Source organism: Tachysurus fulvidraco, chromosome 10 (genome assembly GCF_022655615.1).
Source record: "Tachysurus fulvidraco isolate hzauxx_2018 chromosome 10, HZAU_PFXX_2.0, whole genome shotgun sequence".
Lineage (NCBI taxonomy): Eukaryota > Metazoa > Chordata > Actinopteri > Siluriformes > Bagridae > Tachysurus > Tachysurus fulvidraco.
This window is the reverse complement of record NC_062527.1, coordinates 25,984,814-26,056,902: the sequence shown is the minus strand read 5'-3', so window position 1 is coordinate 26,056,902 and position 72,089 is coordinate 25,984,814. Positions and strand designations below refer to the sequence as shown.

Below are 72,089 nucleotides of genomic sequence, written 5' to 3'. Positions count from 1 at the left end.
ATAAGAACAGACCTGACACATATAAGGACAGACCTGACACATATAAGGACAGACCTGACATATAATCACAGACCTGACACATATAAGGACAGACCTGACACATATAAGGGCAGACCCGACACATATAAGGACAGACCTGACACATATGACGGACCTGACACATATAAGGACAGACCTGACACATATAAGGACAGACCTGATACATATGACAGACCTGACACATATAAGGACAGACCTGACACATATAAGGGCAGACCCGACACATATAAGGGCAGACCCGACACATATAAGGACAGACCTGACACATGTGACAGACCTGACACATATAAGGACAGACCTGACACATATAAGGGCAGACCCGACACATATAAGGACAGACCTGACACATATAAGGACAGACCTGACACATATAAGGACAGACCTGACACATACAGTATAAGGACAGACCTGACACATATAAGTACAGACCTGACACATATGACAGACCTGACACATATAAGTACAGACCTGACACATATAAGGGCAGACCTGACACATATAAGAACAGACCTGACACATATAAGGACAGACCTGACACATATAAGGACAGACCTGACATATAATCACAGACCTGACACATATAAGGACAGACCTGACACATATAAGGGCAGACCCGACACATATAAGGACAGACCTGACACATATGACGGACCTGACACATATAAGGACAGACCTGACACATATAAGGACAGACCTGATACATATGACAGACCTGACACATATAAGGACAGACCTGACACATATAAGGGCAGACCCGACACATATAAGGACAGACCTGACACATGTGACAGACCTGACACATATAAGGACAGACCTGACACATATAAGGGCAGACCCGACACATATAAGGACAGACCTGACACATATAAGGACAGACCTGACACATATAAGGACAGACCTGACACATATAAGGGCAGACCTGACACATATAAGAACAGACCTGACACATATAAGGACAGACCTGACACATATAATGACAGACCTGACACATATAAGGACAGACCTGACACATTTAAGGGCAGACCTGACACATATAAGGACAGACCTGACACATATAAGGACAGACCTGACACATATACGGGCAGACCTGACACATATAAGGGCAGACCTGACACATATAAGGACAGACCTGACACATATAAGGACAGACCTGACACATATGATAGACCTGACACATATAATGACAGACCCGACACATATAAGGGCAGACCTGACACATATAAGGGCAGACCTGACACATATAATGACAGACCTGACACATATGACAGACCTGACACATATAAGGGCAGACCTGACACATATAAGGACAGACCTGACACATGACAGACCCGACACATATAAGGGCAGACCTGACACATATAAGGACAGACCTGACACATATAAGGACAGACCTGACACATATAAGGACAGACCTGACACATATAAGGGCAGACCTGACACATATAAGGGCAGACCTGACACATATAAGGACAGACCTGACACATATAAGGACAGACCCGACACATATAAGGACAGACCCGACACATATAAGGACAGACCCGACACATATAAGGGCAGACCTGACACATATAAGGACAGACCTGACACATATAAGGGCAGACCTGACACATACAGTATAAGGACAGACCTGACACATATAAGGACAGACCTGACACATATGACAGACCTGACACATATAAGTACAGACCTGACACATATAAGGGCAGACCTGACACATATAAGAACAGACCTGACACATATAAGGACAGACCTGACACATATAAGGACAGACCTGACACATATACGGGCAGACCTGACACATATAAGGGCAGACCTGACACATATAAGGACAGACCTGACACATATAAGGACAGACCTGACACATATGATAGACCTGACACATATAATGACAGACCTGACACATATAAGGGCAGACCTGACACATATAAGGGCAGACCTGACACATATAATGACAGACCTGACACATATGACAGACCTGACACATATAATGACAGACCTGACACATATAAGGGCAGACCTGACACATATAAGGACAGACCTGACACATGACAGACCTGACACATATAAGGGCAGACCTGACACATATAAGGACAGACCTGACACATATAAGGGCAGACCTGACACATATAAGGGCAGACCTGACACATATAAGGACAGACCTGACACATATAAGGACAGACCCGACACATATAAGGACAGACCCGACACATATAAGGGCAGACCTGACACATATAAGGACAGACCTGACACATATAAGGACAGACCTGACACATATAAGGGCAGACCTGACACATATAAGGGCAGACCTGACACATATAAGGACAGACCTGACACATACATTATAAGGACAGACCTGACACATATAAGGACAGACCTGACACATATGACAGACCTGACACATATAAGTACAGACCTGACACATATAAGGGCAGACCTGACACATATAAGAACAGACCTGACACATATAAGGACAGACCTGACACATATAAGGACAGACCTGACATATAATCACAGACCTGACACATATAAGGACAGACCTGACACATATAAGGACAGACCTGACACATGTGACAGACCTGACACATATAAGGGCAGACCCGACACATATAAGGACAGACCTGACACATATGACAGACCTGACACATATAAGGACAGACCTGACACATATAAGGGCAGACCCGACACATATAAGGACAGACCTCATACATATGACAGACCTGACACATATAAGGACAGACCTGACACATATAAGGGCAGACCCGACACATATAAGGACAGACCTGACACATGTGACAGACCTGACACATATAAGGACAGACCTGACACATATAAGGGCAGACCCGACACATATAAGGACAGACCTGACACATATAAGGACAGACCTGACACATATAAGGGCAGACCTGACACATATAAGAACAGACCTGACACATATAAGGACAGACCTGACACATATAATGACAGACCTGACACATATAAGGACAGACCTGACACATTTAAGGGCAGACCTGACACATATAAGGACAGACCTGACACATATAAGGACAGACCTGACACATATACGGGCAGACCTGACACATATAAGGGCAGACCTGACACATATAAGGACAGACCTGACACATATGATAGACCTGACACATATAATGACAGACCTAACACATATAAGGGCAGACCTGACACATATAAGGGCAGACCTGACACATATAATGACAGACCTGACACATATAAGGACAGACCTGACACATATAAGGACATACCTGACACATATAAGGACAGACCTGACACATATAAGGACAGACCTGACACATATAAGGACAGACCTGACACATATAAGGACAGACCTGACACATATAAGGACAGACCTGACACATATAAGGACAGACCTGACACATATAAGGACAGACCTGACACATATAAGGGCAAACCTGACACATATAATGACAGACCTGACACATATAAGGACAGACCTGACACATATAAGGACATACCTGACACATATAAGGACAGACCTGACACATATAAGGACAGACCTGACACATATAAGGACAGACCTGACACATATAAGGACAGACCTGACACATATAAGGACAGACCTGACACATATAAGGGCAGACCTGACACATATAAGGACAGACCTGACACATATAAGGACAGACCTGACACATATGACAGACCTCACACATATAAGGACAGACCTGACACATATGACAGACCTGACACATAAAATAATGCAGTTTCTGTAATTTCAGCTGATGATAGTGTTTTTTGTCATTGCGTTATGATTGACTAAATGTTCCTGTTGGAAGAGAACATATGTTAGTGTTTTGAATAATTATTTTCTTTTGAAACATGATTGCAGTGTTTTGTTGACATGGTGTTTTGTGTTAGTTTATTATTGTGAAAATGAGTTTTGGAGTTTAGTTTACAATGTGTGATTTTGAGCATGAAATTAATAATGAAATTCCAATTGGGTGTTTTAGGTGTGTTGGTGTTTTAAGAGTTAAGGAAACTTGTTAAATGTATTGAAAAAACTTTCATAGCCATTGTAAAAAACTGTAATTAAAAAGTACTATATTCATATAAAAAATGGATTAATTTCTGATTCATTCGTGTTACAAATGCTTTCAATAAATTGACATTGCGTTACTGTTTTTTTATATGAAGAACTGATTTATGTGGAAAATCATTGAAACTTTAAAAACGAAAAATAATCAATTCTGTAAAGCTTCCTGTTGTATTCTGAATGAGAATTTTTGTCAGTGTTTGTTGGTCTGAGTTTAGTAGGTGAGACTAACTGTTTGGCACACATTGGTGCTGGTAATGCAGACTGTGTGAAGAGTTTTGAAAATGTGGTTTCGGTATTGAACAATGCTTGTTAGCAACTGAAAAAAACTAAATAGTTATCTTTAACACTTTCACAAAAACATAGTTGTTTTGTCTTTCTTAATAAACAATTAATACATTCTTTATTAAATGCTTTACAAAACCAGTTGTCTATCATTTTTAATGAGTAATTAATATACGCTTTAATAAATTTGTTACACCAATTTTCTTTTTTTCTAAACCGAACATCTATTTCTTCTTTAGATAAAAAGTTATCTCTTGTAAATCACTAATGTCTATTTTTTCACACAGACAAGCTATTTTTTCTTTATCTTCAAATCACATTTGTGTTTGTCCATATTATTATTTTATAACTCACTTATCTCAATAAGTGTTTTTGTTCTTAAATCTCAGTTGTGTTGTCATTATTATTCTTTATAAGCACAGAAGAGTTACATTTCCTAATGAAACAGGATGTGGCTGATAACAACACTATAAACACATGAGGAACAACCATTTTCAATTTTGTGTAGTTTCCAAACGTATAATGTATTATTTATTACTGATGACAGGTTAGAATGAAACAGAAAAAAAGGCAGGCTTGTATGAATCAATAGGAAAATTTATTGGATCATCATCATAATAAATATAGACCATATGAGACATGGTACATTTCATTTTTATAAAAAATTAGGTTCTGTCTCGTTGGACATTCGTGGAAATCAACGTTAAATTATAAAAAATATATTATCAGAAAATTCAATTAACCAACAATTAAATAACGATGAGCTACACAGTGATTGCCAGAGGCTCTAAGTTCAATTTCAGACTGGACAGCTGAAATAATAATAATAATAATAATAATAATAATAATAATAATAATAATAATACATATTTACATAGTAATATAAACACAGTGGAGAATCCCACACAGTCCGATAACTAACAGGATTTACTCAGCCAGCTCAAACGGAGGCTCGTTCTCGATGTTAGTGAGCGCGGATTTGAAGCTCACTTTGCGGGGGTCCTCCGGGGTCCAGACCTTCGCCCTGCGAATGATGTTCTGCTTCTCATCCATCCAGGACAAAGTGTGACCGGCCAGAAGGGGCAGGCCGTGATCTGGGTCATCAGGAGAAGGAGACCCTGGAAAGAAAAAAACAATTTATAATAATAATAATAATAATAATAATAATAAGAAGAAGAAGAAGAAATATTTATATAGTAATATAAACACAGTGGAGAATCCCACACAGTCCGTGCAATAAATATTTAGTACTATAATACTAATAATTAATATTAATACTAACAGCTGCATGTTAAGTGTGGTCATGTGTGAACAATGCTCACTTGTTCCTCTGTAGCAGATGATGACTTTTTTGGTTTGGTTTGGACTTTCATGTGAGTTCCGAATCGGTGCGTCGGCCTGCACGAGTTCAGCTAAGAAGTTGATGTAGCTGATGGCTAGGCGTAGCGTGTCCACTTTGGAAAGACGTTTCTCATAAGGCAGTTTCGGGATGTGCGAGCGCAAACCTTCAAACCTGTCGTTGATGGACTGCATGCGTCTGCGTTCGCGCACGTCACCTCGCCGCGGGGAAAAAACAGACACGTTGTATGACGAAGAAGATGAAGAGTCCAAGCCTGAAAACGTAGCCTCCATTCTATTTTTGGATTTCTGAAAAGCCGGCATGCGGAGACAGTCGCATTAACGGTGCGCGCCAGCCAATCAGCAGCACCTAAAGATAAGCCACGCCCATATTGTTTACGCAATACAAATTGTTATAAGAAAGTAATCACTGATGCTGGGTTAATGATGTGGTCACTATTACCTCACAAATGTTTGCGATCTTCCTATAACTGCGTCTAGCAAAGTATTTTATTCTTCTTATACCACAGCTATTCCACAGCTATTCATGGTATATTTAAAAAAAATGATACAAGAAGGTGTCCTACTGAGGAATACAAAATTAGAATCGTTTTTAGAGAGAGTTTTGTGTGTCTTGTGTTCATTATGTTATTTGTGCAAAAAGTATCTGGTAGCCCTGTTGTTTTCCTTTCCTCGTCCTGAGATGTGGGTGCAGTGAAGGGACTTATCTATGACCAGCATGACATGTATACCTGTATGCACTATTTTACATAATAGTAAAAATATGAACTCCTGCTTGTTTCTAGTTGTCTGTGTTGTTGCATAATGTGTTTTGCTTTGGCTACTGACACATTTAGGCCATAGAGTGTGTATTTTAGTAGCCATGTTAAACATTTCCGTTGTTTTAAACATTGTTTTTATTTATTTATTTAATCTGAGCCAAAAATGTCTCAAATGCAAAATGCAAGCAAACATCTCTAATGTTATAGGGCTAGAAATGACAATGTTCTGGTGCATATCGTATCAGAGATTTGGCCTCATCGGGACTGAGCTGAGCTTCTAGAAGTTTCTTGACCTTCAAGAGCTTTATGTTTAAACATTTTTTATTTTATTTTATTTTATTTTATTTTATTTTATTTTATTTTATGTAATACTTTGTCCCAAACAGTACCCATAAAAGAAGGCTATGTTGTGTTATGTTGCTGTTTAATTGTAATCCTCTGGTTTGGTTTTATTATTGCTTTTACTGGTAATGCTTCACCGATTTAACATTCCTCAGATATTGAATTGTTTTTGAAATGGTTTCATAGTTCATTGCAGTTAATCCACAATATAGACAAGGTGTTTAACATGTTGGCACAAAGTATTAGAGCATTCGAGTTCAGCCGGAAAAAAAACATGTTCTGGAAAGTCCAAACAGACAGTAATAGAAGCTTAGGATTAAACTTCAAGAATTTGATGGAAAGTAACATGTTCTGGAAGCCATTAAGCCGATTCCCATAATGGTCCATCAGCTTTTTGTCATTTATTTTGGTCATGTCTTTTCCAACATGGTCAGTAATATAGTATTTCCTTACAGTCAGTAAGAAACTTTTTTTATATAACTAAAACTGAAAATGACTTTTAATCTTGGAAACTAGCATCTTTTAAACATCTTTCCCAGCAAAAGTGCTGTAGGTTTGTATTTATCTGTGTTTGAGCGTCATCTGGTGGACGGCTGCCATCTTTGTTTTTAAGCTCGTGCCACCTTCTTCAACGTCAAAAAGTAGCGCCGACGACCAACTCACGACCCAAACGGAACTAGTTATAGTGTCCTTCCTATGAAAAGTCCCTTATCTTATTTTAATTATTTATTTATTCTTAAATAGCTGACCATGAAATACGGACCAGAGACAAAAGTACAAGAAAGCAGAAATTGTCATTTATATAAATTTGAAAAAAAGGATATATATATATATATTTACACACACACACACACACACACACACACAGTTGCTCGGATGGATACATTGTGGTTTAGAGGACGGTGCATGTCGTAGGTCGAAGGTTAATTGAGCTTCTTGTCAGATCTGGACGATAAAGGTGAGGTAAGTGTAATAAAAATAAGACTTTAATCCTTATATTTACAACCGTATACGAATTTAAACTAATGTTAATGAAATAGTTAAGTGCAGTAACTGGAACGAACGAACGAGCATTATAATCGTATAATAAAGTGTTTTACAGCATAAGGGATATTTTAAAAAGTGCGAATTACACGAATTACTTGAACATACAATGTTTTTATTTCTTCTTTTAATGTTGCACGACTTGTAGTTTCGTCCCCTCACGATTAAACACAACACATTTCTTTATGCTTACGATGTTATCATCGTTTCCTCATAAATACGTGATGGATGATGTTGTTTTCAGTCTCTTCTCTTTTATTTATCTATCATTGATTACAATTGTTTTTTGACATTTGTAAAAAAAAAAAGTACATTTAAAATGATTACGTTTAAAAAAAAAAAAAGTTTAAAAAATGTGCTAACCGTTATCTAAGCGCACGAGGTATGGAATAAAAACACTGTCAATAATAATCGTACGTAATTCAAAGCATTTGTGTGTAAATTTTAAAAAAATTTACGGCCACGACAGTTTACAGATACGAGATTTTGTGTGTTTGTTCAAATACAACTCCAAAATGTACGACTATGACAGTTTACACACACAACGCTTGTTTTCACAACACCTCTTTTTCACACACGAAAACGGTCTGCAAAACAACTGTCAAAAATACGTCATCACATTCACAGGCATTACTATCCGAGGGAAGATGAATCGATTCCACGAAGTGCGCATGCGCCCCGCCCTCTTTTAAACCACTGGCGAAATGGCGGATCAGCAGCCAAGCGCTCACTCATTGTCAGTGTTGTATAAAGTATTAGAAAGCAATACTTGAGTAAAATTACAAGCATCATACTAGAAAAAGACTTTAGTAGAAGTGAAAGTCACCTTTTAGAATATTACTCAAGTAAAAGTCTTAAAGTATCTGATATTTACTGTACTTAAGTATCAAAAGTCATTTTCTGATATTCGATGTACTTAAGTATTTGAAGTAAATGTAAAATTTCAGTGATTTTCAGTAGGTATAAGATCAGGGACGGTTCTAGGGTTTCATCTTTAGGGGTTTTAGCCCTCAGTGAGAATTTAAAACAAGAAGAGTTTTATATTATATATGACTACATAGTAAGCCAAAAGTTATGGTATTATTATGGCATTATTAAATGGTAAAAGTGGACACCAAAATTTTATGCATGATGTAATGATGTCAGTCTTGAATCAAATCAGTTCATGTATGTGTGTGTGTATTCTCTACAAACAGTGTGTCCGATGAATGCAGTCATTAATAAACAAATATTCACAAAGACCAAATCAATAAATGTTATTTTTATTTAGTATTGTATGGATTGTTTGCATTAATATTTTGTTTGTGCTACAACTCTGGTAATAAGAATAGCGAAATTTCAATGCTTTTGGTTGCTGTACTTGCAGCTTTCCGATTAACGTTACAGATAAACGCCTCCAGCTCTGACTGCACAAATTCGTTCCAAATTCCCTTCCAAATTCGGACATGTTTAAGGGTTAGTTATCACTAATAACAGATAGGAGTAATATTACAGAGATAGGTTAACTATAGTAAGTAAGATTAGCTCTCAGAGTAAGGTTACATTAGGTGCTTAAAGAATACAGCTGTTTAGGAGGTCATCACTGCAGTCTGTAGCGTGATTTCGTGGAATCGATTAATCTTCCCTCGGATAGTAATGCCTGTGAATGTGATGACGTATTTTTGACAGTTGTTTCGCAGACCATTTTCGTGTGTGAAAAAGAGGTGTTGTGAAAACAAGCGTTGTGTGTGTAAACTGTCATAGTCGTACATTTTGGAGTTGTATTTGAACAAACACACAAAATCTCGTATCTGTAAACTGTCGTGGCCGTAAATTTTGGGATCCAACTCCGCAAAATTAAAATTTACACACAAATGCTTTGAATTACGTACGATTATTATTGACAGTGTTTTTATTCCATAACGAGGTGGTGTTTTTATGTCCATAACGAGGAGTGGAGCACGTGCGTAGGGTTTGGACCTGGGCGTATTAGAGAAGGTTTTGTATTATTTGTTGATTATTTGATTCGTTGTAGTTTTACGGTCGTATGCAAAAGTTTAGGAACCCCTAACAATTTTCATTTATACATATTTGGGTGTTTTGGATCAGCAATTTAATTTAGATCTACTAAATAACTGAAGAACACAGTAATACTTCAGTAGTGAAATGAGGTTTATTAGATGAACAGTAAATGTGCAACATGCCTCAAAACCAAATTAGACAGATGCATAAATTTGGTTGATTTGAATACCTGTAATTTACCTGTAACTACTTAGCACTGATTTAACTGGAACACACAATTCCAAATTAAGCCTTGAACTTCATAATCAGGTGCATCCAATCATGAGAAAAGGTATTTAAGGTGGCCAATTGCAAGTTGTTGTTCATTTTGACTCTCCTCTGAAGAGCGGCAACATGGAGGCCTTAAAACAACTCTCAAATGACCTGAAAACAAAGTAAGATTGTTCAACATTATGGTTTAAGGGAAGGCTACAAAAATGCTAAATAGATTAGATTAGATTAGATTAGATTAGATTTCAACTTTATTGTCATTGTGCAAGGTACATGTACAGCGCCAATTAAATGCAGTTAGCATCTAACCAGAAGTGGCAGGGTAATAAATAAGGAAATGAGGTTATACAGAAGGTGTAGTAATATGTACATATAACTGAATAAGGGTATATTATTATTATTTTTTTTATACAAGTATGTTACAGTATGAACTGGTATGACAGATAGCTGTACAAAAGGAATGTCATTATGCATATATACATCTATATTATCTATATATACATCTAATTAACAACCATAACTAACAGCATACAGCATACTCCCACAATATTCAACAGTTCAACACTGGACTATACACACACATATGCACACCGCATTCGTACTGCATCAGTACACACGGGACTATACACACACACACTGCATTTAATTTAAAATAAGAATTTATCGGACAATAAGCTATCGGTACCACAGGACATTTCTGTATCAATACGGTCTGTTGCACTTTACATGATACATATATATTACATGTATATAATACTTATACTTATATATATTATTTATATTCATACTTATACATACATATATGTGTGGGTATGTGTGTATATATATATATATATATATATATATATATATATACATATATATATATATATATATATACATATATATATATATATATATATATATATATATATATATATATATATATATATATATATATATATATATATGTCTAGAAGTACACTGTGGGTACTGACTATACATGAGCACATCGCATTCTTTCCACATTTGCACATTTCAAATGGTACAGAGCATTTTGCACATTTTTTTAACCTGTTTGTAAATTGTTCTATTTATGTTTCTTACTACTGTATGTAAATGGTTCTGCAATTTCTGGAGCTCGCTGTGACAATAAAGGTGTGACAATAAAGAAATGTGACAATAAAGGTGACTTGACATATATATATATATATATATATATATATATATATATATATATATATATATATATATATATATATATATATATATATTATACACTAGGGCTGTGTATTGGCAAGAATCTGGTGATATGATACGTATCACGATAAGGGGTTGCGATACATTGCGATATTGTAAGCAAGGCGATATATTGGGATATATCTTATTTTAATTATAGGATAAAGTTTTAGGGAAGCTGTCAAGAACACCACCATATGCAAACCTTAGCAAAAAAAAAAATTTCTTATTTAACCAGAACACAGAACACATTCAATATGATTGAACTACTTTATGTGCAGTATGAATAAAGGGGGAAAAATAAAGTGCTTGCAGGATTTCTTAAATGTATTAAATGTGTTAAATTAAATGTTTTAAATGTTATAAACAGACCATATATATTTTTAGACCCTGCCTTTAAAGCTTCACAGTTTCAGTTTACAATTGTAGCATGCAGTGTCCTAACATTTTGATCTGAACAAAAGAATTATATCTGCTTAATATCAATGAAAAAATAAAGTGTTTGCAGGATTCCTAAAGAAAACAAAACAAATATAAACAATAAAATATTTACAGATGTTGAACATTCTCACAACCTTTAAACTTGGATTTTACAGGTTTCTTTGATTTGTATTTATATTTGTCTTTTTATTTAATGTCAAGGTTTTTCTGAAGAAAGATAAGCTGGTCAATATGCTCAGATGTCAGGGCACTTCTATGCGCATCTTTATATATATAGTGAACTATTTTAACATTAACATTAGTAGTGCGCCGTTATGCTAGTACTTTGTAACGAGTGGAGTGGTGCTACCCCTTTAAACAAAGATTTCGGATTCGATAATGGACTTCCCATATTCCATGGCACTGCTTTCCCCCAAATCTGTACCTACATGCAGATCAAGTGATAGACTGTGATTGTTTCAGATGTAAACAAGTGAAGACGTTTGCAGATAATAGTTCTACTGTGCATCTACAACTTGGGCCTGAAACCAGGAAAGGTCTCTTGCCATAAAACAATGTCATTACATGATGCAGAAACACTAGTTGGAACCCTCTAGGTTGGATTATTGTAATACTTTACTGTCTGGATGTTTCATTAGGAGCATAAACAAGCTCCAGTTAGTCCAGAACACAGCAGCTAGAGTCCTAACTAGAACGAGAAGATATGAACACATCACCTCTATCTTATCCTCACTGTATTGGCTTACAGTCAAGTTTCACATTGATTATAAAATAATATTATTAACCTATAAAGCACTTAATGGTCACGTGCCACAGTATCTGAGAGATCTTTTGTTTTTTTATGATCCGTCACACCTACATCGATCTAAAGGTGCAGGTGCCATGGCTTGTTCATTAGCAATACATTTATAAATGTCAAGTTTATATACAGAATTTATATTTATTTGTATAATTGCTTTGTAACAATATCTATTCTTGAAAACAGTGTAAAAGTGCAACAAATATTAACTACCACTACTGTGATGGCTAGCTGAGTCCTCTGTCATAAGAGGATAATAGGTCCTATCCCTACCGATGCTCAGTTTAATACAAACACCCATACACCTGTTTATTTATGCAGGTTCTAAATCAGCCAATCATGTGGCAGCAGCAAAATACATAAAATTATACAGGTACTGACTATTAGCTTTAGTTAATTATTACATCAAACATCATAAAGACCAAGATGGTGGCATGAGTACATCGCGAGGCTCAGGGTCTCTCCAGAATCTGCAATTTTGTGGTATTTTTATGCTTATCTTGGGTCTGTTTGTGCAGAACAGCTGTGCCTATATATCGTACACCCGACATGAGCATTTGGATATTGGTTTGTGACTTCCCAACAGTTTTATTGACAACCTTCATCTCCTTCTGAGATCAGATGAAATCAGACAAATGCACAGGGGATCTTTATACACACAGGGAAAAAGGGAACAGTAACATGAATGAATAAAGAACTTACCTTGAGCGTTACACACTACAGTATGAAATTAGTCTCTGAGCTTGAACTGTGCACCTGTTCTACATCCCACAGGTTTATCATTCCTCTTTTAAATGAGCCTCTTGGTCAGGTTCCCACCCTCCTGGTCACATGCATCTCTAGTCCTGTGATTTATAATATTTATTCATTCTAATTGTTAAGTTTAGCATGGGGTGGTGTACCTGAGGGGCAAAGTGTTAAATAAATGTTAGAAATAGGAAAATGTAAATATTTACTAATCTATATATTTTTTTCAGAAATGTGTGAACGCTGAAGATTAGCCTAAGAATATGTAGATAAAACAGAGCTAATCGTGACTGTACTTGTCTTTGAATGCACACCTATTGAAAGTTCCCAACCTCCTAGTCACGAGTTTCTTTAATGTTAATTATTCATTTCACATCAATTAAATTTTAATTGTGTAGCACTTTTAACACTGGACATTGTCAAGAATCAGCTTTATAGAAAGAAATTAAGCAGATTTAAAATTCTAAATGAGCAAGATAGAGGTGTTGATGGCAAGGAAAGGCTCCCTGAAGTGATATTAGGAATAAACACCATGAGGCATAAATACAAATCTTTAAACTCCTATAAATCTATGAAGCAAGTGGAGAGAAATTAGTGTAGCTGCTGTTCATAACATTAGCAAGCACTAGATGATAATGTGCATTTGATCAGATGTACTGGAGCCCGAGGTTATAGGATGTGCTATGTGTATGCCTGGATAAAGGGATATGTCAGTAACCTACATTTAAACTGGGACAGTGTGTCTGAACCCTGAACAAAGTTTAGGAGCTAAATACAAATATTTATTCATACAATACAAATTATTCACGCATGCAGCTACTGCGGAGACGGGCATCCAAAGTCTGTCTGCCCCCGGCGAACGCACGCTCTCTCCAGAAAGAGAAAGTAATACCAACGTCGGTCAATATCCCCGAACTGGACAAAGCACTCATAAAGCATCCTGACCGCAGTTTCGTCCATTATCTGATCACCGGACTCACTCAAGGCTTTTCAGCCAGTCTAACTACGCGTCCCCTTAATTCCTACATCTGCAACAACCTCCAGTCCGTTCTCAAAGAACCCGAAGTGGTCGATCTTCTCCTGGCTAGAGAGGTAGATAAAGGGTACATGATCGGCCTCTTCGACATTCTCCCCTTCCCAATCTATAGGATAAATCCTCTCGGCGTGGGGACACGTAAGTATTCCGGCAAAAAACGTCTAATCATAGACTCTTCAGCTCCCCATAACATCGCTCACGTCCCGAGCATTAACAGCCTGATTCCTCTCCCCAATTTTTCCCTGTTCTACACCTCGGTCGACAACGCCATTCAGCTCATCAAGACAGCCAGAAACGGGGCTTGGCTGGGCAAAGCCGACATCGTAGATGCCTTCAAAATGATGCCGCTCCATCTGTCCCAGTGGCACCTGTTCGGAGTGCAATGGCGCGACAAACAGTACTTCGCGGTCAGACTCACTTTCGGCTGCCGCAGCAGCCGACGCATCTTCGATACCTTATCGGAAGCGCTCTGCTGGATTCTACTAAATAACTGCAGGCTGCCATTCGTCCTCCACCTTTTACATGACTTCCTTGTCATCGACTACCCCAATTCTCTCCCTGAGCGAAGTATCAACATCCTGTAAGAAACCTTTAAGAAATTCGGCATCCCCCTCTCAGACGAAAAAACCGTGGGTCCCTCAAATTCATTAGAATTCCTCTGAATTAATCTTGATAGCAATCTCATGCAAGCTTCGCTGCCCCTCGATAAACTCGTCCGCATCAGGGAAATTATGACAGACACAGTGGAACGTGACTCCATTTCCAAAAGAGAGCTGCTCTCTCTGCTAGGACATTTAAATTTCGCAATGCGGATCAATCCACAAGGTCGCTCATTCATTTCTAGACTCCTAGACATTTCAAAAACGGCCGAGCATTTGCACGATTCTATAACCTTGGACGCTGGCTGAAGTCCGACTTGCATTTCTGGTCCCTGCTATGTGCAGGATGGAACAGAATCTCCTTCTTTTACAACGATACAATCAAGACTTCCGTCGCGCTAAAATTCTATACCGACGCTGCCCCCTCAAGAGGCTTCGGAGGTCTCTTTAATAGTCAGTGGTTCGCCAGCCCCTGGCCAAAAGAGTTGTCCGCCCTTCCCCCCAACGCTCTCTCTACCACTTTATTAGAACTATATCCCATAGTCGTGGCATGCATCCTCTGGGGCGATCAGTGGTCCAGGAAACGAATTCTAGTGTACTGCGACAATGAAGCAACCGTCCACATCACCAACAAAGGGCCTCAGCACCTGCCTCGGCAGGAAGTCTGCTTCCCGATAAAAAACGCTCTTAGCGAGAGAAACCTGGTCTCTGCCCAGAGCAGAATCTGCCACGCCAACCTGAACAGGGGGCATGAACGCAGACCACACTGATGATTGATATAGGACACCACCACCGTGCTGTCTGTTCGCACTAGGACATGACAGCCCTTGAGGTGCGGGAGAAAGTGTTTCAATGCTAGAAACACACCCCTCATCTCCAGGCAATTTATGTGCCATGAGAGACAGGGGCCCTCCCATAGACCCTGGGCTGGGCGGCCATCTAAGGCTGCGCCCCAGCCCGAAAGCGAGGCATCCGTCGAAAGAGTCCTGCAACGGTGACACGACCCTAGAATGGGACCCAAGGCCAAGAACCGGGGTCTTGTCCACATAAGGAGGGTACGAAGCCCACGGCGTGTAACCCGTATAACCCTGAGGGGATGCCTGCAAGGATGAAAGCCCGCCCCCTTGAGCCAGAGCTGGAATGGCCTCATGTGAAGCAGAACCAAAGGAATAATGATGGCTGCTGCTGACATGAGGCCGAGCACCCTCTGTGCCTCGGCAACAGAGTGGCTGCGGCCTAGCCGAATGGCTTTCACCGCTGACAAGATGGAGGCCACCCGAGTGGGAGACAGATGTGCCCACATCGTGGTGGAGTCTCAAACCACCCCCAGAAAGTTGGTTCTCTGAGAAGGAGAAAGCACACACTTTCCTGGGTTCAGCCTGAGTCCTAAGGACCTCATGTGGGCAAGCACAGCATCTCGATGCCTGGCTGCCATAGCCTCCGACTGGGCCAGAATGAGCCAGTCGTCCAGGTAGTTCAGTACACGGATGCCCTGGAGACGCAATGGTGCCAGGGCAGCATCCATGCACTTCGTGAACGTGCATGGTGAAAGGGCTAGGCCAAAAGGAAGGACACGATACTGCTACGTTTCACGATCGTTTCACGTTTGGGACACGATCATCTTGAGCGTGAGCATCTTGAACTTGTAAGTCTTCAGAGTACAGTTCAGAGCCCGCAGGTCCAGAATCGGACGCAGCCCCCCGTCCTTCTTGGGAACAACAAAATATTAGCTGTAAAAGCCAGAGTCCCGCTCTGGGAGGGGAACATGCTCTATGGCCCCTTTCTCCCCTTTCTCCATATTTGTGGGCAACACACCCTGGAAACATGGAGGACGGGACGAAAACTGGATCCTGTACCCCCTTTCTACAGTATTCATGACCCACTGAGACACCCCTGGCAGAAGTTTCCACGATGCCAGGCTGCCTGACAGTGGCATCAAACTCGTGCAGACCTCCCGGGCGCCCTGAAACAGTGCACCGGCAGGCATGAACCCAGAAAGATCCGCACAAGAAAGGGGAGCCGACACAGGCCCCACTGCCCCCTGAAACGACAAAGGCGGCGGGGCTAGCAGTAGGTGGAGCGTCTCTGAATAGGGCCTAAGACCTAAGACAGACCTAAGACAGACCTAAGGTCCTCTCTCACCGGACGGGTCCGGGCCTGGGCATGTGAACCGGCCTCCCTAGTTTTAGACTCCCCGGGCTGCCAAACTAGCTCTTCTCACTGCACTGAGTCAGCTAGAAGGGGGGCGGCTAGATGATGGCCCAGGCTGCTCCCCGTGGCGAGGGAGAAACTCCCTGAACACCGCTGACTGGCGTTTCACTTCCTGGTGCCTGTAGACGACAGTACTAACTGCTTCGTCGAACAAACCCTGAGGTGAAACTGGGGCATCCAGGAGAAAGGACTTATCCTTCTCCCTTATGCCCGTCAAGTTAAGCCACAAGTGCCTCTCCATGGCAACCAGCGCAGCCATAGTACGGCCTATAGAGCGGGCTGTCTGCTTCGTGGCACGGAGCGCGAGAACTTGGACACCGTCTGAGGTCCCAGCCCTTCACCGCCATCCAGCTCTGCTAGCAGATCAGCCTGGTAGGCCTGCAAGAACGCCATGGTGTGCAGCGCCACACCCGCATGACCCGCTGCATCATAGGCCTTACCCACAATGGCAGAAGTGGTCCTACATGGCTTGGATGGAAGAGCAGGTTTTCTCCTGAGAGAGATAACTGGCCAGCGTCTCTTCAACCCTCGGCATTGTTCCACACCCATGGTCTTCAAGCCCCATAATGGCTGAATAGTCTGACATGGCTGGAGAAAATACACGCGACTTAAAGGGATTTTTCCAAGACTTTGATATCTCAGTATGGAGGGCTGGAAGAAATGGCAGATGCCTGCGTGCAGGTGGCTGACGGCCTGAAGTGAGAAAGCGGTCATCCAGCTTAGAATGGACGACACCAACTACCTCTTCAGGCCAATCTAAATTCAGCTTCTCAACAGCCCAAGTTATTACCTCGAGGAGCTCCACGAACGCAACTGATTGCGTCGGCCGTTCTGAGGTGGAAAGCCCCTTCCCTTCGACATCAAGCTCCTCAGAGCCGGACGCGGAAAGCAGCATGCTCTCTTCCGGGTTGGGAGAAATCGCAGCGCGAGCTCACGAACGCGAAACCGAGCGATCGGAGTCAGGGGAGAGGGCAAGAGAAAGGGGAACACCCGTCTCTTGCTCCGCCTCCGCTAACTCAACCTGGGAACCCCATGATTGAAGCCGCCGCGCTGCCTTGGCAGACGCAGGACCTGAACCACGAGGCGCAACCGAAGCTGAAAATACAGCCAGGTGAGATCGGAGCGTGCGGAGAGGGAATCCCTCACAATGCACGCAGCCGGCTCCCTCGAGAGCCGACCGGGCATGCTCCTCTCCCAAACACACAACACAAAGAGAATGCGCGTCGCCCCCCGTGATAAAGCGGGGGCACGGATGCACGCATCTCTTAAAGTGCTTAGACTGCATCATTTTGCCAAGTCTTTCGCTATTTTTTTTTCTTTCCCTGCACTTGACAGACAGACAAACGACACACATACACAGAGCGCTTCCTGAAGACGAAGAAAGCTGGAGCAGCGTGACGTAGATGCCTTTATATGGACTTACTGGCAAGTAATTACTCCGTCACGTGTCTTTTCTGAGCCATTAAATGGTGTGTGTGCACACAGAGCTTCAGACACAACTTCCTCAAAGAAGCGTTCCCATAGCGTCAGCACTGACGCAGCGTTGAGTTCCCTCGAAAGGGAACTACCAGAATGTTGAACATTAACAGGTCTGGCAAAAAAGAAAACAATAAAATCTTTCAGTGTAACATTAGACGTACCACTGGGGGTAAACACCCTTGTGGCAACACAGGTGTCTTGACCACTGGTACAGGTTTCAATAGAACATTTTCCATCAGGAGTACACTTGTGACATTTAAGGGCAGAACCTGTGGAGACCAGACACGATAAAGGTTTTAGAGATACAATGTTTATTTTACTGAAAATGTAGTAGATTTTTTCTCGATTTTTAAACTAACATTCTTTCCTAATTTCAAGATCCGTTGAAGTTTTAGTTTGAACCATTTTCAGAGTCAAGACAATAGGCCTTGACTTTAAATGAACTTGAAGCTCAGGTCACTCACCACTGGTCAGCAGAAGGGCAAGAGCCAGAGTCACAAGCAGCATCTTCATGATTCTGAAATTGATTTCAGCAGCTCCATCAGATGGAAAACTGGGAAAGCTTTGCTAATGTTGCTCATACCTAGCTTTATATTGTTTTATATAAGAAAATCTAAAAACACATTCTGTCATAACCAATGCAAATGCACACCAGAAGAACTTACCTTGAGCGTTACACACTACAGTATGAAATTAGTCTCTGAGCTTGAACTGTGCACCTGTTCTACATCCCACAGGTTCATCATTCCTCTTTTAAATGAGCCTCTTGGTCAGGTTCCCACCCTCCTGGTCACATGCTTCTCTAGTCCTGTGATTTATAATATTTATTCATTCTAATTGTTAAGTTTAGCATGGGGTGGTGTACCTGAGGGGGCAAAGTGTTAAATAAATGTTAGAAATAGGAAAATGTAAATATTTACTAATCTATATATTTGTTCAGAAATGTGTGCACGCTGAAGATTAGCCTAAGAATATGTAGATAAAACAGAGCTAATCATGACTGTACTTGTCTTTGAATGCACAACTATTGAAAGTTCCCACCCTCCTAGTCGCGAGTTTCTCTAATGATAATTATTTATTTCACAACAATTAAATTTTAATTGTGTAGCACTTTTAACACTGGACATTGTCAGGAATCAGCTTTATAGAAAGAAATTAAGCAGATTTAAAATTCTAAATGAGCAAGATAGAGGTGTTGATGGCAAGGAAAGGCTCCCTGAAGTGATATTAGGAATAAACACCATGAGGCATAAATACAAATTTTTACACTCCTATAAATCTGTGAAGCAAGTGGAGAGAAATTAGCATAGCTGCTGTTCATAACATTAGCAAGCACTAGATGATAATGTGCATTTGATCAGATGTACTGGAGCCCAAGGTTATAGGATGTGCTATGTGTATGCCTGGATAAAGGGATATGTCAGTAACCTACATTTAAACTGGGACAGTGTGTCTGAACCTCGAACAATGTCCAGAAAGCTGTTGCGTTTAGGAGCTAAATACAAATATGCTCCACTGCCTCAAGTAGACATAGATATTCTGGGAACTACCAGAAGTCCAGAGTTTTGTGAACTCAAAGAGTGTGACTGGTTAGGTATATGGGAGATAAACCGATTAGAGCATTGAAATTCTATTCTATTAATCAAAGATAATAGTTCAAGTGAACTTTCCCTAAGTTGCAGAGAAGAACGCAGCAGAGTCCTGTGGAATATCAAACTTCTTTATTCAATACACTTGCAAGTGTGAAGTCAGTCTGTCCTAACCTAAGTCTGAACAGAGTGAGTTTCTTGGTTGTAAGGCAGTTCTCCTTTTATACATGGAGCTATGTGTGTGTATGTATTCCACTGTGCATGACTTCCTCTAATCTTGTCTTTGCACAAGCAGTGCAACGGTCACTCCGTTAGTCTCCGTTATTTCCACACACCTGCAGCCTGCAATGTTCTTGTCTCTTCAGCCTAGTGTGCACCTGGAAACAGTTCAGTTCCCCTTTGTTACTTTTTTGCTGTTCCTAGTTTTTGGTGTGTGACCGTATTGGTACAGAATCTTAATTTTTGTTATTCACAACATTTTCTATTACATTTCCACCCTTTTGAATCACAAAAATGGACATAAAATTGCTAAGGAAAAAACATTACTGCAATTACTGCTCTGTATAATACACATATATTAGACTTAATCATGCATGCTTGTGCTAAAATGTGGTTGGAATAGGGCTTCTTAAGCAAGCATTAGCTAAAACAGTGATGACAAAACAGAAAATGGGTCTTCTTCTAGTTGACTCCACACTTGTGTCCATCTTCAATGCTTGTGTCAATGCTTCAATGCTTAGTGCGTTTATACATGTGGGCTTGTCTGTGTTGTTCTCACACCATCTGGCGCCAGTTCTGTTCAGGTATCGTCTATGTTGATGTCTGCGCTCCTTCTCTGTCGCATTGCCTGATATGCACGTTTCTGAGATGCAGACCTGGACCATAGCCGTAAGGGTGTTGTCAAAAGTATCATTTTGAGGTGTGATGGTGGTTGTTATAGTAGACTTTGGGAACACCTTACACATGACATGACTCATTAGTATGTTGCCTGGCCATCCAGTTGGCGAATTTCCAGAATTTGTTGGCATTTGGATGAGACGAAGCTGGGTCGCTCCAGATGATCAGCAGCACTGACAGGATCAAGAAGACTCTCATTTTCCCTTTATCTCACCGGGCACACTCTTTTCCCGTACCCCCAGTCACTGAGATTAACACAACTTCTTTAGTCTACGTACTGGCGCTTCAGGGCAAATACGTTTCCGTATTCAATTACGCACCTGGCCCACCCAGCAGACTATTGGGTGTCTCAGTAATCTAGTGCACGTCACGAGTGTCTTTCGGTGGAGCCGGAACCTTCCGTGTGTGGCTTTGATGGATCCAGGACTCTCGTCCATCAACCTTACATACTGTCTGAGTGACCAGTTAGGACTTGGATCGGTCCTCTCCACCTCAGGGATGATCGGTTTTTCCTCCAGAAGACCTTGACCAGAATCCACTAACCAGGTTTCAGCTTACTCTTAAACTTGTCTTTTTCCTGTTCCTGCTTAGAAACAACAGCGAGAGCACGGCATAGCTTTTCACAGAATTTAATCATAGCATCATCACACATCATTGTCAATGCAGTACTGTTGGTGGGACATAGGGGTGTTATTCCCGTGCTTGGGACTGCCAAAAAGAATTTCAAATGAGCATAGGTTAGATCGTTCTCTGATATGTGTTCTCATGTAACGTAACACTAATGGTAGTGCTTTGAGCCATGGCAATCCGGTGTCTTAACAGCATCTGGCCAATTTGTTTTCTAGACTGCCATTGCCACACCTTATGCACTCAGGGATTCCCCAACTAAATATAATTTATGTAAGCAGTGCCTTTGCTACTGCCGTGGAGTCTTGTTTAGCTGTTGGGAAAACCTCTACCCATTTAGAGAACGTCGACTATTATTAGGCAATACCTTTTGCCTGCTAATGGAGTAAGTTCAATAAAGTCCATCTGTAGGTATTGGAAAGGTGCTTGTGGCTAGAATGGGATGCCTGGATGCACCTCCAATCCCCTTCCCGCATTGCGTTTCTTACAGATTAAACATTGATCTAAAAAAATTTTTTAGAGTAATTTTGGAATCCCTTAGTGTACCAGGACTTTATGACACATGGTCTTTACCATGTGTCAACTTAGCATAAAAAGACAACAATCTTTTGGTAAAACCAGTTTTCCTGAGGCCCATACCAAACACTTTGTTTTTGGACACTTCCCACCTCCCTCCAGCATTGTTTCTCCTCATGATCACTCATACCCTGTAATTCGGTGAGATTTAGGATAGAAGAAAACAGTTCAATCGTGATGTTTATGTTTTGTTTCTGCTCAGGTAGCTTTGCTGCTGCCTTTGCCACTGCATCAGCTTTCCCATTATCCATGGAAGTAGGATCATTATTAAACATTTCCATATTGCAATTGCTTTTGAAAGTAGGATTGCATCCAAGAGGTCAGCTATCAGGCCATGGTGTGTGTTGGGTTTGCCCAAGAAAGTTAAAAAACCTATGTTCCCACAGTGTGCTAGAATCATGTGTAATGCCAAAGGCATACCTGCTGTCAGTATACACAGTCACAGTCTTACCCTCTGACAATTTGTAGGCTTCTATAAGGGCAGTAAGTTCTTCTGCCTCTGCTTAGTAATGAGATGGGAGTTTATCTGAAAGTAAAAATTTGTTCTGGGTATGTAAGGAATTCTCATCCGTCGCTTGGACAGGTTAACCCTCCTTCATCTGCCGCCTGGGCAGGATAACCTAAAATTCAACCTCTCACACCTCAGCTTTGTTTCTGTTCTCCACAAGGCCTTGGGGAAGTCTCAATGAAACACACACGAATCAGTCTTTCAAAGAGAAGTTCCAAAGTTTATTAGGAAAAAGCAGGAATATATAGTCATACAAGAAGAGGGAGGGTGTGGTGAGTGTGTGTTGGTATGTGTGTGCATCTATGTTTAAGTGACCTCTCAGTTGTCCCAATGAAGTCAGACCTTATAGGGATATAAACCTATACTTCCCTTGGTTCCTATAGTTGGTAACAAAAAGAATGCTTATGGCAGGGCCACATGTGGTAAGGCTAATTATGGTAGGGACAAGAGTGTGTCCGTGTGTTGAAGGGGGGGGGGGTGTATGTGTGTGTGTGTGAAACAGTCTGCAACATTACCAGAAAAGATTGTTGTATGCAATTATTCTCACAGGGTAACTACGGCAAACCCCACACAGATTTGACCTGTTTCAGAGTTCCTGGATGCTAATCCTTCCAAAAATAATTCCAGATCAGGGTTGGTCAGCAGTGTCTCCTGTTTATCAGGCCATGGGCAACAAACTTCATTACAATCATTACATTCATACTTAACAACAGTCACACAATCATGAGGCTCCCCATCATGCTCCGTGTGAAGAAGTGTGGCAGGGTTAAGAATTGTACATCGTTTAACAGTAACATTTAGCATTATTAAAAGCCCAGTGTTATATCTCAACCATTGTGCAACCGTAATATGTGCTATTTTTTGTTATAAAAGCAGTTGTGACACTGCATGTGGTACCGAGTTAATTCTCTGTAGCCTACTGCTCTGAGACACATGAGCAGACCTGCTGTCACTGGTTTGAGTTTGCCCCCATGCCCTTGGAGCAAACTAATGTCATGCATCCCCCTTTTTCGTCAACAGTTTGTGCAAGTAGTCTTAGGGTCAGGGATGCCCGGTGTCATCTGTAATGTCTGTTTCAGTCATTCAAATGCAGCTTTTGCATTCTCAGTCCACGTCACTTTGCTGTGTGCTTGTAGGCCTTTTCCATGAGCAATTGCGCTCAGTGGTGCCTCTAAAACAGCATAATTGGGTATAAATATCCTACAAAATAAACACATGCCTAAAAAAGACATGAACTGTTTTTTTTGTTACCGGTTTTGGAATTTTCTGAATTGCCTCTAATTCTACTTGTCTCGAGTTGTTTACCTTCTGCAGAAATTAAATGTCCTAGGAACTTCACTTCTTGTTGAAAAAATGTCAAATTTGACAGGCTTATTTTCTTTACTGGAAATAATAGGGTTTGCACAGGAGATGTCTCACATGGTACAATAACTCCAGCTTTTAACAAGCACTTGAACACGGGTGTTATACATGCTATAGCTTCTGGTTTTAACTACATCATACTTTACACAATTCTTTGGGCACCTTTCGTAATCTTCAATTTTACACAATGGGTTAAGATCTGATAAGTCATCAAGACGGATATTTACATCTCTTTTTGCCCCAACCATCCAATTTAAGGGTGTACTATGTAAATTCAATTTTACCAGAAGTCCGGAGTTTTGTGAACTCAAAGAGTGTGACTGGTTAGGTATATGGGAGATAAACCGATTAGAGCATTGTAATTAAATTGGAATAGTTTGTCATCCATTCTAAACTTAACAGGTAGGCAATGCAGGAATGATAAAGTTGGCGTTATATGTTTATTTTTTCTCGACCTGGTAAGAACTCTGGCAGCTGCATTTTGCACTAACTGTAGCCTGCTATCTGAAGATCCATAACAAGCACCTAGTAATGCATTGGAATATACCAGTCCGGGGCTCATAAATGCATGAACTATCTCAGCATCAGAAACAGATAGGATGTTTCAAAGCTTAGAAATATTTCTAAGGTGGAAGAGGGCTGTCTTTGTAATATGGACAAAGGGATATTTAAAGGACGAGTTGCTATCTAATATAAGACCCAGGTCTTTCAGTGTCGAGCCAATGACAACAGCACATCCCTCTAAATGCAAGTTGAATTGTGAAAGTTGTGGACTGGTTTTTGGACCGATAAATGATATCCCTGTCATAGATCATCTGATCTTTTTATCTTTAACACACAGTTAACCTAGACAACTTATGTATTTCATCTGGTTTTGATGGGATATATAACTGGGAGTCGTCAGCATTACAATGGAAATCAATCAGATGGATTTTAATGATGTTTCCCAAGAGAAGCATGTATACTAAGAAAAGCAGAGGTCCTAAAACTGATCCTTTTGTGAACCCATATTTCACAGGCATTCAACTGGATAGTTCTCCAGTTAAATCTACAAAATGGTATCGATCAGACAGGCAGGACCTAAACCATCTTAATGTCTGTTCTTGAAAAGATGTGTAATTTTATAAGCGGTTGTGGGGGAAATTCTATTCTATTAAACAAAGATAATAGTTCAAGTGAACTTTCCCTAAGTTGCAGAGAAGAACGCAGCAGAGTCCTGTGGAATATCAAACTTCTTTATTCAATACACTTGCAAGTGTGAAGTCAGTCTGTCCTAACCTAAGTCTGAACAGAGTGAGTTTCTTGGATGTAAGGCAGTTCTCCTTTTATACATGGAGCTATGTGTGTGTGTCTTCCACTGTGCATGACTTCCTCTAATCTTGTCTTTGCACAAGCAGTGCAAAGGTCACTCCGTTAGTCTCCGTTATTTCCACACACCTGCAGCCTGCAATGTTCTTGTCTCTTCAGCCTAGTGTGCACCTGGAAACAGTTCAGTTCCCCTTTGTTACTTTTTTGCTGTTCCTAGTTTTTGGTGTGTGAGTGTATTGGTACAGAATGTTCAATCTTAATTTTTGTTATTCACAACATTTTCTATTACACGGTCTATTAGAATGTCACGAGCTATAGTGTTGAATGCATCACTAAGATAAAGTAGAACTTATTTTCAGGTGCACTCTTGGTCCCAAGGCTAAGAACAAGTCATTTTGACATTGTTTCTGTGCTATGATGGGTCCTGAAACCTGACTGGAATTCTTCAAAGATATTGTTCTCCTGTAAGAAGGAGCATAACTGAACAGACACAGCCATTCCTAATATGTTGTACTTAAATAGCAGGTTAGAAATGGGTCTGTAATTTGATAGTTCATTAGGATCTAGTTTAGGTTTCTTAATAAGAGGCTTAATAACCGCCGACATGAGGGGTTTAGGGATGTGACCTAAAGTTAACAAAGGAGGTAATAATATTGAGCCAGAAGTTCTCCAGCTGTATGTAACTCTTCTTTCGGTAGATTCTCTGGAATGGGATCTAACAAACACTGAAATATCTGTAGTGATAAGTTTATATAGCGCTTGCAGTTGGACTTGTGGAACTTTAGGCATAGTTTTTTGTGCATTGTGCTGCTGCCATATGATTGGCTGATTAGATATCTTCATGAATGTTTAGGTGTACAGCTGTTCCTATTGAAGTGGACAGTGAGTGTATTAACACACTTGTAAAATCTTCATTTTCTCAATTGCACAGAGTTGTGTTTTTGGCAAAATAATTTTATTTCCACAGCACATCACTTTCACACTTATACGCTGAACATTTTGACTAATCCCATGTACAGGTAAAGCTGCGGGATACAAAATGAACAGGAAAACTGCATTAATGTAGATCATTAATCATGATACTTCCTATGAGATTTTCATGGAACAACTTTATTGCAAAGGTCCGTCCCACAGCATGCAACAGGAAATTTGTTAGCTTTCTGCAACTGCAAACACTGAGCCCGTGTTAAGCATCTCTTTCCAACAAATGAACCTGAGGGAGTTAAGAGAAGAAAGATATAAGTAGACATTCTATAGCAAACCAGTTCAAAAATCATTAATGTCATTAAAACATTTGAAAAAGCTGGGAGACTTTTATTTTTAAATAGTTTCACACACACACACACACACACACACACACACACACACACACACACACACACACACACACACACACCTATTACAGAGAACCTGATGGTATGTTGAACATTAACAGGTCTGGCAAAAAAGAAAATAAAATCTTTCAGTGTAACATTAGACGTACCACTGGGGGTAAACACCCTTGTGGCAACACAGGTGTCTTGACCACTGGTACAGGTTACAATAGAACATTTTCCATCAGGAGTACACTTGTGACATTTAAGGGCAGAACCTGTGGAGACCAGACACGATAAAGGTTTTAGAGATACAATGTTTATTTTACTGAAAAATTTAGTAGATTTTTTCTCGATTTTTAAACTAACATTCTTTCCTAATTTCAAGATCCGTTGAAGTTTTAGTTTGAACCATTTTCAGAGTCAAGACAATAGGCCTTGACTTTAAATGAACTTGAAGCTCAGGTCACTCACCACTGGTCAGCAGAAGGGCAAGAGCCAGAATCACAAGCAGCATCTTCATGATTCTGAAATTGATTTCAGCAGCTCCATCAGATGGAAAACTGTGACAGCTTTGCTAATGTTGCTCATACCTAGCTTTATATCGTTTTATATAAGAAAATCTAAAAACACATTCTGTCATAACCAATGCAAATGCACACCAGAAGAACTTACCTTGAGCGTTACACACTACAGTATGAAATTAGTCTCTGAGCTTGAACTGTGCACCTGTTCTACATCCCACAGGTTCATCATTCCTCTTTTAAATGAGCCTCTTGGTCAGGTTCCCACCCTCCTGGTCACATGCTTCTCTAGTCCTGTGATTTATAATATTTATTCGTTCTCATTGTTAAGTTTAGCATGGGGTGGTGTACCTGAGGGAGCAAAGTGTTAAATAAATGTTAGAAATAGGAAAATGTAAATATTTACTAATCTATATATTTGTTCAGAAATGTGTGCACGCTGAAGATTAGCCTAAGAATATGTAGATAAAACAGAGATAATTGTGACCAATTAAATCAATCAATTAAATTTTAATTGTGTAGCACTTTTAACACTGGACATTGTCAGGAATCAGCTTTATAGAAAGAAATTAAGCAGATTTGAAATTCTAAATGAGCAAGATAGAGGTAAGAACTGGTAAGAACTCTGGCAGCTGCATTTTGCACAAACTGTAGCCTGCTATCTGAAGATCCATAACAAGCACCTAGTAATGCATTGGAATATACCAGTCCGGGGCTCATAAATGCATGAACTATCTCAGCATCAGAAACAGATAGGATGTTTCAAAGCTTAGAAATATTTCTAAGGTGGAAGAGGGCTGTCTTTGTAATATGGACAAAGGGATATTTAAAGGACGAGTTGCTATCTAATATAAGACCCAGGTCTTTTAGTGTCGAGCCAATGACAACAGCACATCCCTCTAAATGCAAGTTGAATTGTTGGAAATGTGTGTACGCCAGTTTTCGCGCTATGGTTGTGATCTATAAAAAACAAACTTGACGGGAAAATGTGCACCTTTAAGCAAACTTTGAGACGTGCGTATGCACATTCTGGAGACAAAGGGAATTGGCGACACAGATGGTGAGGTCGTGAACTTAAGTTAGATTGTAGAAAATTCATGTGAGACGAACGATTATAAGAATTAATGACATTTAATTTTCACTCCATTTCATATGTTATATCCACATTATCATAAAGATTAAATCCAACAGTGTTATTTGTGCCGATTGTTTTAAGCTATATACATCTAGTAAAATCCAAACGTAATTCAAAATGTATTAAAAATAAAATAATAATAATCAGGGCTACTCCGTCCAGGGTGTATCCTGCCTTGATGCCCAATGACGCCTGAGGCACAGGCTCCCCGTGACCCGAGTAGTTCGGATAAGCGGTAGAAGATGAATGAATGAATGAATGAACGAATGAATGAATGAATGAATAACCAGCGCTTACAATCACATTGTCCACAACGGGAGCACAGACGGGGATGACGCGACTACATGTGATACAGAATAGCATGAAATACCCATTTATTAGAGAACTACAGAACACAGTGTACAAACTAAATATTTTCCTTAATGTACATATATCATAAAATGTCAAAGTCTGCAAATACAGTCATGAAGCACAATCGCTATTCATCATCAGTCCTAACTATTACGGTGTTCATTACAAAACCATCATGTAGAAGCATGTGTTAAATATAGTATAACATTTTCGTCTTAAATTTTCACCCACAAATTAATTCTGTGATTTTGTCAAGATGTTAACGCTCAGTCTAATTGCAAGAAACATATAAATCCTCCGGTGACAAGGGTATGTAATACTTCATGATGACTGGCTAATAAGCCGATTTAGATTCCCTAGAGCTGTGCTCTTAGATCTATGTGTTTAATTGGGTCCAGTATTAGAGAGGGCAACACGCCGGAACCATGCCATCCCAGTCCAAATGCAAGTCCAGCGGGAATTGGCAGACAGGTAAATTATTTATATAAAAAAACTACAAGTAATCCTCAACTTTGTGTCTAAGACCATTTTGTATATGAAATAATTCTATTGGAATCTATCGTCTCACCTTATAGGTCTGGTATATCACAGCCGTCCCTGAGTGCCATAATATCTGTCATTTTGAATGGTATACTTAATATGGGTAGTCAATACATCAGGTTCCCCTACACTGTGTGAGATACATCAGGTTCCCCTACACTGTGTGAGATACATCAGGTTCCCCTACACTGTGTGAGATACATCAGGTTCCCCTACACTGTGTGAGATACATCAGGTTCCCCTACACTGTGTGAGATACATCAGGTTCCCCTACAGTGTGTGAGATACATCAGGTTCCCCTACAGTGTGTGAGATACATCAGGTTCCCCTACAGTGTGTGAGATACATCAGGTTCCCCTACACTGTGTGAGATACATCAGGTTCCCCTACACTGTGTGAGATACATCAGGTTCCCCTACACTGTGTGAGATACATCAGGTTCCCCTACACTGTGTGAGATACATCAGGTTCCCCTACACTGTGTGAGATACATCAGGTTCCCCTACACTGTGTGAGATACATCAGGTTCCCCTACACTGTGTGAGATACATCAGGTTCCCCTACACTGTGTGAGATACATCAGGTTCCCCTACACTGTGTGAGATACATCAGGTTCCCCTACACTGTGCAAGAACAGGCCAAAATTAAAATGCAATTTGCAGCAATGTCTGGTTTCCCAAATGTAATTGGCGCAATTGACTGCGCTCATGTTGCTATAAGGGCACCATCTGAAAATGAATTTGCTTAAGTTAACAGAAAGCATGTGCATTCTATTAATGTGCAAATCATATGTGACTCCAACACGACCCTCACAAACATTGTGGCACGCTGGCCTGGTTCAACACATGATTCCTTTATCTTGACACATAACAGTGTAGGGAACAGACTAAATGCAGGCGCAGTAGCTACGTGATGGCTGGCTTCTTGGTGAGTTTAACAATATTAAAAATTAGAAAATGTAACAATGTTGTTTTTAATATAATTATAACCTGTAGGTGACAGTGGCCACCCCTGAGACGCTGCTCCTCACCCCATTTTTAAACACACAGAGCACAGAGGAAACTCATTATAATGAGGTCCACTCTCATGCCCACGCACTGATTTGCCTTTTGCCCTTTTTCCTGTTCCTTGACAACCTGCTTAGAAACAACAGCGAGAGCACGGCATAGCTTTTCACAGAATTTAATCATAGCATCATCACACATCATTGTCAATGCAGTACTGTTGGTGGGACATAGGGGTGTTATTCCCATGCTTGGGACTGCCAGAAAGAATTTCAAATGAGCATAGGTTAGATCGTTCTCTGATATGTGTTTTCATGTAACGTAACACTAATGGTAGTGCTTTGGGCCATGGCAATCCGGTGTCTTAACAGCATCTGGCCAATTTGTTTTCTAGACTGCCATTGCCACACCTTATGCACTCAGGGATTCCCCAACTAAATATAATTTATGTAAGCAGTGCCTTTGCTACTGCCGTGGAGTCTTGTTTAGCTGTTGGGAAAACCTCTACCCATTTAGAGAACATGATGACTAGGGTTAGGCAATACCTTTTGCCTGCTAATGGAGTAAGTTCAATAAAGTCCATCTGTAGGTATTGGAAAGGTGCTTGTGGCTGGAATGGGATGCCTGGATGCACCTCCAATCCCCTTCCCGCATTGCGTTTCTTACAGATTAAACATTGATCTAAAAACATTTTTTAGAGTAATTTTGGAATCCCTTAGTGTACCAGGACTTTATGACACATGGTCTTTACCATGTGTCAACTTAGCATAAAAAGACAACAATCTTTTGGTAAAACCAGTTTCCCTGAGGCCAATACCAAATACCTTGTTTTTGGACACTTCCCACCTTCCTCCAGCATTGTTTCTCCTCATGATCACTCATACCCTGTAATTCAGTGAGATTTAGGATAGAAGAAAACAGTTCAATCGTGATGTTTATGTTTTGTTTCTGCTCAGGTAGCTTTGCTGCTGCCTTTGCCACTGCATCAGCTTTCCCATTAGCTATGGAAATAGGATCCTTATTAAAAATTTACATATTGCAATTGCTTTTGAAAGTAGGATTGCATCCAAGAGGTCAGCTATCAGGACATGGTGTGTGTTGGGTTTGCCCAAGAAAGTTAAAAAACCTATGTTTAGGAAAACTTGTAGACATTCTGGTCTGTGATTTTCCTAAACTACAGATGCAGTTTAATCTATTTACACCATTTATCAACAATGTGTAACATTTTCTTTTCTAGTTTCTCATGACTCCAGCAGTCTCCTGTCTGAAGATCTGTGTCCGATCTGTCTGGATGTGCTCACTGATCCAGTCACCACTCCATGTGGACTGAAGATAAAAGAGATCAAACACTCAAACGAACTGTGTACTTTGAGGACAGCTCTGTCTCAGCTTCAGCAGATTATGAATGAGATATTCACTATAGAGTTAGATGAATCACTCAATGACAAGTTAAAGAAAACAGGTGAGAAATTATTTTGTACTTTAGATTTGATTAAAAAAAAAGTCTCTAATAATAGACTGAAGAAGATGTTTTAGGTATATATGTTTTGCAAAATCTAAATATTAAATACCAATAATTTATCTGAAATCTAATGACGTGATGTTTTGTTGTAATTAGTTTCCACAGAACTGAAGAGGATTCAGCAGTATGCAGGTACAGTGAGCTTTCTGATTTCCTCTCATATTAAAATGTACATATCAGCATCACACCACTGCATCATCAGACTTATCATCTGTAGATCTCTCCAGATACAAGGAGTATTAAAGTGTCTCATTATCCTCCTCACTATAGCTCCTTATTACTGCCATGCACTAAAGCCCTTAAACCCTTTACTACTTTAGAAACACTGATCATCTTCTTATCTTTCACTAATAAAATAATGCAGGAACAGATGTATGTTTGTACAGAGATTAACTTTATACCTTTTTTAACTGCATGATAAAAGATGGCTTTCTTTGACTATCAGTGGTAAATGTAATCTTTATGCTGTCCATAAGGTGAGTTTTAAAGTCATGCAGTTAGAAAATAGTTTTTACACCATGCAGTGTTTCTGTCATTTACAGATAAACTTGAACATAAAAGTAAGTGATGAATGTATTCTACAAAAATATATTTTTGCACTAACACTAACATAAAATTACTATAACTAAAATATTTTTTGTACCAGTTAAAGAAAACGTGTAGAAATTCAGGCCTGTGTTTTTCAGACCTAAACTACAGACACAGTTTACTGTATGGAGATAATTACTGAACTATTTTGTCCATCTGTATCAAGATTTTTCCTTAAATGTGTTTCTCTCATGTTCTGTGACTTTGTCTTTCCTGAGTGATAAAAATCACAAACACAAATATATCACTAAAGTAAGGATGCAAAAAGAAAATATCACTACTTAGATATCATCAGAATCAGCAAAATCTCCATATGTTCTCACTAATGACAGAAAGAGAGAGAGAGAGAGAGAGAGAGAGAGAGAGAGAGAGAGAGCACAAAGTAAAATTACACAAGACATCTGTGTATATGGAAAAGTGACGAGTATAAAAACTCTTTGTCTATCAGAGCAGAATGTTGTTGTTTTGCTGGACAAAAAAGGCTGAAAGATTTATAAATCATACAGTTAAAAAAGAATAAAAAAACAAACTGTTTCTCTCAATCACTTGAGAGTCCCATGTTTTATTTCTAAATGTAAAACGTACCAGATATTTATCACTAGAGATACTCAGCGTTTTTACCTCAAATGGTTTTCTCTCATGTTCTGTGACCCTTTCTGTGTATTTAGTGAAAAACTAAAATTACAAACAAATTAATCACTAAAATTAACAGTGGCTTCAGATTTTTCATTGCAGAGCTGTGTGCAAACTATTATAGCCTGCCGATGAAATTCAGATGTTGGATCATCAATAAGCAAATCACGGCTAATGCTGCCATACCGTACAAGCCATGCTTCTAAGTTTTGGTCAGATTCACTCAATGTTATGCCATCAACTATGACAGCATCGGAAACGTTCACGTTTTCTCGCTCCACTATATCCATACTGTTAACACTGGGATAGCTTGTTTCACAGAAAGAATTATCTTTGTGTCGTACTGAGACGTCACTGTTGTTGTTAGGCAATCAATCTCCTGGCTGGCTCGCCAAGATTTTTGTAACACTTTCTCTCTGGCTAATAACTTATAGATTGTATAAATAATTTACGCATTATATGCCAATCTATGGACCAGCGTTTCAGAAGAATAGGTATGCTACGGAGAAAGATGCAACAACAACAGTGAACGGACTTGAGGAACAGGTGGATTGAACATACAATGTGTTTATTTAACAATGTTCAAGAGGTTAAATTGAATCAATGTGAAATAATTAAAACAAAAAATATATATATAATCTCACAAATGAAATTATTTTTAAATTTTGTTATTACTTGTGTTTTAACAGGTTTCGGGAAATTTTCCCATTGGTCTTCAACAAAGTAAGTTCTTTGTTCAATAACTTTCAATAACAAAAAATAAATATTCAAGCATAAAAAAAACCAATACATCTCACTTATCAACACACAAAAAAAACTGACACTTCTCAATGAAATAAAATGTCCTTTGATGTCTAAACAAATGTCTTTTCACTGTTGATGAGGGGGAAAAAATGTCTTCATCCGAACGAGGAAAAAGAAGTTATTTGATTTCCTACCATTCGCAGAGTATAGAAAAAAACTGGTGTTTACACAGAAAGTCCAAGAACAACTCAAGGGAGGCTCGCCAGTCCAAACCCTCCTCAAAACCACTGGAAGGCCGGGACGAATCCAGCACACATGCCTTCGAACATCAGAACAAGAAAACAAAAAAAAACAAAAACCTGACCTTGAATAAACAAGGTCATGAAAACATCATGAATATCTTACTGTAACAACATTCAATAAAGTTATCACTATTCATCACTCAACTTCACAGAAACTTGAGTATTCTGAGTATGTACATGTGTCTTTCCAAATAAAGAATATTTTCTGTATATGCAATGTCTGTGACAATTTTTTCCAACATAGCATATTAATTATTATATGGCTAACAATTTCTCATGACATACTTGAGCACACAATCAGCTGTTATGTACCAAATACAGTATTTCACTTTTTTATACATACATATATATAATTATCAAGGCAAATTGACTTACCAAGGAGCTCGTTAACTTATTGAAATTTCCAGAAACGGTGCAGCTACAGCACATCCGATTTAATCCTTTTCTTTAACATCAATCCGTCGATAAAGCACATCAAAAAGGTTATTTCTTTATTTCTGTTTTCCGGAGTTTTAGCAAACACCGCAGTCCTCTGCATCTATGCACGCTAACGAGGGCTGCCTCTAACTCCACAAGCAAACCTCGTGCAAAACCGGAAACCAATTTCTCCACTCCGCTACATTCTGCGCTCTCATTGGCTCATGCTCGGGTTAAAAAACCACTCGCGATTGGTCACATTGATAATCAAGTAGATATATATATTTATATAAAATAAATATTATCTCTGTAATTACACTTATTTTAAGTAGTTTCCAATCGTTTTATTTATACATCTGTATGTTATTATATTAATAACATTATTTATATGTCACTCTGGTAACCTGGGTTACACGTACTAATTGAGTTAATACAATTATTCTCTTGCTCATTAGGAGACTGAAAAATTGACAATTAATTGGGTTACACCACAGCAGTCAGAGAATAGCAGCAAAAGCCATTTATTTCTCCAGCTAGTGCGTCTTTCCCTTACTCACAAATCCATCCAACTCTACATCTCTTTATTCAGCCATTCATCCTTGGGTTAGGGTTAGTGTTAGGGTTACCCTAACCCTTCCATTTTTCATCAATCCTTCCCTCTAGCATTCCTTCTATCGATTCACCCATCTTCTTCTACTTCTGGCTTTTCCAGTTAGGAGTCACCACAGCGAATCATCTGTTTCCATCTAACTGTATCCTTGGCATCCTCTACTGAGCTGGTCCATTTTTGGACTGGTCGTTTTCTGACGTCCACCACCAGTCATTTCATTCACTCAGTTAATTCCTGCAAGTCAACATGTGAAAATAATAATCTTAATGTTTGTTGTTACCAGACTTAATTCCTGCAAGTCTTGTTTTCAAAAAGATGTTTGTGCCACAAATCCTCTGCAGATGTTTTCTTCTCCATTATTCTCTCTAAATCCTAGAAACAGCTTTGTGTGTTAATCTCAGGAAATTTAAACCAGCTAATCTGACACCAACAAGCATGATATAGTTAAGGTCATAGAGTGGTTAAAAAAAAATCACATTTTTACTTAACAATTGTTATGAGAATCAAAAACCCTTTATGAAGAAAATTATAACAAGGTCCGTGATGTCGCCCGGTATGGCTCAACCGGGGCCCCACCCTGGAGCCAGGCCCGGGGTTGGGGCTCGCATGAGAGCGCCTGGTGGCCGGGTCTAACCCCACGGGGCCCGGCCGGGCTCAGCCCAAAGGAGCGACGTGGGGCCGATCTCCTGTGGGCCCACCACCTGCAGGAGAAACCGTAAGGGGCTGGTGCAATGTGGATTGGGTGGCAGTCGAAGGCGGGAGCCTCGGCGACCCAATCTCCGGACACGGAATCTGACTCTAGGGACATGGAATGTCACCTCGCTGGGGGGGAAGGAGCCTGAGCTGGTGCGGGAGGTTGAGAGATACCGACTAGAGATAGTTGGGCTCGCCTCCACGCACAGCTTGGGCTCTGGAACCCAACTCCTCGAGAGAGGCTGGACTCTCTACTACTCTGGAGTTGCCCGCGGTGAGAGGCGGCGGGCTGGTGTGGGCTTGCTCATAGCCCCCCAGCTCAGCAGCCATGTGTTGGAGTTCACCCCGGTGAACGAGAGGGTCGTTTCCCTGCGCCTTCGGGTCGGGGAGAGGTCTCTCACTGTTATTTGTGCTTATGGGCAAAATGGCAGTGTAGAGTACCCGACCTTCTTGGCGTCTCTGGGAGGGGTGCTAGAAAGTGCCCCGACTGGGGACTCCGTCGTTCTACTGGGGGACTTCAACGCTCACGTGGGCAGCGACAGTGACACCTGGAGGGGCGTGATTGGGAGGAACGGCCCCCCAAACTGAACCCGAGTGGTGTTCTGTTATTGGACTTTTGTGCTAGTCACAGTTTGTCCATAACAAACACCATGTTCAAGCATAAGGGTGTCCATCAGTACACATGGCACCAGGACACCCTAGGTCGGAAGTCGATGATCGACTTTGTGGTTGTTTCATCTGACCTCCGGCCGTATGTCTTGGACACTCGGGTAAAGAGAGGGGCGGAGCTGTCAACTGATCACCACCTGGTGGTGAGTTGGGTCCGATGGCAGGGGAGGAAGTTGGACAGACTTGGCAGACCCAAACGTACTGTGAGGGTCCGTTGGGAACGTTTGGCAGAGTCTCCTGTCAGAGAGATCTTCAACTCTCACCTCCGGCAGAGCTTCAACCAGATCCCGAGGGAGGTTGGAGACATTGAGTCCGAGTGGACCATGTTCTCCACCTCCATTGTTGATGCAGCCGCACGGAGCTGTGGCCGTAAGGTCTCCGGTGCCTGTCGTGGCGGCAATCCCCGAACCCGGTGGTGGACACCGGAAGTAAGGGATGCCGTCAAGCTGAAGAAGGAATCCTATCGAGCCTGGTTGGCTCGGGGGACTCCGGAGGCAGCTGATAGGTACCGGAGGGCCAAGCGAGCTTCAGCCCGGGTGGTTGCAGAGGCAAAAACTCGGGTCTGGGAGGAGTTCGGTGAGGCCATGGAGAAGGACTATCGGTTGGCCTCGAAGAAATTCTGGCAAACCGTCCGGCGTCTCAGGAGGGGGAAGCAGTGCCCTGCTCACACTGTTTACAGTGGGAGTGGGAATCTGCTGACTTCGACTGGTGACATCCTCGGACGGTGGAAGGAGTACTTCGAGGATCTCCTCAACCCCACCAACATGTCTTCCATTGAGGAAGCAGAGGCGGAGGGCTCGGTAGTGGACTCGTCGATCCCCCAAGCTGAGGTCACTGAGGTAGTTGAGAAGCTCCTCAGTGGCAAGGCACCGGGGGTGGATGAGATCCGCCCTGAGTACCTTAAGTCTCTGGATGTTGTGGGGCTGTCTTGGCTGACACGCCTCTGCAACATCGCGTGGCGGTTGGGGACAGTGCCTCTGGACTGGCAGACTGGGGTGGTGGTCCCTCTGTTTAAGAAGGGGGACCGGAGGGTGTGTTCCAACTATAGGGGGATCACACTCCTCAGCCTCCCCGGAAAAGTCTATGCCAGGGTACTGGAGAGGAGAATTCGGCCGATAGTCAAACCTTGGATTCAGGAGGAACAATGCGGGTTTCGTCCTGGTCGTGGAACACTGGACCATCTCTATACCCTCACCAGGTTGCTGGAGGGTTCATGGGAGTTTGCCCAACCAGCCCACATGTGTTTTGTGGATCTGGAGAAGGCATTTGACTGTGTCCCTCGTGATGGCCTGTGGGGGGTGCTCTGGGAGTATGGGGTCCGGGGCCCTCTGTTAAGGGCTGTCCGGTCCCTATATGACCGGAGCAGGAGTTTGGTTCGCATTGCCGGGTGTAAGTCAGACTTGTTCCCGGTGCATGTTGGACTCCGGCAGGGCTGCCCTTTGTCACCGGTCCTGTTCATTATTTATATGGACAGGATTTCTAGGCGCAGTCGGGGGCCGGAGGGAGTCAGGTTTGGGGACCACAGGATTTCGTCTCTGCTTTTTGCAGATGATGTTGTCCTGTTGGCTTCTTCAAACCAGGACCTTCAACATGCACTGGGACGGTTTGCAGCCGAGTGTGAAGCGGCGGGGATGAGAATCAGCACCTCCAAGTCCGAGGCCATGGTTCTCAGCCGGAAAAGGGTGGCTTGCCCTCTTCAGTTTGGTGGAGAGTTCCTGCCTCAAGTGGAGGAGTTTAAGTATCTTGGGGTCCTGTTCACGAGTGAGGGAAGGATGGAGCGGGAGATCGACAGGCGGATCGGTGTATCTTCCGCAGTGATGCGGTCGATATACCGATCTGTTGTGGTGAAGAGAGAGCTGAGCCGCAAGGCGAAGCTCTCTATTTACCAGTCGATCTACGTTCCTACCCTCACCTATGGCCATGAGCTTTGGGTCATGACCGAAAGGACAAGATCCCGGATACAGGCGGCCGAAATGAGTTTCCTCCGCAGAGTGGCTGGGCGCACCCTTAGAGATAGGGTGAGGAGCTCAGTCACTCGGGAGGAGCTCAGAGTAGAGCCGCTGCTCCTCCACATCGAGAGGGGTCAGCTGAGGTGGCTCGGGCATCTGTTTCGGATGCCTCCTGGACGCCTCCCTGGGGAGGTGTTCCGGGCATGTCCAACCGGGAGGAGGCCCCGGGGAAGACCTAGGACACGCTGGAGGGACTATGTCTCTCGGCTGGCCTGGGAACGCCTCGGTATTCCCCCGGAAGAGCTGGAGGAAGTGTCTGGGGAGAGGGAAGTCTGGGCATCCCTGCTTAGACTGCTGCCCCCGCGACCCAGGCCCGGATAAGCGGTAGAAAATGGATGGATGGATGGAATTGTTATGAGGTTTGATGTAATAATTAACTAAAGCTAATAGTCAGTAGCTGCATGATTTTATGTATTTTGCTGCTGCCACATGATTGGCTGATTTTAGAAACTGCAAAAATAAACAGGTGTATGGGTGTTTGTATTAAACTGAGCATCGGTAGGGATAGGACCTATTATCCTCTTATAACAGAGGACTCAGCTAGCCATCACAGAATAGAATAGATATTGTTTTAAAGCAATTATAAAAATAAATATAAATTCTGTATATAAACTTGACATTTATAAATGTATTGCTAATGAACAAGCCATGGCACCTGCACCTTTTGATAGATGTAGGTGTGACGGATCATAAAAAAACAAAAGATCTCTCAGTACTGTGGTGTGAGACCATTAAGTGCTTTATAGGTTAATAATAGTATTTTATAATCAATGTGAAACTTGACTGTAAGCCAATACGGTGAGGATAAAATAGAGGTGATGTGTTCATATCTTCTGGTTCATATCTTCTAGGACTCTAGCTGCTGTGTTCTGGACTAACTGGAGCTTGTTTATGCTCCTAATGAAACATCCAGACAGTAAAGTATTACAGTAATCAACCTTGAGGGTTGGATCTTTCCCTTACTCACAAAACCATCTGAATCTGAATGAAATTTTATTCAGCCATTCATCCTTCCATTTTTTCATCAACCCTTCCCGCTAGTGTTCCTTCTATCCACTCATCCATCTTCTACGTTCGGATTTTCCAGTTAGGGGTCGCCACAGCGAATAAGTGCTAGCTGTGTTTCATGAATAATTAGGTCTTCAACCGTCATTTGAAAATTAGCCAGCTGTACGGACCTCTAGGGGAAGTTCATTCAACCAAGTTGATGCCAGAACAGAAAAAAAGACTTGTAGTATGCTTACCTCTTACCCAGAGAGATGGTGGGACCAGTCAAGCAGTGTTGGTAGATCTGAGGGTGTGAGGTGCAGTGCGAGGAGTGATGAGGGCTTTAGGTAAGAGGGAGCTGGTCCATGGAGCAGATGTCACTCCCCTCCATGTTGAAGACCAACTTATTCATGTGACAGACTCATATCAGGTAACATGGAGGGGAGTGACATCTGCTCCACGCAGACACTCCACTGACGTCCCACAGGGCTCAGTACCTGGTCCTCTTCTTTTCTCCCTGTATACTTACACTCTTGGTGAAGTTATTTCTCACATGGGTTCTCTTGCCACTGCTATATCAGTTAAAGCTCAATCCTAGCAAAACTAAACTGCTGATCATCAGGTGATTCATCCCCAGATCATGACCTTGCAATATCCCTGCATAATGATCTGATCTCCCCTTCAGCCACAGCTCGCAACCTTGGGGTAACCATGGACAATCAACTGTCCTTTTCCTCTCATGTTGCTAATGTGTCTTGCTCATAATAATAATAATAATAATAATAATAATAATAATAATAATAATAATAATAATAATAACCTTTATTTTCTATAGCGCCTTTAAAAGAACATCTCAAAGTTCGTTACAAAAGCAAAATAAAAACAACAATAAATACACACATAATATAAAGATTAAAATTAAAGCAACAAATATAGACTATAAAATATGCATTATGCAAAATTACAATTAGTCAAATTAAAAGCTACCCTAAAAAAATAAGTTTTGAGCTGAGATTTAAAAGTGCCAAGAGATGTTGCTTGGCTTATATCAGTTGGTAATGTCAGTTTTTTCCCTACAACATCAGAAGGATTCGACCATTTTGTCCACACAGGCTGCTCAGATACTTGTTCATTCTCTTGTCATTTCAAGACTGGATCACTGCAACGCACTGTTGGCAGGTCTACCTATGAACGCAATTTGTCCTCTGCAAATGATCCAAAATGCAGCTGTATGGCTTGTATTTCACCTGCCTAAATACTCGCATACCATGCCGCTGCTGCGATCCCTCCACTGGCTTCTGGTAGCTACACACATGAGATTCAAAACACGGATACGAAAATACGTCGCTCTGGAAAAGGGTCTGCCAAATGCTGTACATGTAAACAGAATCTTGTGGTTGACCATATCAAACGCTGCTGAAAGGACAAGGAGGATGAAGATGGATGACAGCTTGGCTGATCTAGCAGCATGTAGTTTCTCAGAAACATCTAAAAGGGCTGTATCTGTCGAGTGTGCTGCTTTAAAGCCAGACTGGTTGGGATCTTGGCCGCTGTTCTGTGAATTATAAAAATCAAGAATTTTTGAAAGCAAAGAGAGCATTGATACCAGTCTGAAGTTACTTATGTGAGATGGATCCAGAGCAGGTTTCATTAGAATGGGAATAACCCTTGAAGGTAGTTGGTACATGACCAGATCTTATGGATCTATTGATGATCATGGTGATGAGGGGCAGAAGGCCTTGCGAGATGGTCTGGAGCATAGTGGAAGGGAGTGGATCCAATGGGCAGGTGGTAGGATTGCAGGACTGGATGAGTTGTAAAATCTTGTCTGCTGCTACGGTTGAGAAATGTGACAACAAAGAAGAAATGTGACAACGAATCCTGACTGTGAGATGTAAGTGCAGTCAGAGTAGAAGTGAAGGTCCTGCAGATTTTCTCAATCTTCTTGTGGTAGAAAGAAGCAAAGTCTTCTGCAGTCAGGGACGATGAAACAGGCGGAGTCGGCGGGTTGAGTAGAGAACAAATGATGATGTGGAGCTTACGAGGGTCTGGTGCCAAAGCTTTAAGCTTTTCCCTTGCAGGAGACAGTCATGGCAGAAGTCACATCTGAGGAGAACCTGGCCAGTAGGTACATTAAGAGTCAAGATCTGCATCAAGTTATGATTTCCTCCACTTCCTTTCAGATGATCTTAGCTCTCTTCGATTGTTGCGCAACACATCTGAAAGCCAAGGAGCAGAACAAGAAGGTTTTTAGGTTTAGTGGAGAAAACCTATGGTTGAGGAAAGAGAGGAGAGGAAAGTGTCTAAGGTTAGTGAGAAAAAGGACTCAGGATCAGTAAGAGTTGAAAGAGTGCCAGTAGCTTCAGAAGATGGGGAGACAGAGTGGAGGTTGAGGCAGGTAAGAAAGAGGGCATGAAAGTTTCAGGTAGGATAGGGAGAGTGATGGTGAAGGATACCAGGTGATGATTGGAGACGTGTAGTGGGGTAGGAGTCATGTCTGTAGCTGTTGATGGATGGGTGAAAAACAGGTCCACAATTACCTCCTTTGTGTGTGGGGATGTAGCTGTTGAGCATCAAGGTGACTGAGTCCAAAAGAGTCAGGAGAGAAGAAGATTGAAGCTTATCACAGGGAAGGTTGAAGTCACCAAGCACCATCAGAGGGGAGCTATCGGAAGGGAAAACACTAAGTAGTGTGTCCATTTCTTCCAGGAAGTCACCTACGGGACCAGGAGGGTGGTAGACAACAATGATAACAAGGTTGATTGGAGATGTGACTGAAATGGCATGAAATTCAAAAGAAATTGTTAAATGAGACAAGAGGAGAGGTGTAAAGCACCATCTCTTTGACAACAATAAACCTGTACCACCACCCCTGCCTGTTTCTCATGGTGAGTGAGAGAAAGCATAGGCAGAGGATGGAGCAACTGGTGTAGCAGTGTTCTGTGGGGATATCCAGGTCTCGGTTAGCACAAACAAAGGAGTAATGGAAAGTTAAAGCAGAGATAAAATCAGCTTTCTTTACAGCAGACTGACAATTCCAGAGCCCACCTACCACCACTGTGGTTCAAATCCACAATTTCTTATGAGGTTCAAATACTTCATTTTATTACTTCATAATAATAAATTGTATTATTATTATTATTATTATTATTATTATTATTATTATTATATATGTTTTCCTCTTCTGTTTCAATACTTATGTAAAGATGCTTTGAGACAATATGAATTGTTAAAAGCACTATACAAATAAATTTTATTTAATTGTTATAAAATAGTAAGTGACAGGTAAAGAGTTAGCATGTGGATTAGGTCTGGTTTTAATGAGCAGAATTAGATTTTTAAACAAGTTGTGATTTGTAGTTTACTTATCTCAATGATAATCAATACAAATAATATAAATACAAATGGATGCCAAGAAAATTTGTAGTTCTCAGGAATTGACTTGATGGCAGGATTAGTACTTCATTAGGACATCATCTCTGTGATATTTAAAGATGTAGTTAAATAATTTGAACTTATTCCACCATTAGGACTTTATTAAAGATTTAAATTGATAGAATAACAATGGTTAATATTTGTAGCTCATCCTTTGTTGTCTTTCCAAAATCTGTTTCTACAGATACAAACTTTGTGCTGGGAAACGCTCAGATTGTGGACTGGCCCATTGTCTACAGTAATGATGGATTCTGCAAACTTTCAGGATACCACCGTGCGGAGGTCATGCAGAAGAGCAGCACCTGCAGGTAGAGAAACACATTTCTGTTCACAGCATGCTCTAAATCTCTCTATTAAAACCGTAAATTTGCTAATTTCATCCTTATAATTCAAACACAAATTATTTAGAATTGAGACACAATCAGATCTGCCAAACTCAAAAAGGAATGAAGAAGTGGGGGTAAAAATAAAAAATAATTGTAACCCCCTTGCATTCATTTGGACAGTTTAAAGACCCCATAACAATATACAACTTTCATATCACCTTATTAATCTCTTTTTCTCTGGCACAGAAATAGTATTCTTACACAACATTAACCATTAGCATACTGTGTGCCTCAGGTATGTGTATAACACTCAATTAAAACTTAAAATGGTAAAATCTAATGTTAATGTTTCTGATCCATACAGTACGGGGGAGAGACAGAACACAGTGATATATATATATACTTCTGGTACATGCCAAAATGCATTTCATTGCTGTGTACCTGTACATTGCAATGACAATCAAGTTCTATCTATCTATCTATCTATCTATCTATCTATCTATCTATCTATCTATCTATCTATCTATCTATCTATCTATGTATATAAATTTGTCTAATTTTTGTACAAGAAATGCAATTTTGTAGTGCAACAAAATCAATAGTGTGCTATCAATGAAATTACATATATTAATATGTAAACCAAGCTAAGGGTATGTAGCATGGTGTGCAATAAGGCATCGCTTTTAATGTGTAAAATTTAATCAGAATTTTCAGTAAATCTATTTTTTTAATGCTAGTTTTATGTATGGTGAGCTCATAGACAGAGAAACAATGGAGAAGGTGCGACTGACATTTGAGAACTACGAGATGAACTCATTTGAGATCCTAATGTACAAAAAGAATAGTGAGTAACAACACACAAACACACACTCACAATAAAGGCCCTTAATAATGAATAAAAATAAGTTCAAAAATGTAAAGTCACTTTGGATAAACACATCTTCTAAATGCCATAAAAGTTTCATGGTACCTGGAATCAACCTATAATTATCATTATTACTGAATTTTATTTCCATGTACCATGAGGAAACTAAGTCAAATATTTCCTTGCCATTTATTAGGCTAATATAATATTTGTAATATTTTTATTACTGATCTGCATTGTTGTAATCTGTGTGTATCTCTTTGTCAGGAACACCACTGTGGTTTTTTGTGAAAATTGCTCCCATACGGAATGAACAGGAGAAGGTCGTACTTTTCCTTTGCACATTTAATGACATCACAGCCTTTGACCAACCAATTAAAGATGAATCCTGTAAAGGTGGGTATGGCCTTAAAACCTACAACATGTGCCATTTTTATGTACTATATGTCTGTATGTACTGTAGTGCACTTTTTGCCCGCTTTGTGGTGAGTGAAACCCCAAATTCCAGTGCAGTATCTGAAGTTAAGTGTGGGAAAATTTGGGTGTGTGCTCTTATTCTATGAACTATTACCACTATATGGGGGTAGGCCGGATGTTGTAATAGTGTTGAGCTATAATATTGTATATCGGCATTAGGTCGTGTATGAGTTATAGGGAGTATAAGAGCTATATGGACTATAATATAATAATATAATATAATAATATATATATATATATATATATATATATATATATATATATATATATATATATATATATATGTATAATTATGTATGTAATATTTCATTTCTATATATAGATATCTGAATAGATGACGCGTGAGACAGAGATAAGGGGTGTAGTTGGTTTATTGAAGTCATAGAACTCAATAGGCAGAGCTAGGCCCAGGCACAGGAGACGTAGGAGAGTAGTCGGGAGATCCAGGAGGTGGGGAGGAGAAGGTTGAAGGAGAAGAAGGAGAGGCAGGGGGTTCCAGCGCAGAGCAGCAACGCTCAGGAACAGTATGAGGACAGCCATCGGTCTGGGTAGAGGAAGTGCGGGCCTGAGGCCTTTTCACAATGTAGGATGGTGTGAAGGGATGCTCGGGGAGGTTGGGAGAACTGAGTTGTTCCATGAATGTGATAAGCTCACGGGTTATATGGGCCAGCTGGTAGCGGCGGTAGCGGACCAGAAGTTCGGTGGGCACAGGTCTCGCATAAGGCATCATATAAGATCTCATATAATGGCGAGAAGGCCGAATAGGTCGGCCATCTGGACGATCTTGCTGACTCTGAGCATCTGAGACAAACAAGAAAAAGGGAACCTGTCCTTTAGGTGAGAACAGAGGAACTAAGGCTTAAAATTAGAATGCATGTGCAGGCCCAGTCTGGACAAACACGACAGACTGAGATCATAAGTCTAGCAAATTTAAGGAGTCAGCATAAACAGATCTCCACATATATGCCAAACAACATTATAAAATGCAAAAGCTTAGCTTAAGGAATAATGCAATACGTTTACTAACCAGATAAAAAACTTACTTGTAAGTCAACTACGGCTAATATATAATCTATAATCCAGTTGATTTGGAACCGTATGTTACTGTAATCAAGGAACTCATATCCTAACATAATTGATCAAATACCGTCGAATGTCAAGAGTCAAGAGTCAAGAAGCTTTTTATTGTCATTTCAACCATATATAGCTGTTGCAGTACACAGTGAAATGAGACAACGTTTCTCCAGGATCAAGGTGCTACATAAAACAAAGACAGGGCTAAGGACATGTAAGTAGTCTTAGCCACATAAAGTGCAACTGTGCAACCTGGTGCAAACAGTGCAGGACAAGACAAGCAAGACAGTGCAGGACAAAAGACAGTGCAGGACAAAAAACAGTGCAGACATTAAGTTACAAGACAATACAAAAAGTACAAAAAATGCAATACACAAAAGACAATAAATGTCATAATCATATTAATCATATCATAAATCAGAACTCCTATATCATAGGGAGGGTAGGTGATTGCGGAATTGAGTATTATCACTGTGCTGATTAGTTATATCTTTAATATCTTTAGGTTATATGTAGAGAAGTGATTAATTTAGTGTAGGGCGAATAGGTTATAGGTGATTGTCATGATAACCATACATAGTATAGGCGTACAATACAGATAATCATAGTACTAACACAGGTAATCATATAGTATAGGTTCACAATACAGGTAATCATCTTAAATACATATTTTATATATATAGGCGTATAATCAAGAAGAATCATATCATATCAAATCGTCATACATAAATATATACATAGGAAAAAACAGATAGGGGAAAACACACCCATTGCAGCTGGAGAATTGGTGATTGATTGAGAGATTGGTGAGATTGGTCCTCAAAACGTGCGTTTCGTCTGGGTGATACGGGTGATACGTGACAGGGAGCAGGACAAGATGTTCTTGGGGGCACAGCCTTGACAATAGTTTTGTCAATGCAGCATATTTTTAATAATAATGCAGAAGTTCGGCGGGAGCAAAAACAGGCCAAACTTAATTTACGGTGAAAGGGCAGACTTGTTTTTCGGGGAAATGAAGCAGGGGGGCCACGGGCGATTCTGCAATTCTGTAGTGTCAGGAGAAGAGCTAGACAGGTCAGGTGGATAATGACGCACGAAGGTATGACGGCACCTAAGAGTGCCATGGTATATAGAAGGGATTTTCTGAAAGGGGGGGAACTTTTTGGGTGACAACTCGCTGTTTGGGGTTTTTTCTTTTCTTTGATACTTTGAACTTAGAAGTTTTTCCTCCTTGAGCTCAATGGAAGCAGGGGCCGATCAGCATCAATAAAGAGTTTTGCTCATTCTCATCCAGGTCTGGAAAGTTTTCTTATTATTCAAATTCAAATAGTACTAAGTATAAAGATTAAAGTGTGATTAATTGATCAGTATTAAGTAGTAATAAATATTAAGTATTATAAAACTACTTATTTTACTTATTTTAGTATTAAGTGTGAAGTGTATTGACTATTATCTATTATTGATTATTAAGTGATTATTAATTTGGCTGTAATTCACCCCTGGCATATGTCCACTTGGAGGGTGGCTCTCCAAAAATTTCCGACATAAGTACACAATAGCCAAAATGCACTGCTCTTTTTAAGCCACTTCTTGTATGTTTCAAATCAAGTCAAGAAGCTTTTATTGTTTTATTTCAGCTTTTATTTCTATACATCTATATATAGATATATCTATATATATAGCTGTTGCAGTACACAAGCAGTTTTGCTACACAAAACAAAGACAGAGCTAAGGACGTAGTAAGTAAGGGTGCTTTCACACCTGCCTTGTTTAGTTCGGTTGAATCGTACCAGAGTTCGATTGCTCATTTGGTGCGGTTCGTTTAAGCAGGTGAGAATGCAGCAATTCGAGGAGGTCTAGGTCTAGGTCCACCTCTTCAAGGAGGTCTCTGTACACTTTCAGATGAACTCTGGAGCCGTTCATTTGTGGTGAGAACACGATCCGAGATAGAATAGACCTAACTGCAAAAAGTATTGTGCAGTTTTCTCTTTATTTAGCAAACATCTCAGGGACAGGGGGTTTCATAGGTCTGTGGAGCAGTGCCGGGTTAAGGTGAAAAAAACTCCACCAGCAGTACATCCAAGCGCGGGATGCACTTAATAAAACAGGCAAACGAGAAAGACAAGTTCCCCTGGTACGATGACCTAGACAAAATACTTGGGACAACAGTGCTGTATACAAGCAATGTAGTAGATTACAACTACAAACATAATTGCAGCGCACAGTCGTCTCTCATTTTCCTCTTTTTGTTTACTTCCGGAGTTTCGTTGAAATTTCCTGCACGTTTATTCTGACCAATCGAGAAGCAGTTTAGGAAATACACTCAAAGACATGTGGCCAATGAGTGATGTGGATGTTATCACATGACTGCATTTTGGTTAGTTTCAACTGGTGCGGAACAGAACAATCAGTGTGGTGTGAAAAGGAACCAAAACTGATAAAAACCTACAATGTATCATTTTTTGCTTTTGGTCCGGACCAAATGAACCGAACTATAGATGTGAAAGCACCCTAAGCCCTAGATACATAAAGTGTATCTGTGTAACCTGGTGCAAACAGTGCAGGACAAGACAAACAAGACAGACAAGACAGTGTAGGACAAAAGACAGTGCAGACAAAAAATTACAAGACAATACAAAAAAGACTACACACAAAAGACAATAAACAGCGAGAAACAGCACTGACCAGTGTAAATACTGTATGTTCAACATTATTGCATGCAGTAATACGAGAATGAAAACAGTGTTAGGAACAACAGCACTGCTCAGGGAAATGTTGAAGATGTCAGAGAAGACATCTGCTAGCTGTTCTGCGCATTCCCTGAGCACCCTGCCAGGAATGTTGTCTGGTCCAGCAGCCTTCCGAGGCTTAACTCTGCATAGAGTTCTCCACACGTTGACCGTGGATAGACAGAGTACCTGGTCATCGAGGGGAGGGATGGTCTTCCATGCCGCTATATTGTTCTGCTCCTCAAACCGAGCATAGAAGTCGTTCAGCTCATCTGGGAGGGAGACATCACTATCACAGGCAGGTGAAGCTGTCTTGTAGTTCTTGATTGCCTGTATGCCCTGCCACATGCGCCGGGTGTCTCTGCTATCCTGGAAGTGGCTGTGGATTGCCTGGGTGCTTTGCCTCTCTGATGGCTCGGGACAATTTGGACCTTGCTGTTCTTAGGGCCACCCTGTCCCCTGTTCTGAAGGCTAGGTCTCTAGTCTTCAGCAGTGCATGCACGTTAGCAGTCATCTACGGCTTCTGGTTGGAGCATGTGGTGATGGTCTTGGAGTCAGTCATGTCGTACTGTATAAGTACAAGTATACTACAAGACTCTTTTCTCTGAGTGCCAGAACCAAGGTGGTGGAATGAACTTCCCCAAGGGGTCCGGACAGCTGAGTCACTGGATATTTTCAAACGGCAGTTGAAGACCTACTTATTCAGGAAAAATTTCAACTAGCATTTCTTCAGCCTACCTGAAGATGTTCCAGTCAGTGCACTCAAAGCAGTCCTGAAGAGCAGTGGTGACTTGTACTGGCCTAGTTTTCACCTGCTTCAGAACCGGTTTAGAGTCTGACGGGTGGTCTGTATGCTGGAATTAGCATAACAGAGATGTGGTCTGAGCAGCCGAGGTGGGGGCGGGGTACGACACGTGCCGGGAATGTTTATGTAAAAAAGATCCAGCATGTTTTCACCTCTCGTCACAAAGTCCACATGCTTATGAAATTTAGGGAGCACTGACGTGAGATTTGCATGATTGAAATCTTCGGCGAAGATGAACGGTCCATCGGAACATTCTGCAGATTCCTAATAGCCTCGTATAGCTCACTTAGCGCCTCTTTAGCACTTGGGGAATGTAAACTCAGACATTGAAAACAGTGGTGAATTTACGTGGTTAAATAAAATGACCTGCATCTAACAGTCACAAACTTTACTGACAATGAGCAGTAACTAGAAACAAGCACAGAGTTCTTACAGCACTCGATGTTGATATAAACACACACACCAGCATTAAACAAGTTTAGCCCATTGAGCTGAATGGCGGCATCCGGAACTCTGTCGCTGAGCCATGTTTCCGTGAAAACAAAGACACAGCAGTTATTAAACTCTCACTAGTAGTCCAGTTTATTGTCCAGGGAGCAAACATTAGAATGTACGGGAGACCTGGCCAGCTAGGTTTGTTTTTAGCCTAGAATGGACGCCCGTCCGCTTACCGTGCTTCCGCTTCCTCATGCATCCTTCGGCATCCCCTCTCCTGGTCTCCGGTATCAGGCAACACCGAGGACTGGAGGCCTGGTCTCCGCTGCAAGCCGAGGTTGCAAAGCCTTTTCAGCTACTGCCGTGCCACCATCTTTTCACCAAAGATCACGTTTCGTGATGAATAGAGAATGATGTGGTTTGTGAAACATCTTTGCTGGACTAAAGGTGTTGAGGCATTTCACACATGAGTTTGAATTGTACACATTGTGCTTCATTATGTACACATTGTGCTTCATTATGTGAATGTGAATGTGTTGGAGTGTTTTTACAGTGTTCTGTCTTGTTTGTGTGTGTGTAGGTTGGGGTAAATTTGCACGTCTTACCAGAGCTCTGACCAGCAGTCGAGGTGTCCTGCAGCAGCTCCAGCCCACTGTCCACAAAGGAGAAAATGTCCATAAACATTCCCGTCTGACTGAGGTACAAATCTTACTCAGGTTTGTCAGGTCCAGTTACCCTGTGTGGCAGGTACATGTGCAGTAGCTGACTGTAGTCCATTTTTTATTCTGCACAAAGTACCAGGTACAATTAGAGTTAGGCTAAAGCTAAACCCGCATTCATAATTAATCCCAAGCATCTTTCTTGCAAATGTTCGGTCTGTGGTGAACAAAATTGGACAAACTGTGGCTTTGAACAATGCACAATTGTATTAAGAAATATGATGTCGTAATTTATATGATATTTATTTATGTTATGATATTCATAGTATTTAACATCCCAGTAGCACTATTGAGCTAGAGGGTCACATTGTTTTCTGGGCAGACAGTAAGGCAATGGACACTGGCAAGTGCAAGGGTAGAGGTCTGTGTACATATGCTGACAAATCATGTGCACAGACTCTACTGTAATTAAAAAAAAGTCATTGCTCGGCTTATTTAGAATATTTGATGATTAAGATCAGTTCGTTCTATTTACCAAGAGTAATCACAGCCATTGTTGTGACTGCAATGTACATGTAACGCCACGGGTGCCTTTCATACATGGAGGCCATCAGCACACTTCTTTATAGTCTCTCAGTATAGCTGCAGGCCTAGCTAGGGCATAAAGGCCCATCTCATTCAGAGACCCCCAGGTCCCAGGCCCGCACTCCAACAAACCATTAAATGGCAGGGGCCCAGCCAGGTAGAGGGGCCCTTCACAATTCCTGCTTTTTCTTATCTGCTACCCTCCTCCTATGGGGGTAAACAGGTAAACCTCTGGGTCTTTGACAACTCGGGGCAGCAGGAAATTTTATTGATGAGGGCTTTTCCCGCAGCTTGAAGGTCCACTTGGGGGCATTTCTGCAACCCCTACTGGTTCATGCCCTGGACAGGCACTCGTTGCATTGGCTGTGACACACCAATCTGTCTGTTGCTATATCTGATTCGGGCTCTCGAGCCATTCCTTATCTTTTACAAACATAAAGCCATGGATCAATATATCCAAGAGGCCTTATTCATCGGCCATATTAGCCACATCACTGTTGGGGGCAGGCTTTTTCTTTGTCAAAAAGAAGGATGGGAGCCTGCAGCCCTGCATTGATTACCCTTTGACCTCCTGCAACAGGCCAGAGTCTTCTAAACTCGACCTCTGCAGTACATACAACCTGATCCGCATCAGGGCAGGGGATGAGTGGGATAGGGATAGATATATAGTATTTTAAGTTAATCTTTTTTTTATTATTATTAATTTTAAACTTTAATTGCATATATTTACTTATTTTTTTCCCTTATTATTATTATTATTATTATTATTATTATTATTATTATTATTATTATTATTATTATTATATATTTATTTCTTTTTCTCTCTCTTCTGTTTCCATACTTCTGTAAAGCTGCTTTGAGACAATTGTTAAAAGTGCTATACAAATAAATAAAATTGAATTGAATTTGAATGAGTGGAAAACTGCCTTCATCACGCATTTAGGGTTTCTGAATATCTGGTGATAATGGATGGCCAATTTTCGTAATGAACAGCAATTTTCGTAATGAACAGCAGTTTTCCAATCCCTCATTAGCATGGCCCTAAAGGAGACCCTAAACCACTTTGCATTCGTGTACCTGGACGACATTCTCATGTTGAAAGATCATTTCATTTCGTTTCATTTTATTTCTGTCATTTAGCAGACACCCTTATCCAGAGTGACTTACATTTTTATTTCAATTTATACAACTGATCAATTGGGGGTTAAAAGCCTTGCTCAGGGGCCCAGCAGTGGCAGCTTGGTGTACCTAGGATTCAAACTCATGACCTTCTGATCAGTAGTCCATCACCTTAACCACTGAGCTACCACTGGGAGTAGCTAGAACTGGGAGAAACAGCAGCAGTGGGATCATGGCGGCTGAACCCATCAAAGGCCTCACATGCACAGTGGAGTCTGAGTGCCTTGAGTAATGGATGTGGAAATGGTGGAAAGTGGATCATTTTGGGTGGAAACATCACAGGTGAGAACACGGCCGAGAATGTTGGGAGGATTGTATTTAGGCCAAGAACAAGGTAAGAAGAAGGCACTAAGTTATACATGGCATTTAACAAGTTTGATATACAGTAGAAACAAACTAGGGAGTGAGACAAGTGGCTGTAAACACTAGACACACACAGCAATTTAAAGAACACTAAAAGCAATAAAAACTAGGATAAGATCACACACACATTAAAATATTAAAAACTGTAGGAATGCATGAGACTGCACAAACTAAATTACTAAACAGAAAATTGTAGAAATACATTTAGAATGAGAGTAGAAGCAGATAGCAGAGAACTAGTAGCACCACTGAGTTCCTGGACAGTCTAAGGTGCAACCTGTCGGTGTCGGATAGACTGAAACATAATGCCCCAGAGATGTTGTATTAGATTGAGGCCATGCGAGAGTGGGGGCCAGTTAATAGTATTAATTCCTTTATTCTCCAATTCCTGACTGCCACATGAGGCCAGACAGTGTTGTGCACCAGGAGGAACCCAGGATCCATTGTTCCAGTGTAGAGTTTTACAATGGGTCTGACAAAAGGATTTTATCCTGATACCTAATGGCAGGGAGGGTCCATTGTTTAGCCTGTAGAGGTCTGTGCATCCCTCTATGGATATTTTAATTCAATTTCAACTAAATTTATTTATATAGCACTTTTAACAAATTAACATTCTCTCAAAGAAATATAGAAACATAAGAGAAACAAATAAATAAATATATAATAAGAAGAAGAAGAAGGAAAAAAAGAATAAAAATAGATAAATTAATAATAAATAAATTAATAAAATTAATTAATAAATTAAATATACTGTACAAGATATACAGGCAAGAGTAAAAAGGTTTCACAAGTTTATTGTGTTTTGCTGTGCAGCAGGACTTTACACTCCTCGTATAGCATGAGGAAGGCAGGGGGCCCGATCACTGATTACATCAAGATTTTATAGACATTATTTTCTATGTAAAGCACTTTGAATGACCTATGTATATGAAATGTGCTATACAAATAAACTTGCCTTGCCTTGCCTAAACAAAGAAGATATAAACATGTAAAAGCAAAAAATCATGAATCCTTTGGTTAAATGCACACCGCCTGCTAATCTCCTGATTAAGCTAATCTGGTTTTACCAAGGTATAGTAGAAGCTCTACTAGAAGCTGTTTATGCCTAAGTCCCGACAACTCGTCTCCAGTCCTCTCTGTCCTTGTCATAATCTAAGAAAACAACCACTGGCAATGACAATTTCTAGTTACAAGTTGGTTGTGACTAGAAATTGTTATTACTAGAGATCGTTTGTATAAAATATTATAGGGTGAAAACTCTAGGCAGACCTTGGTAATGGTAAGATTATCCTCATCAGGAGATGATCAGGTGTTGTCCATCTAGCAAGTGGTAGATGATGTTTGCCTTTCTTCAGATTCTGTGTTTTGAATCATCTTTATAAAAACACAGTGTAACAAATTATCGGGACCCGGCCTCACTCATGCTACATGAGGAGCGTTGGGTCCTGCTGTTCAGTCTCATTTGTGAATGTGGAGCAGGCAGGTTAAATTTGGTGTCACTCGAAGTTCAGCCTGGCTCCTCATGGCAAAGAACTCTCTGAGGATTTGAAAAAAAGAATTGTTGCTCACATAAAAATGGCATATGCTATAAGAAGATTGCCAAGGCCCTGAAACTGAGCTGCAGCATGGTGGCCAAGACCATACAGTGGTTTAACAGGACAGGTTCCACTCAGAACAGGCCTCACCATGGTCGACCATAGAAGTTGAGTGCACATGGTCAGCTTCATATGAAGAGTTTGTGTTTGGGAACTAGACAAATGAATGCTGGCTGCATTGCTGCAGAGTTTGAAAGGGTAGGAATCAGCTGTCAGTGCTCAGACCATAAACTGCACATTGCATCACGTTGGAAACAGTTTGCTGAAGACAGGCAGACTAAAAACATGGATTACTGGAACCATGTGCTGTGGTTTGATGAGACCAAGATAAACTTATTTGGTTCAGATGGTGTCAAGCGTGTGTACTGGCAACCAGGTGAGGAGTACAAAGGCAAGTGTGTCTTGCCTACAATCAAGCATGGTGGTGGCAGTGTCATGATCTGGGGCTGCATGAGTGCCGAGAGACCAGAGGGTGCTTACCCAAGGAGGCCCCGAGGACAAGTTTGTGGTTTGAAGCGATGGCAGCCACATATATCTTCAAAGCAGGTGGGACAGGCCCAGAGAAAAACAAGACTGCAGAAACTCCAGCAATATACCGACCAGGCAGTGAACTGGATCTTGAGAGCTTTCATTGTACCAGATGCAAAAAAGGCTCTGCTTCAGAGCATACTGTACAGAGTCCTAGTGAAGAGAGTCCTAGCATGGGATGGGAGTGATGGGAGTGCTGTCCAGCAGGGAGACTAGGTCCATGAACCAAACTCCAGAGAGCCAACGAGGAGCAACTAGGAGAAGGTTGAATTGGTTGTGGCACACTCTGGCTAGGACTTGTGGGAGCAGAACTACCCGGGGAAAGGCCTACAGATGGAGCCTCAGCAATGTCTGTAGGAGGGCTCTGACTCGCTCCACCATGTGTGGTTGGAGACGCCACTCCCTGGCCCTCAGCACGTGCCTCAACAGGAAGTCTGCCTCCTGATTTACATGCCCTGAAATGAAAATCGCTCTCAGCAAAAGAAATCTGGTCTCTGAACAGAGAACAACCTTCTGTGCCAACCCGAACAGGGGCCGCGAATGCAGACCACCCTGAAGATTGATATAGGAAACCACTGCAGTGCTGACTGTGCGCACTAACACATGGCAGCCCTTGATGTGTAGGACAAAGTGTTTCAATGCTAGAAACACAGCCCTCATCTCCAGGCAATTTATGTGCCATGAGAGATAAGGGCTGTTCCACAGAAATGGGCAGGGTGGCCGTCCAAGGTCACTCTCCAGCCCGAAGTGAGGCACCCATTGAAAAAATACTTCGAAGGTGACACATCCCTAGAGTTGGACCCAAGGCCAGAAACCGGGAACATTCCACACATAAGAAAGCTACGAAGCCTACAGTGCATAACCCTTATGAACATAAGGGGATGTCTGTGAGGATGAACTCCCTGGGTTCAAGCTGAGGCCTAGAGACCTCATAACGGCAAGCACAGCAACATCCAGGCAATTCAGTACATGGATGACTCAGAGACACCGTGGAGCCAGGGCAGTGTCCATACACTTCATAAATGTGCCTGGTGAAAAGGCTAGGCCAAAATAAAGAACACAACACTTGCACACTTTACTCCTAAAAGTGAACCTGAGGAGCTTCCTGTGCTTTGGCAAAATGCCTATGTGAAAATAAGCACCTTTGAGGTCTGTCGTCACAAACCAGTTCTCGGAACTGATCTGGGACACAAAAACCTTGAGCATGAGCATCTTGAATTTGTAACTTGCAACATGCATTGGTTACTGTGACTCTCTTCTCTTTGGGCTACCTAACAAACTCCTTCACAAACTTTAATTAGTCCAGAATTCAGCTGCCCATATAATTTCTAGAACCTCCTCCATTGAGCATATCACTCCAGTTCTCTACTGCCTTCATTGGCTTCCTGTTAAATATCGAATAGACTATAAGATTTTACTTCTCACTTTTAAAGCTCTTCATAATTATGCACCACAATATCTCTCTGACTTGCTTCATACTGTATTTACATCCCGAATCATACTATCAGATCTTCTTCATCTGTTTACCTTGTTGTACCTTTTGTTCATTTAGCCACTATGAGGTCTAGGGCATTTACTGTAGTTGTGCTGCTCCTATTCTCTGGAATTCTCTTCCACAATATATACGAGAAAGTGACTGTCTGACTACTTTTAAATCGTGTCTTAAAACTCACTTGTTTAAATTAGCTTTCTCTGATCAATTTTAAAATATTTATGTCAATAATTGTTGTTTGTTGTATTAATTTTATCATCACCACTCAACTGTAAGGTGTCTTTGAGTGCCTTGAAAGGCACCTTTAAATAAAATGTATTATTATTATTATTATTATTATTATTATTATTATTATTATTATTATTGTTGTTGTTATTATTATTACCTTGTTAGAGTACAGTTCAGAGCTTACGGGTCCAAAGTCGGACGCAGTCCCCGTCCTTCTCAGGAAAAACGAAATACGGGCTATAAAGGCTGGAGTCCCATGAGGGGAACATGTTCTATGGCCCCTTGCCTCAAAAGTGAGAGAGGTTCCTCTTGGAGGAACACCGCCTGGTGTTTGGCAATGATTGTGGGCAACACACCCTGAAAAAGTAAGAACTAAGAGTAGTATCAACCTCGCGCATATCTCCTGGGATTTTAAATCATTATAACTTAGAGTTGGATTATCCAACCAGAGATATGGAGGCTATATCCAACCAGAAGTGGAACATCAGGATGGACTAGAAGAGCAGAAGGTTTCAGGATATCAGTGTTTGACCTCTAATGCTCTTGTAGGTAAATTGGCATATCCCCACATTCATGTGGGCAAAAGCCTTCTCAGAAAAAGAAGATTATTTCAACAGCAACAGGGGAATATGATGTTACCAATACACATGTATGGGTCTGGTGTTCACAAACATTTGGCCATACAGTGTACATTTAAATAAGCTATGCCTCCTTCTACTGAAACTGGCAGTTGTCAAGTCTTATTTAATTAGAGTGATGAGTGGAAGGGTGTGGTGCCTTCAGGTAGGTGGGTGTCTGTTTTTGGATTTGTAGCCAAGCATCCTTGTATAAAATGTGGCATTGTGCCTGTTCTCTGTCCTGCACCCAGCTGGAGAATTAACTTCTCCTGACTGTCCAATTAGAGTCACTGCACCTACCGACGCTCTTACATGAATTAATACCTCAATAAATCTGGCTGCAGAAAATCATACTAAATGTCTTATATAAATGAAAGATTATAGTGGGTGTAATAGATTTAGTTTATGGGGCAGAGTCAATATCAATGTAAAGGTGTTTTCAGTAGTACACAGTCTCTAGCTGTGTAGGGCAATAACATGAATATTTTAGAAACATATAGGAATTTTTTCATTTCAAATACAATGATTTATCTATAGGTTTCAGTGAGTGATTGCATTGTACTTTATGATTTAGAATAAATGTGCTCGTGTTTATCATTTCAGGTGATTTTTCTTTTTTCCTCCCTGCATTTATATTCTGTTGGCTCTGTTTCTTTTTGAGGTTTAAATGGACAACTGGGACCATCAAGATGTCACTCAAGTAGGGTTTTCTTTTTCTGAAATTCAGCATTTGATTGCTTTGGTCTTAGTGATATAACATTTTGTCACAACCGGGAGGAGGAAGACAGACCCAGATACAGGATAGCTTCAAATAAACAGGGTTTAATAAATAATAATACATAAAACAGGGACATAGTCAGGGCAGATACGTGACACGGAACATAAACAAATGAGTCCTGACACATTTCCAAGTTAAAAGACAATCAACCCACTGCTTCCATTCCCTCTACACACACAACCATTTTTGGAAGTACAATCAAGTATATTTATTTAAACATAAAAAAAAAACTAATTATTATATAATAAAAATAACAAAACTTTATACATGTAGTGTTGGTACTTGTAATGTGTCTGTCTGTGTTTTCCCCTTGTTTCTGTCTGCCGTCTCTCCCTGATGTTAATTGTTGACCCTGCCCACCTATCTGTTACCATGGACACTAATTACATTCATTCTTTTCCCCAGGTGTTTTGCCTTAGTCCTTGTCTGTCTCTGTTTTGTGATTGGTTCTCGTTCACCATATATACTCTGTCTGTTCACTTCAATGTTGTTGGTCGTTGTTGGTGTGTGCATGTCCATGTTCCCGTTTCCTGTTTGTTCCGCGTTGCCTGCTGGTTTGTTTGTGTTTTGTTTATTTAAAAACCTTAAACTGCATTTGGATCCTCACTCGCCTGTGTCTCACCGTGTCACCTCGTGACAGAACGACCAACCACCAATGGATCCAGCAGAACTCCTGTTTTGCCTACGTCAGGAGGACGCCCCAGTTGAGGAGTACATGGAGGTATTCTTGGACCTGTGCAGCGAGGTCAACTTCGATGAGAAGGCGCTCAAAGACATTTTTAAGCACGGACTAAGGGAGATCCTGCGGTATTTGATGCCGTCTACCAGAGAAATAAAGACATTCTCGAAGTTCGTCAACTTGGCGTTGCTCCTGGACGGGTCCACGCTGAGCGTGAGGACTGTAGAGACGGAAGCCGGCCGTAAGTATTTTTTGGGGGGGCGCAGCAAGCATCGGGATCCGTGGGCCACAGAGTGGAATCAGCCACGGACGCCCGAATGCTCCACAGTGCCTCCACCCAGACCAGTCCCGTGCACATCCGTGATTGAGCCAGTTCCCATGGCTACCGTACCGGCGAGCTCGGCTGAGGTCCGTGCTAACCGGCTGGTCTCCAAACTGGCGGATACCCCGATGAGGTCGGCTCGGGCGGCCGGCATCCCTAAGCCGCCAGCTGGACCAGCCGCGTTGCCGGGACCAGCCGGGTCGCCGGAACCGACCGGGTCGACGGAACCTGCCGGGTCGATGGAACCTGCCGGACCGACCGGGTCGACGGAACCGACCGGGTCGACGGAACCTGCCGAAGCGACCGGGTCGCCGGAACCGACCGGGTCGACGGAACCTGCCGAACCGACCGGGTCGACGGAACCGACCGGGTCGATGGAACCTGCCGAGCCGACCGGGTCGACGGAACCGACCGGGTCGACGGAACCTGCAGAACCGTCCGGGTCGACGGAACCGACCGGGCCGAAGGAACTTGCCGAACCGTCCGGGTCGATGGAACCTGCCGAGCCGACCGGGTCGACGGAACCGACCGGGTCGACGGAACCTGCAGAACCGTCCGGGTCGACGGAACAGACCGGGCCGAAGGAACTTGCCGAACCGTCCGGGTCGATGGAACCTGCCGAACCGACCGGGTCGATGGAACCTGCCGAACCGACCGGGTCGACGGAACCGACCGGGTCGAAGGAACCTGCAGAACCGACCGGGTCGACGGAACCGACCGGGTCGACGGAACCTGCCGAGCCGACCGGGTCGACGGAACCGACCGGGTCGACGGAACCTGCAGAACCGTCCGGGTCGACGGAACCGTCCGGGTCGGCGGAACCTGCCGAACCGTCCGGGTCGGCGGAACCTGCCGAACCGACCGGGTCGGCGGAACCGGCCGAGCTGACGGAACCAGCCGAATCGGCCGGGTCGACCGAAATGACTGAGTCAGAGGACGCGGTCAACATCATGACACCCAAACTACCTGAACTCTCTGCCTGGCCTGAACCTATGCATGTTTCTGTTTTCCTGTGTTTTGCTTCGCTGGACTTGCCAGCCCTTCTACCTCCTGTCCCTGTTCATAGGCCCAAAGCACCACCCTGGCTGCCAACTCCGTTCCGGTCTCTGGCTCCGCCTCCAGCACCACCCTGGTCCCCGGTCCTGCTCTGGTCTCTGGCTCCGCCTCCAGCACAACCCTGGTCTCTGGTCCTGCTCTGGCCTCCGGCTCCGCCTCCAGCACCACCCTGGTCCCCGGTCCTGCTCTGGTCTCTGGCTCCGCCTCCAGCACCACCCTGGTCTCCGGTCCTGCTCTGGTCTCTGGCTCTGCCTCCGGCACCACCCTGGCCTCCTGTTCTCCCGGCGCCGCCGTGGCCTCCTGCTCGGCGGGCGCCACCACTACACGAACCCGACCCGCCCTCCCACCCTGGTTGCGCCTTCGCTCCACCCGCCTGAACTGGGTTTTGTGGACTTGGGAGCGTCTGGAAGCCGCTCGTAGGGGGGGGCTCTGTAATGTGTCTGTCTGTGTTTTCCCCTTGTTTCTGTCTGCCGTCTCTCCCTGATGTTAATTGTTGACCCTGCCCACCTATCTGTTACCATGGACACTAATTACATTCATTCTCTTCCCCAGGTGTTTTGTCTTAGTCCTTGTCTGTCTCTGTTTTGTGATTGGTTCTTGTTCACCATATATACTCTGTCTGTTCACTTCAATGTTGTTGGTCGTTGTTGGTGTGTGCATGTCCATGTTCCCGTTTCCTGTTTGTTCCGCGTTGCCTGCCGGTTTGTTTGTGTTTTGTTTATTTAAAAACCTTAAACTGCATTTGGATCCTCACTCGCCTGTGTCTCACCGTGTCACCTCGTGACAGTACTATCAATAGAATTAAAACCCAACATTACATGCTGCAGATCCATAAACATAATTAGCAAAATTATTTAATTTAATTTAATTTTATATATTTATCAATTTAACAATGGATTTTATCCTGTTTCTTATTTTTCATATATATTTCTAAATTTATTTATTTCTTTATAATTTAATTTATTTCTTTCTTTATAAATTGTTTTCTAATTTCTATGTAAAGCACTTTGAATGACCTCTGTGTATGAAATGTGCTATACAAATCAACTTGCCTTGCCTATTAGTCCAATATTTCTAGCTGAGATTTAACTGATGTAGTGTGAATTGCATAGTTTAACATTATACATTAAACATTATATTTCTGTTGAAATATATATGAAAAATAAGAAACAGGATAAAATCATAGCAAAAACAAATAACAATTAAAGAAAATAAATGTGATTTTAATAAAAACAGCTTAAAATATGTTAAAAAGAATAAAACAGGAGTAAAAGTGATTTGGATAAAAAGAGCAGTCAGTGTGAAGCAGCACAGTCAGTGTGAAGCAGCACAGTCAGGGTGAAGCAGCGCAGTCAGTGTGAAGCAGCACAGTCAGGGTGAAGCAGTACAGTCAGTGTGAAGCAGCACAGTCAGTGTGAAGCAGCACAGTCAGGGTGAAGCAGCACAGTCAGTGTGAAGCAGCACAGCGCTCATTCAGTAAATGCAGAGTTAAACAGATGTGTTTTTAATCTTGATTTAAAAGTGTCTACTGTTGAAGCACATCTGATCTCTTGTTGTAAAAAAATCTTAGTAGAAATCATTAAAATATTATTCCTTACAATACTATAACCAAAGTAAAGTATTAGGCCTTGCAAAATATTACAATTGCTGTCATAAGACATATGTAGGTGATGTTGTAGGCCAAAGATGTTTATTGCAACCAGATTCGGGGCTGTCAGGCCTAGTCAGTCTGAGCACATTTGTAATAACAACTTGTTATGTAGAAGGGAAAAGACCATGGTTCCCAGACCTTAGCCAATAAATTGTTATGGAAAATGAAGAACACCATGGATCTCAGACCTTGGTCCATAGCAATAACATGTTATGTAGAATGAAAAAAAACAGTGGTCCACAGACCTAGGCCCTGAAAAATAAGGGGAGGAAAATCCATAAATGGGCATGTGGTGCTCATAAACTTGTTGTGCAGACTGAAGGTGGGTGTTTTTATTTTCGCAAGGACGTCGCGAGAGTTTTTGTCTCTTTTTTGATTGATTTGGCATGACATGCTCTTTTTGGGGGGTTTTAATTTGTTACTTTTAATTTGGCAATTTGATACTTTGAATTTGGCAAATTATAATTTGTTGGCTGATTGACCATAATAAAGAAGTTTGCTCATTCTCATCCAGGTCTGAGGAGTTTTCTCAGTATTTTTGTAGTAATTATAGAGTTAACAGTGAAATCTAACTAAAGGCCTAAGAGAAGAGATCACCCTGTGATGTGTCGACTTGGAGACCGGCTCTGAGTTCCGACATATCTAATGGCGACCACGAAGGGACTTCAAAGGGGCTAGCGTGACCTGTGTCCGGGACCAAGACCACTCTCTCTGAAGGGTCACAGAGGCCGGCCATAATATTAAGGTAAGCAGACTCCTGTTATATTCGAAGTCTGTGCGTATTGAATCTGTGGCCTGAAAAGGGAGGGGTGGCCCTGGGAGGCGGACAGCTGCCCTTGAAGTCAAGAACTCTTAAGGGTGAAATACAGTATAATAACTGGATGAAATAGGAAATAGATAAAGTTGTTTTTTGTTGTGATTTGTGACTGTGTGAGTGGCAGGGTAAAATCTCATGTGCGGATTCTGTTGTGAGAGGCACACACACACTTAGACAGAGAGAGAGGTGTGTGTGTGTGACAGGCATAATCTCATGAGTGAGTTCTGTCGTGAGAGACACACACGGAGAAAGAGGGAGAGGTGTGTGTGTGTGTGTGTGTGTGTGTGTGTGTGTGTGTGTGTGTGTGTGTGTGTGTGTGTGGCAGAACAAAAATCTCATGGGTGCATTCTGTCGTGAGAGACACACACACGGAGAGAGCGAGCGAGAGACAGAGTGAGGGGTGTGTGTGTGTGTGTGTGTGTGTGTGTGTGTGTGACAGAAAAAAACTCATGAGTGAATTCTGGTGTATACATTTTTTACTTATTTATATTTTTGGTATTAAGGATTGAAAATTCCTGTGGCGTACCGCCGGTGTGTATATAACTCACAGCCGGGACTGAACGGGCAGGTGGAGAAAACGCGTTGGCCCTAGATAGGGTAGGGCTGGTGGGGGCCCCCTGGGGTACGGTAAAGTACCCCGTATTTATAAGTGTTTATATACGTGTACGTTATCATCATAAGTATACGGCGATATACAATGATAAGTGGATACGGCAGCGTACACATTGATAAGTGGACAGAGCCAAATGAGTATTCATAAATAAGTGTACGCCAATAAGTATACATAAATGATACGTGTGCGGTGTGTAATGTGTATGAATTGTTTATGTGCACATGTGTATTGGTGTATTGTCAAACTGAGTGACGATTCAGTTTGATGTGTGATAAAGTACAAACAAGCAATTGTGAAGTGATTTATGGCACTTATGAGATCTTATAAAATGAGTTGCAACCGAAAAAAGCGCTAAGTCACACAAGCAGAACATAACATTTATTTAAGTTACACAAGCATTCAATTATAGCAGAGAACTGTATGAGACACACTGAGTGAAAATAAGATTCACCTGATTCATCTGATTCACTTTGCTTCATAGTTTTCAATATTTTTTCATAAATCCCCAAGGGTCCAAGAAGTATCTAAGCCTTTTAATCCACATTGCTGTGCTCGCCTTACAATAGTTATTTTTCTGACCGAACACTGTTGTAGCGATTTTGGCTCGCGAAGCAAGGTAAATATTTATAAGTAACTATAAAGTGTTATAGTGACTTCTAAATATTTTAACCTAAGTTGAAATTAACGGTACTGGAATTAAGGTTACGCTTATTTGGTCTGTTCGTCCGGCGAACAGGCCGTGTAACCTTTAGTAATTCTATGAAGGCGGTATCTTCCCGGCCAAGAAAGATTCGCTTTCCTTTTACTGTATACCGTAATTTAAATTAAATTAACTCAATAGAGCATGTAGTTCAGACCTGATGTTGCAGGTACCTTAATTTGTGAGTGACACTCAGAGACAAATCACCTGTGGCTCAAAATTATGACATTTAATGAATGAGACAAACACAACATAAAACTAACTACACAAACAAACAAAAGAGATAGGGAAAATGAAGATGAAAATAAAATAAAACAAAAGAAATTAAATTTGGGGAAAGGGAGGAAGAGACTGGAAAGAAAAACTAGAGAAAGGAAGGAAAGGAATGGCAAGCTTAGACTCAAAAATTAATCACACCCTAACTGGGAAATCGTCACAGAAACTTAAATTCACCTTAAGATTCAATGAAAGATTCCTACTTAAAATTACGCATCTAAATTGGTTGGTAAAGGAAACGGTTACTTGCATTGGCTAACTGAACAAGAGTCCGGATGCAACAGAGAAATCTCTGAAAAGTCAGTTAGGGTGGGGTCAGACGTTCTTCCAAGTTCTCCTGAAGATCAGAGCAGTTGTCGTTCTTGGAAGTGAAGCTTGCTGGAACTTCTTTGAAGGAAGATGGAGTCATCTTGAAGCTGTTCCGAAAGTCTGACCACGGATTAGTGGTGTTTCTGACAATTTAAAGGTCGCGAACTCCACCCATCTTTGGGGAGATGACCAATACTTCGGTCAGGATTTTGGAGGGAAAAACTCCCTTTGTTTCAGGTGTCTGTGGGCGTGGTTTCGCTATCAAACTTTTAGATGACTTTAAAGTTTGATCCAGGGTGTATTAAGATGGTATGGCGCCTTTCGTGCTCAAATAAAATACACCAGTGCTTGAAAAATGAGTAACCGATAATTTTGTGGTCATTTGGATACTAAACATGAAGGGTAATGACGGTATGAAGGCAGCGGTACATTACATACATAGATCATTAATCAAGGCAAAGATAAAGGCAAAGAAACAAAAAATGAAACATAAACAATATGCACTTTCATTAGGGAAGTAAAAAGAAAACGATAGCTTCGTATACATTCTGACATCAGACCTTAAAGCGGCATACAGCATTAGAACAGGTATACATTAACATGCCATGATCAGTAAGATATGATGATAGAGTATAACGGATTTTAAAATACAATGTTGTTTTCTGACACATGAATAAAATACACCCTTGTCAGGAAATTAAGGAGCAAATAATTTTAAGTCAGGCAAGCCTTAAAAGAAGAAACACATTACCAAAAGGGTTATAAGAATGAGAACCTTAGAGTACCTTATCTTGGGTTTTATTAGTAAACGGAATGTCTCATTGTGTTGTGTGTGTGTGTGTGTGTGTGTGTGTGTGTGTGTGTGTGTGTGTGTGTGAGAGAGAGTTCTGTTTGCAGGCCCCAATGCATGGGGTTATCTGGTCTTTGTGGAGACTCCAGACATTCTGGAGCCAGGTGTGGGTGTAAAACTGGGTTGCTCATCGGTTAATTGAGGAGTAGATGTTGAAATTTAGGGTGCCTGGGACATGAAATCTAAAATGACTGGTACAAGACGCTACACTGTACACAGAGTTTACTCCCGTCCATTTTTTTCCCGGCTCTCACTTCCTAGTTGATGAACTACAAATTTGGTGTCATATTTGTAGTCCAGCCTCACATGAGCCAATAGATGCCCCATAGAGCAGAGATAGACAAGCTTAGAAGCCAATACCCAGTAACAGGTATTTGTTTGGCAGTTGGGCCAGCCAGTAACAAGTAGCGAGACCCTGATATCTTTAGCCAATAAGGAGACGATTCCAACGAGGAGCGATAAGGGCCATCTGGCAAGGGGCCAGCTAGCGCACTGTGAAAAGTGTCTGTTATGACTTAATTCCCAAAGCTGAACACACACACACACACACACACAGAACAGCTTGCCTTGAGCAGATACTAATGCCTAGTGGGAAAAAATATTCATATAAAATTAAATCATTTTAAGTTTGTTAAAGAATTTAAATAATTCTTGGGCCATTCTTTTTGACTTTATAAAAAATTGTTTTTGTTGGGGAAAGTTTTTTTTTACGTAGTGTTACACCAGGTGTAAGTTATTGTAATGATGAGTCGTAAGACTGAGGATCCATTTGCAGCTTTAATATATGATCTCGGAAACAACAGGCAGAGTTCAGTACCGGTAAACACGACAGTGTAGGTAAGGCAAAAACGTAGTCAGAACAACAGGCAAAAGGTCAGGGCAGGCAGAAATCAGTCGTGAGGCAAAATACAGAAATAGATCAAAAACCAGAAACAGGAACAATCAGACAACGCTCAGAATGATAGCCGTAGCAAATCAAGACTTCGCAGTGAAACGGAGTTCAAGTTCATGCTTTATAGGAAACAGGTGATTGAAAGCAGCTTGTGGTGTAATCATGACAGGAGTGGTGGTTTGTGGGAGATGTAGTTCAGAAGCGCTTAATACTCCGGAGACGATTCTCTCCGTTGTGGGTGCGGAGGTGAGGCAGGTGTGCTGATCATGACAGTTATTTTTATTTTACTTTATTTATTTTATTTTTTGTCTTTGTTTTATTTTATTTATTTATTTATTTATTTATTTATTGTTGTTGTTTGTGTTTGTTTACATGGATCCCATTAGCTGAAAGTCTATGCAATCAGCTAGTCTTCCTAGGTCCACACATATGCATATTCATACATACAAATCTGTTTTTAATTCATAACAGGACTAGATATAAAATACAATATGATTTATGATTACATTAATCAAGACATATAGAAACCTAATGTAGTGTTTTTGTTTCAGTAAAAGAAACCCTCCATTCTAGCCTCTGTAACTCTGTGCCAGTAAGAATCACCCTGACATTTGTAACACACACACACAGAGATTGTTTTGGTTTCAATGAGATTGTTGTTTTTTCTTTCTCTCTTTTCTGAGTGTTAGAGGTTTTAGAAGCTGAAAACTTGGAGCATTATCTAACCGTGTAGAGTTATGTTATAAGTGGGTCGTTAGATGAGACAATTACCAACAAGTTAACAACAATTTAATTGATTTATTCTTTTCACTTTTATTTTTATTTGTGTTTTTTCCTTTTTTGGCAATGTAACTTTTAATTTTTACAACTTAACTATTTGATTTGATTATTTATCTAAGTGATTTAACAGTGATTTAACTGGTTTGATTGATTGATTGTTTATTTGATTTTATTTGATTTATTAGTGAGTTAATTAACTGAATAGGTCAATACTTGGTTGAGTATGTAATTATTTGAATGTGCAGTTGATTGATTTTAATTGATTTTAATTAAATTTTCATTTTAATTGAAGTTATACTTATTGGACTTATACTCTGATCTTGATATCTGCCTTGTCTTTCTTGAGAATTATACTAGAAGGAATCCTGCACAACCCCGTTTACCAGAGAAAGAATAAACGTTCAACTGCAATAATTACAGAGCCACGTGACAGTGCCACAAGGGCGAGACAAGGGTGCATGATGGAGAAAGGTAAAAGAACTTAATTACTCCAGCTGCAATTGTAATAATAAAGCCCAAGATGGCTGAAAAAGAAATTAAGAAGTACATGAAAAAATGGCAAGACCGGACAAAAGGAGGATTGCAGTGGCCTGAAGGAGGCACGTTTGATGAGGTAAAATGTAGGAAGATGAGAGTAAGTATAAAATGCTGGGAAGAAGTAAAAAGCATGGTGAAATTTTTTTTGTTTAAATTTTTTACATTTTAGTAAGTTTTTTAGGAAAATGTTGTAATATTGCAATGTTGGGCTCTGCTAGGAGCAGAATTTCTGTATTTGTACTTACTTTGTCTGATCAGATATACAGAGCATTTAGGCATTCATTTGCAGGGTTGATTGCTTACTGTGCATAATCATATGATGTATGAATGGCCATTTATTGATATGGGTATTGAGAGGAAAATATTTAGGAGAGCTTTTGTTTCTGTTTTGCTTTTGATTTTTGTTCTGTCACTTTTGGTGTGGTTGGTCTGTGATTGGTTGCAGTGATAGGCCCTAAGACAGCTCTTTTCTACTGAAAAGCACAGGCGAACATTGCACTTGCTACACAGTGTGTTTGTGTATCCACAATTACAGTAAACTGGAAGAATAGACTAACTGAAAGAGAAATCTACATATTATCCAGCATATCCATTTGCACCTGTCCCTGTAATTATGGTCTAATTGAAAATAAGTATAAATTTAACAGAAAAGCACATTTAGAAATGAATTACAGTGAATCATCTTACAGTTTAAATTTCGATTTGTGATGATGTAAGAAGTGCAGTGTCTTTATGTAAGGCATAAGGTGCACAGGCTATTTTGACTACCACTTTGGCCCGAAGTTGTAGAATTACAGCATGGACATAAGCTCTAGTTTTCCAAAATAACTAAATATGTATGTGTTCTAGACATTGTAATGACCATAGAAAATTTTTTTGAGGAATTTTATTCGGATCTTGATAAAACCAGTCATGGAAAAAAAAAATAATAATAAATTTGCAGGTAGGGTGAGTTCATGGCCAGGTGACTGGACAAATAAACAAGGTGGTGTTGTAATTCTGCAACGGTGGGCTTTACAGGGTTAAAGAAGCTAAAAGCAGAACAAAGCAAAGAACAAGGGAAAGAGAAGGCTACAGCCCCACCCTCAGGTGAATGGGGGGTGGGGGGGGACAGCTCCAGCCCCCACCTTACAACAAACGATATAAGCCCAACCACCATGGAATATACCCGTAATAAATACGGGAGAGGCGAGTGAAACACAAGAAATAGAACTGGAGATTATAGGAGGGCAAGTCAGAGGAGTAATCCATCAGATGTCAGCAGGGAAATAACGTCCCAAGGGAAAGCAGGAAGACTGCCCTCCCCTGGTAAAAGGAGAAGAAGGAAAATACCCAGAATGCCCAGAAGGGGCTACAGGAGGAAGAAAGGAAGTGCTGGAAGATGATGAATACCGACGCCTGTACTGGGACAGGGAGGTGGAGAAAGCTAATGCCCGATGGGAGGAAGGGGACCCCCACTTATCGAGGCAACAAGCAGAGGAGTGTAATATGGAGTGGTTGACTGAATACACATGCCCGCCAGGTTTAGAAAGACACAGCACACCGACTCTCTGGGCAAGAGAATACATTAAGCCACGAATGGAAGATGTCTGCCAGCCGGGAAGGAGAGGATCAATAAAGACCGGGCAGATGGAACATCATAAGAACCTCAGCGAAGCACAGGGGTCCCTAAGCAAACCAAACGACCGTGCGACAAAAAAGACCTTCATAGTGGTCCAGGAGGAGCAAGAAAAGAAACAACAGACCAAGGCAGATGGGAATTGATGTTGTGAAAACAAGGGCCCCAGAGGAGCATACGTAAAGACTTATTATGATTGATATCATAGGATATATGGGTATAGAGCTCAGATGTCATAATAAGAATAAGTAGTCACTTAATGCAAATAAACCACACAGGACTCAGGAGAAGTATAAAAGAGAAAGAGAGGTTTATTGCAAACAAACTTAGTAATAACCAGAGCTATCAGGCCTGGGAGAAGTGGGAGTATAGTCTGGGGATCCAGGCCTAGGAGAAGGGGAAGAAGGAACAAAGCCTGGGGAGCCAGGCTCAGAGTTAGAGGGAGAAGAAGCCAAACTCGGAGAGAGAGAGGGAATGTAACCAAAATGAGGAGATGAGACACGAGGAGGAGAGGTAGGAGCTGCCAGGGGACGAATATAGGCAATGGGAGGAGAAGAGATACGTGGAGGAGAGGCAGGAGTTGTCAGCCTAGGGCAACAGGGTTCAGCATGAGGACAACCATCTGTTTGTGTCCGTTGATCCACCAGGATAGGATGGAAGAGGCGTTTGAGTAGAAGAAGAGCGAGTCAAAGGCGTCTGTACGATGTTAAAAGGCAAGAGAGGATGATCTGGGAGTGTAGGAGAGGACAGGCGTTCAAGGAAAGAGCAGAACTCCTGAGAAAGATGACGCAGCTGGTAGCGGCGATAACTTTGTCAGTTAAATACCATATAATCATTTAAAACACATAATCAAGTAGAATAGTAAGAGCAGAAATGAGGAAAACTTACTCATTGTAGCTGGGGAGAAGATAAGTCCACGAAAATGTCTGTCATAAAAGGCTGAGCAACAAATGTAATAACAACAAGGAAGTAAAGCTCTCTTGAGCATATTTTTTTTAATACAATGACGAAAAAGGCTGAAGATAATAGGAAATCAAGAAAGGAGGAAAATCCATATAAGGGTATATGAGCAAGGGTCAGGTGATGATTCTGGAAAGTAAGGGGAATTCAGAAAGGCAGGATATGAAGTCACTGAAGGGGCGTATGAGGTAATTCGGGGAAATAAGGGGATTTTGGAAGAAGCATGTAAATGATTAGGCGGAGCCCCAGAGAACAACTTGAAACATAATGGGAACCTGTCTGAGAGTAGGAGGGATCAAAAATAGAAGGCGCTTAGCAGCGCCAGGGTATATATTGAGGGAAATTTGGAGGGGAAGTTCAGAGTGTTTTTCGTGGGGTAGCTTGGACGGTGAAGCCATTTCTGGATGCTGCAGCTCCTTCATTTTCTTTTGATACTTTAACTTTTGTTTTTGCCAGAGAGAATTGCCAGCGGATGTGGAGCCCCCGCACGATATGAGAGGAGTAAGAGTGAGACTACAGGGGGAAGTGCAGCTGACCCCCCTGGAAACAGAAGGCGTGTGGCAGAACGAAGAGCAGGAAAGAGCTATAAGGGAAGCTCTGGAATGAAGCCAGAAAACAGATGTGACGATGGAGGAGTTACGAGGTCAAGCATCACGACTGGAGATGAAAGTGGAGGAATTGGAGTTGGAATATAAATACTTGGAGGAGGAACAGAAACAAGCGGAGAAACAATTTAAAAATCTCCAAAGAACAAGGAAGGCATGGAAGAAGTTAGACAAACAAAAATGGGGCGATATCGAAAGAAACAGACACATGCAGACCCGATCCCAGACGGGAAGAGGTAAAGGTGGGGAGACGCAGCAGGTGGCCCCCGAAAGTGAGAGCTCCAGTGTAGAAGAGGAGGAGACAGAAGCACCGAGAGCAACACAGCTCCCCCTGATAGTTAAAGGAAAGCAAATGCATTATGTGCCATGGACATTTATGGATCTGACTGCTTCTTCTTCTTCTACCGCTTATCCGGGGCCGGGTCGCGGGGGCAGCAGTCTAAGCAGGGATGCCCAGACTTCCCTCTCCCCAGACACTTCCCTCCAGCTCTTCCGGGGGAATACCGAGGCGTTCCCAGGCCAGCCGAGAGACATAGTCCCTCCAGCGTGTCCTAGGTCTTCCCCGGGGCCTCCTCCCGGTTGGACATGCCCGGAACACCTCCCCAGGGAGACGTCCAGGAGGCATCTGAAACAGATGCCCGAGCCACCTCAACTGACTCCTCTCGATGTGGAGGAGCAGCGGCTCTACTCTGAGCTCCTCCCGAGTGACCGAGCTCCTCACCCTATCTCTAAGGGAGCGCCCAGCCACCCTGCGGAGGAAACTCATTTCGGCCACCTGTATCCGGGATCTCGTCCTTTCGGTCATGACCCAAAGCTCATGACCATAGCTGAGGGTAGGAACGTAGATCGACCGGTAAATAGAGAGCTTCGCCTTGTGGCTCAGCTCTTTCTTCACCACAACAGATCGGTATATCGACTGCATCACTGCAGAAGATACACCAATCCGCCTGTCGATCTCCCGATCCATTCTTCCCTCACTCGTAAACGAGACCCCAAGATACTTAAACTCCTCCACTTGAGGCAGGAGCTCTCCACCAACCTGAAGGGGGCAAGCCACCCTTTTCCGACTGAGAACCATGGCCTCAGACTTGGAAGTGCTGATTCTCATCCCCGCCGCTTCACACTCGGCTGCAAACCGTCCCAGTGCACGCTGAAGGTCCTGGTTTGAGGAAGCCAACAGGACAACATCATCTGCAAAAAGCAGAGACGAAATCCTGTGGTCCCCAAACCGGACCCCCTCCGGCCCCATACTGCGCCTAGAAATCCTGTCCATATAAGTAATGAACAGGACCGGTGACAAAGGGCAGCCCTGCCGGAGTTAAACATGCACCGGGAATAAGTCTGACTTACTGCCGGCAATGCGAACCAAACTCCTGCTCCGGTCATATAGGGACCGGACAGCCCTTAACAGAGGGCCCCGGACCCCATACTCCCAGAGCACCCCCCACAGGTCACCACGAGGGACACAGTCGAAAGCCTTCTCAAAATCCACAAAACACATGTGAACTGGTTGGGCAAACTCCCATTAACCCTCCAGCAACCTGGTGAGGGTATAGAGATGGTCCAGTTTTCCACGACCGGGACGAAACCCGCATTGTTCCTCCTGAATCCAAGGTTCGACTATCGGCCGAATTCTCCTCTCCAGTACCCTG

General features: G+C 41.6%; 3 protein-coding genes, 1 long non-coding RNA gene and 1 pseudogene across 4 annotated transcripts; 2 read left to right on the top strand and 3 right to left on the bottom strand.

Annotated features, from left to right (window-relative positions):
* Positions 1-5,062: 5,062 nt before the first annotated feature.
* On the bottom strand, positions 5,063-6,185 carry LOC113651404 (pancreas transcription factor 1 subunit alpha-like). The gene is made up of 2 exons (XM_047820116.1): positions 5,710-6,185; positions 5,063-5,505 (listed from the first exon to the last, which is right to left on the bottom strand). The coding sequence occupies exons 1-2, from the start codon at positions 6,047-6,049 to the stop codon at positions 5,315-5,317; spliced, it is 531 nt and encodes a 176-aa protein (XP_047676072.1). The 5' UTR covers positions 6,050-6,185; the 3' UTR covers positions 5,063-5,314.
* Positions 6,186-14,179: 7,994 nt separating this feature from the next.
* LOC113642608 lies at positions 14,180-17,104 on the top strand (annotated as a pseudogene).
* A 1,754-nt stretch (positions 17,105-18,858) lies between these two features.
* LOC113642607 lies at positions 18,859-19,526 on the bottom strand. Its single transcript, XR_003440609.2, has 3 exons — positions 19,360-19,526; positions 19,159-19,211; positions 18,859-18,963 (listed from the first exon to the last, which is right to left on the bottom strand). It is a non-coding gene; the product is annotated as an uncharacterized LOC113642607 (long non-coding RNA).
* A 6,981-nt stretch (positions 19,527-26,507) lies between these two features.
* LOC113642606 (lymphocyte antigen 6D-like) lies at positions 26,508-28,413 on the bottom strand. The gene is made up of 4 exons (XM_027146192.2): positions 27,550-28,413; positions 27,349-27,401; positions 27,045-27,152; positions 26,508-26,774 (listed from the first exon to the last, which is right to left on the bottom strand). Exons 2-4 carry the CDS (start codon positions 27,395-27,397, stop codon positions 26,659-26,661), a joined length of 273 nt encoding a protein of 90 aa, XP_027001993.1. The 5' UTR covers positions 27,398-27,401; positions 27,550-28,413; the 3' UTR covers positions 26,508-26,658.
* Positions 28,414-43,166: 14,753 nt separating this feature from the next.
* Positions 43,167-50,518, top strand: LOC113634864 (potassium voltage-gated channel subfamily H member 1-like). The gene is made up of 4 exons (XM_047819289.1): positions 43,167-43,345; positions 44,101-44,207; positions 44,496-44,624; positions 50,329-50,518. The coding sequence occupies exons 1-4, from the start codon at positions 43,167-43,169 to the stop codon at positions 50,508-50,510; spliced, it is 597 nt and encodes a 198-aa protein (XP_047675245.1). The 3' UTR covers positions 50,511-50,518.
* The last annotated feature ends 21,571 nt before the right edge of the window (positions 50,519-72,089 follow it).

Coding starts and splice junctions, on each gene's coding strand:
- LOC113651404 (XM_047820116.1), bottom strand. CDS start 6,049: ATGCCGGCTTTTCAGAAATCCAAAAATAGAATGGAGGCTACGTTTTCA. Junction 5,506..5,709: donor CATCTGCTACAGAGGAACAA/GTGAGCATTGTT, acceptor TTTTCTTTCCAG/GGTCTCCTTCTCCTGATGAC.
- LOC113642606 (XM_027146192.2), bottom strand. CDS start 27,397: ATGAAGATGCTGCTTGTGATTCTGGCTCTTGCCCTTCTGCTGACCAGT. Junction 27,153..27,348: donor TGCCCTTCTGCTGACCAGTG/GTGAGTGACCTG, acceptor TGGTCTCCACAG/GTTCTGCCCTTAAATGTCAC. Junction 26,775..27,044: donor AAGGGTGTTTACCCCCAGTG/GTACGTCTAATG, acceptor TAACTCCCTCAG/GTTCATTTGTTGGAAAGAGA.
- LOC113634864 (XM_047819289.1), top strand. CDS start 43,167: ATGGTTAATATTTGTAGCTCATCCTTTGTTGTCTTTCCAAAATCTGTT. Junction 44,208..44,495: donor CCTAATGTACAAAAAGAATA/GTGAGTAACAAC, acceptor TCTCTTTGTCAG/GAACACCACTGTGGTTTTTT. Junction 44,625..50,328: donor TAAAGATGAATCCTGTAAAG/GTGGGTATGGCC, acceptor GTGTGTGTGTAG/GTTGGGGTAAATTTGCACGT.